Source organism: Mus musculus, chromosome 13 (assembly GCF_000001635.26).
Source record: "Mus musculus strain C57BL/6J chromosome 13, GRCm38.p6 C57BL/6J".
Classification (NCBI taxonomy): domain Eukaryota; kingdom Metazoa; phylum Chordata; class Mammalia; order Rodentia; family Muridae; genus Mus; species Mus musculus.
Window position 1 is genome coordinate 44001599 of NC_000079.6, and position 72089 is coordinate 44073687.

General features: G+C 44.9%; 1 long non-coding RNA gene across 5 annotated transcripts; it reads right to left on the reverse strand.

Annotated features, from left to right (window-relative positions):
• Positions 1-8991: 8991 nt before the first annotated feature.
• Positions 8992-43521, reverse strand: Gm33489. 5 transcript variants are annotated; one of them, XR_382281.3, is made up of 4 exons: positions 43303-43521; positions 16803-16975; positions 10513-10744; positions 8992-9312 (listed from the first exon to the last, which is right to left on the reverse strand). It is a non-coding gene; the product is annotated as a predicted gene, 33489 (long non-coding RNA). The 5 variants fall into 5 exon arrangements; XR_003950523.1 differs by lacking the exon at positions 43303-43521 and adding an exon at positions 20864-21164 and having other exon boundaries at positions 10513-10658; XR_382280.3 differs by lacking the exon at positions 43303-43521 and adding an exon at positions 20864-21158.
• Positions 43522-72089: the final 28568 nt, after the last annotated feature.

Sequence of the window (72089 nt, forward strand, 5' to 3'; positions counted from 1 at the left end):
CATCCGCAGTTGGAGAATTATCAAGGTTGTTCTCCAAACCAGATGGAGAATGCTCTGCCAACATGGTCAAGTATTGTAATTTTCTTGCTAAACGCTCAAGGACATTCTACCACATTTCCAGTGCAATTCTCAGGCTTTGAGTTGTGTATATCGGGTTGAGGAGTCAAGGAAACAGGCAGCCTCTATTCTGCTCCATCCTTTGGTTTGCAATAAGAGCTAAGAAGCAACAGGGATCCCCTTGAGTTGTTGTGATTGGCTCTTTGGCTATCAGGAGCCTAGGTCAACTCATGTTTTGTTCAGGACAAGAAGTTCTTGTAGCAGAAATAGATGAGTGTAATCAGCAGAATGGATTAGATCCGGAGGAAGCCATTATCATGGAGCGTTGGTGAGTAAAATTAGCATGTATTTTTAATAAGTCTGTAATTACTTATTCTAAGGAGAGACCATATGGTGTATTCACTTTTCGTGAACCCAAACACTTAAGCCCTCAAATGCCACTTAGTTTTCAACAGATACACATGCCCACTCCCGCTTCCTCAAAGAAAACAAAGGGATTTTGCATTTTGAGCTTCAAAACATTCCCTTAAGAAGTAAAAAATTCAAATTACTTTCAAAATCATTGTACACACACACACACACACACACACACACACACACACAGTGTTTGGGAGCCACTGTGACACCCTCCCTCCCTCCCTCCCTCACCGCGGGCCTTCTTTCTTTTTAGCATGTGGATGAATGTCAGCTAAGGGCAGCATCTCTGGGCTGCGGTTTTAACTATTCATGTTGAATCCCACGTTCTGTGAATTTTCCCACCACACCTGACGTCGCTGCACAGACTGAACGGCTGCTTTGGTTTTGGATTAGAATTTCATTAACTCAGAAAAGAATCCGTGCTGCTGTCCTAGGGAAGATGCCTCTGTTCTCACACCTCTGGGCTGTGTCTTCCTAAGACCTCTGATGATGCCTTGGAGGTGAGATAGAAATACAGGCAGAGAGAAAATTCTGGCAACGTGGGAAGACAAAGGAGCCAACAGATCCAGACGAGTCTGGTTAGGGCTTCTTATCAGCTGAGCATTGGGGATACAACAGGATGGACCACATAAATTTGTGACCTCTCTTTCTCTTCCTGGATGCAAGTCTGAAAATGTCTAGGTCTCGCACTGGGAACCTCATGTACAGCAAAGGGACAAAGTCTAACCCCTCTGTGCACTCCTAGAGGCTCTGATTTAGCTTATGGTCTAGTAATCCCATGCAAGGCCTCTAGGGAGCCACCCTATAATTTTAATTATCAGTGGAGAGAATAGAGAAAGAGAGGGGAGGTCCCTTAGAAACACGCAAACAAAACAATTCTAAAAGCTCCCCCTGCCCCACGACTCCATGCTTTCTGTACCCATAGGCTTGACACTTAAGCACGATTCTGTGTTGAGAAGCCCATGCCTGCACCTGGATAAGGCTTCCTTTTTCCCTAAGCATCTCTCTCTCTATTAAGTCTGCCAAGAATATCTTCTCCATACACGAACTCTGCTCTATGCTGGCTCATCCTGAAATGTGTTCCTGCAATGGTGCTATGACTCCGGTTTCGCTTGAGTGGGGTCCCCAAAGGCTTCGAGACCCCCTTGGCTGCTGGCACTGGCTCTGAGCTGTCTCTCGCTGCACTGTCGCTGACAAATGTGGTTTATGACTTCATTTGCGTCTTTAAAAACTGCCAATTAAGTAGTGTCCTCAAGCTGTAATATTTGTTCTACTCCAAACAGTTGCAGAGGGATGGAGACACAGCTCATACATTCAGAGTTCTCACTTTTCCTTCAGAGGACCCTCATTCAGCATGTATATCCGGAGGCTCAAACCACCCATAAATCCAGCTTTAGGTAATCCAGTGGTTTCTTCTGACTTCTGTGGACACCCAAACATGCACAACATATGGTCACACAGACACACACATACATATAAGTAAAAATAAAACTTAAATAGCTATAAGAAGCTTCATTTGACTGTAGCTGCCTTAGAGAAATTACACATTGAAATGTATGTCTTCACCATGAATGGTAAGTACGCACCTTTAATCCCAGCACCAGGGAGGCAGAAATAGGCAGAGCCCTGCCAGTCTGAGGTCAGCCTGGTCTACATAGTGAGTTCCAGTCCCTTCAGGGCTACATAGTGAGATTTTGTCTCAAACAAACAAACAACAACAAAACCAACTAAACATGCTAAAACTCTGAAATCTCTATGTATGTGGGTACACATGCATTTGGTGGCCAGAGGATGTCATTAAGTGTCCTCCTCAATCTCTCTCCATCCTATTTTTTGAGACAGGGTCTCTCAAATATATATGTATGTATATTTTATATACATTATGTTATATCATTTATGTGTATATACAGATACATACACACACATCTATCTATCTATCTATCTATCTATCTATCTATCTATCTATGAGAGAGAGCTCACCAATTGGCTAAACTGTCTGGTGAGCCTCCGGGATGTTCTTCCTTCTGTTTCCCTAGTGCATCCAGAGGCAAGTGCTACCACACCCAGCTTCTTAGGTGAGTACTGGGGATCTGATGTTAGACCCTGTGTCTTTATGGCAAGCACTTCGTCAACTGAACTGTCTCTTGCACTAAAATCACTAACTTTCAACACACTTGAAAAACGGAATCCTAAACAACATTAAGGAGACAAGACCATTAATTTACATGACCATGCATTTTAAAACTTATTAGATGATTTTTTTTTGAGTTGTGGTCTCATATATTTCAGTCTGGTCTCCAATCTGATATAGATACATATAGCCAAGGAAGACTTACACTTTTGATCCTCCTGCCTCCACTTCCTGAATACTGCTGGAATTACAGGCATGCACGGCCGTACACAGATTATGCAAAGCTGGGACTTTGTGCATGGTAAGACTCAATCAATTACAGTGCACCTGCAGCACTTATTAGATGAGGTTTTTAATTTCATTACTATATGCATGTGTTGTGTGCCTGTCTGTCTGTTTGTCTGTCTGTCTGTGTGTTGATTGTGGAGGCCAGAAGAAGTCATCCAATCGCCTGGAGCTGGAGTTACAGGTCATTGTGGACAACCTGATGTGTATGGTGAGAACCAAACTCGGGTCCTTCTGAAAGAACAGCGAGTGCTCTTAACCTCTGAGCCACCTCTCAGTCCTTGTGGATTTTTGAAAGTCTGGCTGCTCACTAAGGAAAAGTCAGACCTCTCAAATGAAGAGAGATGTCACCTGATAAGAAGTGCCAAGTGGATCATCCACACACACCACTTCCTTGTCTCTGATCTCCACGTGGGCATCGAGGGGGCTGCCTGCTACTTGGAAGTGCTGCTTCGTGCTTCCTATGCTGCTGCTGTTGCAGCAATCCAGTGTGGAGCTCAGGCCTTCTTGCTTCATGCCCCTCCTCTTCAGAGATTGCCTGGGTCAGAAGTCACCATGAAGATGCTGTGTGGACCTCTGGATCATCCCAGGAGCCTGTCTTCTCCCTTCCAGGACTCATTCTACTGTGGGCTGAGGAGGAAGTGCTATCCCTGCCCCCTCCAAAGGTTTGCTCAGATGAACTGACAGCTAATGAATTCAGGAGAGAGGAGAACACAGATTTAGTTAACATGCATGGAGGTATGGCAGAAGGGCGAATATTTAATAATGTGGTGAATTCCAGAGACTAGAAGACCCTCACTCCTGGGGTGGGGTGGGGGTTGGTAAGTGAGTTTTGAGTGGTACTTAATGAATGTTAGGGAAATGAATGGATGAGTAGATAGGCAATAGTTTGCAAATTATTCCATTTAGAAGACGAAGGTCACCAATGAAATAAAATTTGTCTCTTATCCCCCAGTAGGATAAGAGACTAGAATGTATTATCTACCAAGAATAGCTCTTTCCCTCCCTTGTCAAAGTATAAGGAAGGTGTTTATCCATTATACTTTTATCTTTTCATAAGAAAACAAAAATCCCACCGGGTCAAGGTACTTCATGACAATTCCAATGACCAAGTGACCTCTGGATCATACTTGAAAAAAATCCCTTAAAACTATACTGATGACTATTAAAAATGACAAGACCTCTGCCCACTCTCATATCCTAGCAAAAGATCTGCTCTCTTCATCTGTTGACTGGCGGTCTGGATGTTCCATGGTCAGTACTGTCCCCTTTCTATCGATCCCTGTGATGGTTTGTATATGCTTGACCCAGGGAGTGGCACTATTCAGAGTATTGGCGTTGTTGGAGTAGGTGTGTCATTGTGGGTGTGGGCTTTAAGACCCTCATCCTAGCTGCATGGGAGCCAGTCTTCTCCTAGCAGCCTTCAGATGAAGATGTAGAACTCTCAGTTCCTCCTGCACCATGCCTGCCTGGATGCTGCCATGCTCCCCACCATGATGATAATGGACTGAACCTCTGCACCTGTAAGCCAGCTCCAATTGAATGTTGCCTTTTATAAGAGTTACTTTGGTCAGAGTATCTCTTCACAGCCACGAAACCCGAACTAAGGCAATCCTCTTCCTTCCTAATTAAAACTTTCTCTTGAGATTCCAGTTCTATGTCTCAGTGTTCACTTCTACAGTATTTGCCATGAACGTTTACCCACACTAATATCGCCGCAAACAGCAGCTGATACAAAGCTGAGAATCCAGTCTGCATTTTCCTCTGGTTATGTTTTTAGTTATGGGAGTGAACAAAAGACAACTGATTGTCTCTATTTTTTTATATTTAAAAACCACTACATTTTCTGTTAAGTTCACTTTTTAAGTTTAACTTTTAATTTTAACTTACGTGTGTGTGTGTGTGTGTGTGTGTGTGTGTGTTTCACGTGTGCAATGCCTGCAGTGGCCAGAGAGGGCGATAGATCTCCTGAAGCTGAAGTTGCAGGTGGTTCTAGGCTTCCAGGTGTGGGTGCAGAAAACTGCCTCTGTAAGAGCTGCTTTTATGCCTAACTGCTGAACTCTCTCTCCAGCCCCTGATTTTCTCTCTTAAACAAACAGAAACAAACAGAGTAAAGCCTCTTCCAGGGTCTTCTGGTTTCCAAGACCTTCACTTTATACTAAGCACCCCAAGGCACTGCCCTATTTGGTCATAACATAACTCAGCCATCTTTTAACTGCTCCCAGTGCAACAGCCAGGAAGTTGAAACTACAGTCTTCTCTTCATGGCTACCGCTTGGGATCAACTCTTATAAACAAGTGCTTGATAAGACATCTGAGCTGTCCTTCACACACAGCGAGACAACCTTCACCACCTCACTGAACATGCTGGTCCATGCTTCCAGAAGTGGGAAGTCATAGAACATGTGGCTCAGATACCGACTTTAGGTGGCTTTAGAAGAAAGACATATGAAGTGCAAGAAATAACTGTTTTCCTCTTCAGCATCTGTTTTTAGGCGGGTAAGTGACTAGGCCATAGACTAGAAACATTTGTAAGACACCTTATGTAGATAAGCGATACCCCATGTAGATACCACCCAACTCAGAGCTTTATTACTGGGTCACGGCTATCTTTTACTAAATAAAGACACAGCTCAGACTCAAAAGCCTACATGACTTTTCTGGATAGGAACAGGAAAGACTGGAGGCAGTCTTAAAAAAGAAAGTGGGTGTCAAAAGCATTACACTGGAGAGTCCTGCCCGATCATGGGCTGCTAACAGTCACTATTTTCTTTCCAATAGACACCTTTGGGCTGAGCTCAGATACTGGCTGGCATGTCTACTTAACCAATGGCTGCTCACATTTGGTACTTTGATGGCACTGGAAAGGAACAATTCGACAACCCCCAGGATTGACCCTCAAGGAACCAACGGTCTCCTGGGCTATGATGAGGAAGAGATAGGAATGAAAATGGCATAGATGACCCAGGGAGGTGGAACTAAAGGAAAGGCAGAGTCGTATCTCGACATCATTTTCTGTTTGGACTTTAATCCAAGTACAATGTTGATTTTTAGTAAGGAGGAGGTCAGCTTCGCACTGCTAAATTTTCTCCAAAGCTTGGTAAGAAGAGCAAAATATTAGGTCCTTTAATCACATTGTTTCAAACACAGCCTTTAAATTTTTCTAATAGACTTTTTTCACATATGCACTTAGTATGAGAGCCAGCATACGTGCATGCAATTTATAAATACATTATTGTCACATGAGGCTGATTGTTCTAGATAGAATTCTCTGGGGAGTGGGAAGACAGAGAAATAAGTAGGTAAGGTGCTTACTGTGCGAACATGAGGATCTGAGTTCAATCCCCAGTACCCACTGCACCCACCACTTCAGGCTGCTGAGACGGCGGAGGCAGGTGGATTCCCGGCACGTGCTAGCCAGACAGCCAAGTCAACTGGTGAACTTCATGTTCAGTGGAGACTTCGTGTCAAAAGATAAGGTGGGTGGCTTCTCAGGACCAACATTCTGTCCTCCATGCTCAAGTACACACGTGCATGCACAGAGCCAGCCACACACACACACACACACACACACACACACACCCCACATTCTCTCTAGCTGTTACCCAATGTGGATTGGAACGTAGAGTGATTAAGCCCAGTCGGAGGCTACTGTGTTTACTAAAGCAGACAGGAACAGGGCAATGCATTGAGGATGGCAGACAGCGACTAAGTATGACACAGGCACGGATGTCTACTGTGGGCTAGAGATGAATCCTCCCAAGAGGCTTATGTATCAAGATTTTGGTCTCCAACACAAGGTTCAGAAGTAGACCTTTAGGGAAATTGTCGGGACACGAGGGCTCTGACTATGACATCGAAAAGCACCAGAGAGGCGACAGTTATTCTTAAAGTATCACTATCTCATGACTGATATGTTCCACAGACGTTAAGTTGTCACCAATGACACAATTTGGTTCCACTTGGAATTTGAACAAGGTACAACTACTCATGCTTAGCAAAAGGCAACACAGTAGGTTGAAATGAGGCCTGGCTTCCCCCTTTGGCTCCCTGTGAAGCCCTGAGCTTGTTTCCACATTTGTCAAAGGACCATAAACCCAGCTCTGTCTTACTGTTGTTGTGAGTGTGTGTGTATACATGCGTACATGTACACATATGGAGGCTAGACATTAGTGTCGGTGTCTTCATCAATTTCTCTCTACCTTATTTGTTTGAGATGAAGTCTTCACCGAGTCTAGAGCTCACTGATTTGAGCAGACTTACTGGCCAATGAGGCCCAGTAATCCCCCTGTCTCTGCAACCTCCGGGATGGGATTCCAGGCACAAGCTTTTCCTGTGGATGCAAACTCAGGTCCTTGCGCTTGTGTGGTAAGGACTTTCCTGGCTCAGCTGCCCCGCCCCCCCCCCATTCGTCCTATTTATTGGCTGAACCCTTCAGAGGGGAGACATCTATACATCCACTGGGCTGGAGCCAGGAACTTGCCTTTCCCTCAAGTCTGTTTGCTGACAGCTCCCTCACATGACCTTTGATTATTCCCTGCCCTCGTCTGTCTCATCTGGGCAGAGTGACTCCGGTTTAGATGGATAATTTCCAAGAATCTTTCCTATAGAGGTCATTATTCACAGTTGTGCTTCCGTCTGCCTGGTTGGGCATAGGCGAGGTAGAATAGGTCCTAGGTGGGGGTCAAATGTTTACTACCACAATTGTTTACACACATTAACCAAGCCGTGGAAAATGGAAGAAGCTGTGGAGATTTTATATGCAGAGCCAGCAGACAATCGCTGACAATAAACCTGTGACTTCAGCAATTCACGCTGCGTTTTAATTTTCTGACCCTTGTCTGCTCATTATTTAGGCCTGCACTTGGCTTGGTGCCAGCGTGACCCTCACCAAACACAGCGAAAGAGGGGTTGCAGAGGAGAGACTCCTTCAGCTCATAACAGTAGATCTGGGGGGTGGTTCTCCACATGCTAATAATCTTCAAGGGCCAGGAAAAGAAGATGATGGCACAGCAAACTAGACAAGGGACTGAAGGAGCTGGGAGGGATTTGGAGAAATATGGAGGAGGAACCCGGGAGAGGAAAGGATGACGGGTGGGAAAATCTGCATGGAACTAAGCAGGTGTCCTGACCATGAATGTTTCATCAAGAATGCAAATGGGAAGATAAGAGAGGAGAAGAGGGTGTGGGGGGTGCTGGAACAGTGACCCTGTGTTCCCCACCTCTTTCTCCATTTTGGTTATGGAGGGAGGAGGGGTGTTTTGCAGCTCCAACTCCCACAGTGATGATTCATCCTGGTGGTCAACTTGATAGGATTTAGAGTCACTTAGATTTATCTCCGGCCATGGCTGTGAGGACGCTCCCAGAAAGACTTAACTGAGACGACTCATGCTGAATGTGAATGTAGTACCATTCCACGTGGATCCCCACGTCCAGGACCGAACAAAAAAAAAAAAGGTGAACGTGAATGGAGTAATCTCATCTGCTTCCTGACTCCCAACTCATGTCCCTGCCTCTATGTCTCCCCCACCACACTGCACCGTCCTTTGGATGGTGAGGCAACACACTCTTTCTTCTTTAACTTGAATGATGTCAGCAAATTTATCACAGCAACACAAAGACTGATGGATACGGGGCCTCATCCTGTCAGTTGAAAGCTGGCCGCCCAGAGATGTCTCAGAAAAGGAAGGCCCAGACTCCAGATTGCACCGTTAGATCTTGCCCATCCCCACCCATCCCGGCAGAGTTTAGGCTCGCTGCTACCCAGAATCCCACAGGAATTCTTTAAAACAAGTCTCTTCAACAGTCAAGCACCCACTAGTTTTGTGTCTACACAGGATGCTCGTCTTTCCCAAGCAGCATGTGTGTACCAGTCTGCAGGCTTTCCTGGTCATCCCTGCTTCCAGCTGTTGGCTTTCATGTTGCTACCCCCACAAACCTCTGACCCTACCAGCATCGTCTTTCTCTCTACTTCCCAAGAGAAACCAAGTCACAACATTTTGTGCCTTCACTCACAGTCACACTATGTCCTCAGAAAGCCAAGGGACAGCCCTTGTCTTGGAGATTTGTTGCTGCAATAAAACACCATGACCAAAAAGCAAGTTGGGGAGGAAAGAGTTTATTTGGCTTGCACTTTCAGATCACAGTTCATCTTTGGAGGAATTCAAGACAGGAACTCATGCAGGGCAGGAACCTGGAGGCAGGAGCCGATGCAGAGGTGATGGAGAGCTGCTGCTAACTGGCTTGCTTCGCATGGCTTGCTCAGCTTGTGTTCTCCCACCTCAATCACTAATTGAGAAAATGTCTTACAGCTGGATCTCATGGAGGCATTTTCTCAACTGAGGCTCCTTCCTCTCCGATGACTCTTAAAGTAAGTCAAGTTGACACACAGAACCAGCCAGTACAGCCATAGCATCTACTGCCCTGAGTGGCAGGGAAAGAAGAAATGTGGGGTGGAGACACAAGAAAAGAAGGTCAAAAGCTAAGAGAGACCTGGAAGATGAATAAAGGAAATTGACTTTCTATAAATGTGGGGCGATGTCAGATGTGAATGTTTCCTTAAGTAGATCACCTCCCCAGGGCTTTGTGCAAAGCGTAGCTTGCAAAGATACCAGGTAGGAAAGCAAGCGAACAGACAGACGAGTGCTGGTTTGTCTCCATCCCAAATGTTATTTCCCTTTCTCTGTTTACCGCTGCCTAAATGATCTTACTTAGACAATGCACAGAAACAATGCTCCTTGCGTATGCTTCAATTATCTGTCTAACTTTTATACAATCTGTGCCCTACTTTTTTTTTTTTTTTAATAAAGTGAAAGAACACTGGAAGATCTTGGGCTATCTCACTGCAGACATTTCCCTCGGTTTCTTGGCTTTTTTTTTCTACAGGAGTAACGGGGACCATTGGATGTGATGTGCATGACGGGATGGTGATGTGTGGACAAGCATGGTCCCTACAAGGGGCTGGGAAAGGGCAGGACAAGTGTTGGGGAGAGTGGTTCTCCTGTATCTGCCTGCTGTGCCTAGCAGCTTCCAGAGCGGGGTTGTCGCTTCTGAACTTGTGCTTGCTTCTCTGAAATCTGGAAGACTCCTGTTGGTCCTTCTTGGCATCTATGTTCTCAGTCATCATTGGCCCAGCTTCTAGCAGGTGCCAGGTACCACTTTGTCAGGTCAGTGAGGGGCTTTTTAACTGCTTAATTTCATTCTCTGGAGGCAATTGTTGGGCTTGGGGTATCTTGTCTGGGGCTGGAAGTGGAGAAACTTTAATAGTAAAGAGGATTGTTCATGAGTTGGGGAAAGTATAAAATTTCAGGATCAGGACTAGGATTCTCCGGGAACAGAGCACATTTTCCCTTATCCATTCTTATGTAGGCTTTTAAATATGCAGTGGGGTCAGGTGTCTAGTAGAGGCTAATCAGATGGACGAGCCATTACTATGAGTAAGGGCTATTTAGAGGTCATCTGTCAGCCATATTGGTTCCAGTCAGCTTGGGATGGTCCCTTACTGTCTGAGTAGTCACAGGATGTCCCACTGTCCCACAACCTCTAGCCACTAGGTGACGCAGCATCTAGTGAATGCCTTGACTGCCTCCGTTTCCCCCATCACCAACTAGCTAGCTAGTTTACCTCATCTTCTCCCTCAGACGTCCATTTCTTAATCTTAGGAGGCTGGATAGTCAGAAATCCATTTTCCACAACTACTTATCATTGGCCTTCAAGGGTGGGGGTGGTTGCAGGCCTCTTGAAGAAACAGGAATCTCTGGCTGTTTGATCTACAGGAGGCAGAGGTGGTGGTAGAGTACAGATGAGCTTGAATCCTCCTCACAAGACCATAATTTTAGCACAGAATTGTTGAAGTCTGGAAAATCGAAGTTTAGAAGTTTAAAGACATAGGGACCATGAAGGAGCCAGGTGTACTGTGGTGCATATCTGTAATCCTAGAACTCCGGAAACAGAAGTAGGAAGATTCAGAGTTCAAAGTCATCCTTGTCAACATAGTGGTTTGAGTCCAGCTTGGGCTACATGAGACACGATCTAAAACAAATGAACAAATGTAGGGTCCAAATATGAGGCAGCATACCAGGAGAGAACTTACCAGATGTTCAACAGACAAGGTAGAAACTAGCTTAGACTTCGTGAGGTAGTTTTTATTCCCATTCAAATGGTCTTCGAATGTGGGCAATATTTCTTTAGAAAGCATATGAACATTTAGTTCTAAAGTAAAAAGCATCATTATAAACCACAGGGCAGAGCATAGAAAGGAACTGGAGCATTAAATAAATACACACGTATCCCAGGTCCCAGGATGTGGTTGCCACCTTGTGAACCTCAAGGCCTTTGTAGTTACTGGCTCCAGACAATCCTATGGTGAGTGAGTGATGGGAAGACATGTGTGATGGACAAAAATGTCTTGCTATGCAGTAACATTCCCAAGGCAACAGCCCACAGAAGAATGTGTGATAAGCCCCTCCCCGGGAAAAAACGCTGGCTTTGGAGACTTAGTCAAACTCTCCTCAGGTGTGAACTTTCTTGGGCAGGGTTTCATACCATGGAATTCCTTGTTGAGAATCAGGGTGTGTTCTTCTTGGAAGTCTTTTTTTTTTCCCCCAGGGTTGTGGTACACATACCAGGAGGAGAAACATGTGGAAATGGGTGTGGTGGGAACCCCAGAACACTCTGTAATCCTAGCACTTCAGAAGAAGAGGGAGGAGGATCACAAGTTCAAGATTAGCCTGAGCTATACAGTGAGACCTTAGATTACTTCTAATGCTCCAAGCTAGCCTTGTATACATAGCGAGAATCGGTCTCCAAACAAACCAACCAAAAGAATGAAGGGTAGAGGCGAGGTGAGGCGAGGCGAGGAGAGGAGAGGAGAGTGAAGTGGAGTGGAGGGGAGAAGGCAAAAGGAGAGGGGAGGAAGGAAAGGAAAGGGAAAGGAGGGGAGGAGAAAGGAAGAGAAGGCAAGGGAAGGGAGAAGAAAGGAGGGGAGTGAAGAGAGGGGAGGGGAGACAGGAGGAGAAAGAAGAGAAGAGGGGAGGGCAGGGGAGGGGAGGGGAGGGGAGGGGAGGGGAGGGGAGGGGAGGGGAGGGGAAGGGAAGGGAAGGGAAGGGAAGGGAAGGGAAGGGAAGGGAAGGGAAGGGAAGGGAAGGGAAGGGAAGGGAAGGGACCACTACAATTCTGTGGCTTCCCAAACTAATGAAGAAAGACTCACACTGAGGCCTTTCATGCTGGAAAGTGGTTAGCATCACCCAGCTGGGCTCAGCTCTTCCTTGGCCATGTTAAACCAGAGAGAGAGCCAACACGTCAAGCACACCCACTGCTGTCACTCTCCTGTGGAAGAGATGTCACTCCTGGTGCTATGGCAGAGTGTTGCTGCACCACACCAACCAGTGCCATTTCTGTCTCTGATGTGCCAGCTCTGAGCATTATAGTTTCCCATGCAAATGACTTTGCACTGTTCGGGTATATTGGTTAAGTTTGCCAGAAAACAAGTCATAGAGTGGTGTGTGTTGGTGGGAGTGGGATGGGATGGAGACAGACAAACAGAGAGACAGAGGGACAGGGGAAAAGGGGGGAGGGTAAATTTTGATACTTCCTTTTGGGCACTGTTTTCATTATTCTACACACACACACAGGATTACTTCAAAGCACTTGAGACACATTGATAAACAAAATAAAACTTACTTATACTCACACAATCCCAGAATAACTGTTGCTGACTTCTGTGTGTAATATTTTAATCTTTTCTTACACATAATGAGGTTGTATACAGGGGAGAAAAATCGAAAAATCTCTTTCTTTACCTGTGTTGGGCCCTTCACCAGGAGCCCTAAAAATTTAGACTGGTAAAAGAAAACTCCCAGAAGCTAAAGGCAGCAGATTATTTATAATTAATTAATTAACTTACTTATTTTGGAGTTTTGTTTGTTTGATTGAGATAGGGTTTCTCTGTGTAGCCCTGGCTATCTTGGAATTCACTTCGTAGACCAAGCTGGCCTTGAACTAAGAGATCTGCCTCCCCGGCACTGGGATTAAGGGTGTGTGCCACCAGCTAAGCAGCAGTTTATTATGATGTGCCTTGTGCTTACCCATGGGAGCACAGAGATGATAAACACAGAAATGAGCCCTGGGACCCTGGGCTTGTGTGTTGTCTGGTTTAAACCAAGGGAGAGCAGCCTAGAGCTTCCAGGGGAAAGAGGAGAGTTAGAAGATGAGCAGGAAAAATCTGGCATCAGTGGGAGGAGAGGCCCTTGGGCCTGAGGGTGTTTGATGCCCCAGTGCAGGGGAATGCCAGGGCAGGATGACAGAAGTGGGTGGGTGGATGGGGGAGCATCCTCATAGAGGTAGAGGGGGGAAGGATGGGATGGGGGCTTCTGAAGGGGAGACCTGGAAAGGGAAAAACATTTGAAATGTAAATTTAAAAAAATCCAATAAAATTAAAAAAAAACCAAACAGTGGTTCAAAAGAACTCAAAACTATGTTAAAGAGGCACATTTCACTGTATGGCTCCAGCTGCAGAGGATATTTAGTGACTTGATTATTTCCAGGCAATATATTTTTTTTTCTATTACAACAGCACTGCATACCATTCTTTAATGAATTGTAACTAGATATTAAGAGTGTCTAATCTGTTCCCAGCATAAGCAAGTCTACCCTGGTCACACATCTTTTTCTACTTGTCCAGTTATCGCCCTCTGATAAATTACTAGAAAGTGGGTTACTAGGCTGAGAGGGGTGTGTGTGTGTGTGTGTGTGTGTGTGTATGTGTGTGCACATTCATGCACGTGCACTGTGCTGGGGACCAAATTTGGAGCTTAGTACTAGTACATCCTAGGCAAGCACTCTACCACTGAGCTACATCTCTAGCCTGATGGTGGGCATAACTTTGATAGAATGTAATGCCCAGGGGCAAGCTAATGTTCAGAAAGATGATATTATTTTAATAATATATGGTTATCAGATACTGGCATCATATACATATGACTACATGCTATTCCTGTTAGGAGAATTAAACTTGACGAAACGGCTCTAAATTCGAGGAGGAACGGAAAGCAGCTCAGTCCTGACTGTAGTTTAGAAGGAGGTTCCTTTCATTGAACATTTTCAACTTGCTCCTTTCACTGATAGGCTACTTCCTGTGAGATGTTTGCTACCCAGCCAGTGACGCGGCTCAGCTGGCAAAGGGGCTTGCCATGCAAACCTGGACGCAGTCCCTGGAACACGTGTAAAAATGGAAGAAGAACCCGGTCTACATTTATCTTCTGGGCACCTACACCTGTGCTGGGAAACACATATCTCTCCCTCTGTCTCTCTAAGACCCTGTCTCTGTTGGTCTCTCCGTCTCTGTCCCTCTGTCTGTCTGTCTGTCTGTCTGTCTGTCTGTCTCTCTCTCTCTCTCTCACACACACACACACACACACTAGATTAATTAAGTTTAAACTGTCAACTGTATAATCTTAGAGAAAAATGACTCAATTAAGCACAGGTGATTTGGAAAAGAATTCATACACATGTGTAAACAGCTGATGACCCTTGGTGGCTGAGGTCTAGGAGACTGAGAGACACAGGAGCTAAAGCTGGAGTGAGTGGGTTTCCTAGTACTGTGAGGCATCTATCAAGACCTCCATAGCAGGGATGTGGTCCCCACAGCCATCCTCCCATCAGGTCAGATTGGAAAATCTCCGACCAAGCTTTAAGGCAGCTTTCAAGATGGCAGGCAGGGACTCCTAGAGTAGCCATGAAGTGTAGAACTCTTGGTCCCCATCCCTAGGGTAGCAGGATGATCAATGCATTCCTCAACCTGCTAGCGCTGAGATGGGGCAGACTCCTGTAACAAAAGATGCCCAGTAAGAGAAAAACAAACAGAAGTTTAATAACATGCAAGCCTCATGCGTACATCAAAAGGCACCCAGGGAAAATAAGTAAGTCTCGTGGAACTGATTTAAATATCGCAGAATACGTAAGTAAACAAAGAAGCAAGGGAAGCCCAGTGCCAGGAGCTATCTGGGGAAGGCATGGTGGTAAGAGTAAGGCTTACTACGCAGACATACATTACACCTTCCCCCATAGACGGCACTCCACTGACTGGTGAGTAATAGCCATCCTTCTTGTCTGGGTACCAAGAGGGATGGAGACTACAGAGGCACATTTCCATTAGAGTGTCTTTTTCTTGCAGGTGGTTTTTAGAGCCTCTCTATCTACAGCTCTTCCAAATATGTCAAGAGGACTGGTTGCAGTATACAACAAATAACAAAATGATAAGATGCCCAAGCCCCTTCAATTAGATAGCACTGATTGACAGTCTCCCAAAGAGGCCCCACCCGAATTAGACACTCAACAGGGTTGACTGACTGACGAGAACTTCAGTGATGGCAGAGATGTTAGAATGCTACAGGGCCAGAACCAAACTCTCGTGGTCTGTCGTTAGCCCTCTCAATAGCCACATATTGTCACCTCTGCACACACAACCTTCTGACTAGTGGGTAAATCCTTTTTGAAGGGATGAACAACTCTCAAAGCCTCCACAACCCCAAAGCTAAGCATATCAGGTAACCTCTGAGACCTGTAGCATCATTTTCTCATTTTGTTGAAACTCTCTCTACCTGATGTTGCCACCAAAATATTTCAACACTGTGTTGACTTGTGACTTTGTTGTCACTAGAAAAACTTCACGGAGCTGTTACCTTGTTGGCATTTAGGCATGTGTGTTCCCTGGCTATGGTCGCTCATATTTGGCTCCAAAAGAAACTATTTATACTGTCTGAGTTGAAAGCTGTATTTTGTTTTTTAAAGAAGCATTGACAATAGCATAGTATTTACATATAACCAATGTATGTGCTGCAGATCTTAATCAGTAGATGATTATAAGTACCTAACATGATGTAGATAATATGTAAATAGATACCATATTATTTTTAGGTAATAATTACGTAGAAAAAAATCCTCTGCTTATAATCAGTGCAGATTCAATCCCCTCTTCCTTCCCCACAATATTTGCAAGATTGGCTGAGACCCAGGATATAATGTATATGGAGGACCAACCATATTTCAAGGAGGGATATTCTGGTCTCATGTATTAGACACTCATCTGTACCAGACTTTCTGGACACCACCAGTAGGCTAAACTACATACCACTGTGCTAACTACAAGGGTGGCTATGATTTCTTCATCACAAAAGTCACAGAGTGATCACTGTTAATGACTCTGGATCCTCGATAGCTATGGTCAGAGGCTCGATCAATGTTTGCTGCATCGAACTACTTCATTGTTAACACTGAGTTGCTCAATAAACAGTTGCTACTTCGGATGGCTTGAGGATGAGACGGCCACTTCTCTCTCCGGTGTTCACAGGAAGGGGAGCATAAATGCGATCAACAAGCTGACATCGTGGCACTTAGCAAGATGGAAACCAGAAGAAGTAGGATGGGAAGGAGGTTAGGGGGGCCGAGGAGGTTGCGGGGGGGGGGGGGAGGACACATGCTCTAAACCTGATAATCCAGAGGCAGCTTTACCTGTCCCCTCACTAACAGCAGCAAATGTTTTCTGCAAGCCAGAAACAGCAATAGAACAGAAAATTCCCATGCAAGATTACACCAGAGGTGAAGTCCCTTCTGCCCCCATGATGGCCTCTCATCGAAGCTTCCATGGGGACCCTCTTTAAATACTGACACCAGCATGCCAATTAAGAGCCTGGTTTGCAGAGGGACAATGGAATAGACTGGGCTTCATTTTCCACCTCTGGCTGAAAAAAGCAATGGGCAATGGAGTCTTCTTGAATAGCCCATGTTACACATCCATCCCAGCTATAGAACACCAGCGCCATAGATAACAAAAGGGGATAAGAGATGGGGGAATCAAAAATTGCAGAGTTCAGCTGCCACGGGGGAGGGAGGACCCCAGAGACCAGCAGACTAACCTGTTTGGACCATTTCTGGAACTTGTTAGCCCACATCGTCAGTGACGGGCAATGATTGCTGCCTCCCAGAACCCACGCAGCACAGTAACTCTCAAGCTTTCTTCTTCTGCATTATTAATCACGCACGTGGAGCCTGAATTAGCAGGTCCGGGTGTTAGCTTTACGTGCAGACTCTGCAGTGTACAAATTAAAGAGGTTTGCTCTGTTCAGTGAAAACACACTATCCATTCCCCACCCCACCCCCGCCTTACATTCCCCCTCACCATTGGCATTCTAAGCATGTTTTGTGTATTTTTAAGAAGTTTCCGAGTAGGTCAAGAATGTTAAACCCTTCCCCATGACAATGATTACTCTATGGACTGTGTACACATAGAGAAAAAGATATATATACACAGTGTGTGTGTGTGTGTGTGTGTATGTATGTGTGTCCTCGGTGTCTCAGCCTTGTGGATTCCAGCTTCCTATTGTGTTTTAGCCTTTTACTGGTCGTCTCTTTCTCCTGCAGAAAGAGATTACAAACACAATCCCAGGACTTGCAAATAGAGTGCTGGGTGTCTTTTGTTCAGCTTCCTGTCCAGTTGTAACAACCTTTGTCATGGTAATGAGCCACCAGCAGTTCCTAGCCTGCAAGTTCTCTCCAATGCAAGGCAGTGAGTGCTGAAATTCTGGTGAGGTTATGGTTCCCTTCCCTGCCTGCTTCTGCTGTCCCTGGATAAAGATGGCTGGAAAAGTGGGCCCTCCCCTCTGCTTCAAATGCCCAAGAGTTCTCAGTGGAAGTGGATAGTTTTCCTGGTTTTGAAGGGTTCAGACCAGAGATAGCAAAGAATTCTGTCTGGGAATCTGAAAAAGAAAGTATGCTGTGCTCACTTCATCTAGCTGCTCTTGAGTAAGGGCTACAGTGGTGTGTGTGTGTGCCTGTGTGTCTAGATGTGTGTGTGCCTGTGTGTGTGTGTGTGTGTATGTGTCTTATGTGTCTGTGTGTATCTGTGTGTGTGTGTGTGTCTGAGTGTGTCCATGTGTATCTGTGCATGTGCCTGTGTATATATGTCTGTGTGAGTATATCTTTGTGTATATGTGTCTGAGTGTGTCTGTGTGTATTTGTGTGTCCATGTGCCTGTGTGAGTTTGTGCCTCTCTCTCCCTCTCCCTCCCTCTCTCTCTCTCTCTCTCTCTCTCTCTCTCTCTCTCTCTCTCCCTGTGCCTGTGTGTTTGTGTGTGTGTGTGTGTGTGTGTGTGTGCCTGTGGATGTGTTCCTACTCTAAATTGGATTTTTCCCAGTTGAGACAGAGTGGCTTTCATGCCTCAGTCAACAACCTATGCTATGTTTGGCATTATCTTTGCAGAGGGGCACAAAGAAACACAGGGACTGGGCTCATCCCTCTGATAGGAGTTTGTGAGGGTGGCAAAGCCTTTCTCCTCATGTGGTGAGCTTGATTTGGGGGTATAAAGTGCTGGATGAGAGTCACCAGTCTCACCCGTGGCTTCCAAAGCGCATGGGAAAGAGTAGTAGTGAGTAGATTCCTGAACAAACTATGAGAAATGAACTTCCACAAGGGGGAGGGGCCCTGAGGGACACGAACTGCGGTGTCACCCTGCTTTTATGGATCTTACACTTGGGGTGTGATGGGGGTCCTTTTCTGAGAAGCAGGCAGACTTGTAAAACTGCATGCCTATGTCCCCTGAGCCATTGCACTAGAGGTTGGGAATATGGGAAGGAAAACTATGCTATCTCATTAAAGGGCTAGTTATTTTACCTCTCTTTTTAGCGTGGCTGAAGGTGAATCTGCTCCTCGGTGGTTCCTTGGCCAAGTGATGGGTATGACCCTGGATGGAATGTTAGGTCTCCACCAAGGCCAGAGATTAAAGTCTCCTGACCAGAAAAAGTTTTCCTTAATGGACTTTTATTGCCACAATAACACTTGAATGTTTATTTTTCATGTGTTATGTGTTTGTAACCTTTGGGCTCTTCTGCATACTTTGAAATACACACTGCCATAGCTACAGCCACTCTTCTGTGCTACAAAATGCTGGAACTAATTACTTACTTACCTATATTTCTAAACATATAATATGACTTTTGGGTTACATTTCACCAAGGAATAGACCGAGAAATACTTATTTCTGACTTTAATCATGAGAATGCTGCCTGAATTTCAGGTAGGGTCCTAAAACTTAATTTCTTATAAAAGTTACTTCTCTTCTTCTGTTGTGGCTTTAACTAACTAATGCCTGCAAGCCACAACGTTGTCTCTGCTAAAAACTACCGACATCCTAAGAGTTTACAAGATGACTTCATCTATATCTGTTTTTTGCTATGTATGAATCATTTATTTCATCAAATTCATGCCTTGTTAATTCGATGGCTTTCTTTGTCACAAAGCACTCACTGCTGGGGTGGGTGGTCTCTGAGGTTAGAGAATATAAAGGGGTTTTTTATTTTCCCACCAAATGCCTCCCTCTACCACCCTAGGGATAAAGGAGACTTGAGAGCCATTTAAATTGGCCTTGGTGGCCTTGCCGATTGAAGCTAAATGCTAGCTGTGATTGAATTTATGTAAAGCACCTTGTAAGGGGCTGGGCTCAGAGCCACCTCCCAGTATTTGTTAGGGACTTCCCCTTAATGTTGGATACCTGCAGTTAGCAATCCAGCGACATCTCGGAGCTGTTGTGATGTTTAGTTAACTACTGCATCCTCGGTTTGAGTCGGAAATCACCGGTAAAGCCCAAAACAGAACCAAGGAGAGGCCTAGAAGTCGACCTGCAGCCCAACCCCCTCCCTTCAGTGGGATGCCTGCCCCCTTCTTGGCAGGGCAAGAATCAACCTCTCAGAGCAATTTCAGAGTTCTGATCCATGGTTTCCACCCCCAAGGAGAAAGTGTTTACAAATACATTTAGATTTCTTCTCAAAATGCACATGGCTCCCACTTCTGCAGTTGCACACAGTAACAAGATGCGAAAGAAAAGCTTGCCTTCCTCCTTCCCCTCTTTGGATCTCCCTTCCTTCCTCCCTCTCCCTTTTGTCCCCCCTCCCTGCCCTCCTTCCTTTTTTCTTTACTGTGTCCTTTCTTCCAATCTCCCTCCTTCCTTTTAGTCACATAGACCCCCAAAAACATCAGACAGGGCTGGGAAGAAGAAAGTAAAAAGAAAAGACAAAAATAAACTCTGTCAACTATTTTGTTCTCTCTCTTCTTCACCCCGCTCCTCTCTCTCTCTCTCTCTCTCTCTCTCTCTCTCTCTCTCTCTCCCCCCCCCCCGTGTGTGTGTGTGTGTGTGTGTGTGTGTGTGTGTGTGTGTTGGAGACTCCGAGGTGTATAGTCGGGAGATACAGCAGAAAAAGCCCAGCCTCACTGGGCACTTTAAATTCCAACCTCAGAAACTTTCGAGATATGGTGCATAGGACAAGGTTTTGTTTTCCGGAAGGAGGACACCTCACTTATCTAGGGGCCTAAGAGACCCAAAGATCCAAGAGTTTTCTCTGAAAACAGCCATCTAAGTTATCAGGCTAGGAATCCTCTTGAAGATTCATGCACTTGCCTTGTGATCATGCACAAGATTACAGCCCACAGGGCTGCCCGCTCAGGCCCTAAGCTCACACTAAACACTTACTTCTGAGAGCTTTGCCTGGCCTGCACACTAAGGATGTCAGGGATGCTGTTAACCTTCTCTTCCTTGCTGGTCTTTCTTCTGGACAGCTCCTTCCCTGCAAAGATGCCCCCCCCCCTGCCCCCCATCTGAGGCTCCTCCGGAGTTTCAGTGCAAATCACCTAATTGTTTGCTAGATGAACAATGATCACTCGAACCTCCTAATTAACATTGTTAAAAACTGCTAACAAAAGGCACGCAACAATATCTTAATTAGGGAAGGAGTTCCAATTTGTGATACGGAGCATGTTAGACAGACAGAGCCCAATTCTCCCTTTGTTCCGGGACTCTGATAGCCAGGGAGATTACAAGATATGACACAACACGTGTGGCACGTGCCGTTCATCATTCTATACCCTATACACATCCTATACCCTGCACACATTGGCGCTCCCTAATTAGCGTCTTGGCTAATCTTACCTGTGTGGATTTGGAGAGGATGAGGTAGATGTCTGCCTCTCTGGTTCTTCCTATGGCTGACTGAGCCTCTCAAGCATGGGTCAGAAAAGGCCCTGCTTGGAAAATCAAGGAAATTTTGGGAGCTTCTGGCCACGGATAATAGGCTAGTCCATGACTAGCCTTCTGGGTCATTTCAAATACATATGTGAAGGAATTGCCATCTTCCTCCCCCCTGCTTCTCTACGTACTCACAGCTTATTTTAAAAGTTCTTATTATCCATCACTTAATTATTAAAAAGTGTCTACTCTGTTTTCATAAATTATCTATGTGTTAGAGAAATTGGCATATGGAAGAATGTCTCCAAGAAAAGGGACATCCAAAGCCAATTATGCTAGCTGGAACGCTTTTTTTTTTTTTATAAGAATATAATGTAATTCTTGAATTATCCTCTACTAAACCTTTAAGCATTTGTGTGTGCGTGTTTGCTTAGAGCTGCCGGGGTGCAGAGAAAGGAAGAATTAAAAGTGATAACATTTCTTAATTCGCTATTTTTATCTTTTTTTTTTTTTTGAGGGCATTCTCAGTGTATCCTTTATCTTAGGTTTTTTTTTTTTTTTTTTTTTAATTCTGAAAACAGGAGAAATACAGCAAAGAAGCAATCAACATAAGATGTTATTTGGAAATTACATTTTGAATAAGCTACTATTTGAATAATTACTATTGAATTAGCTAAATTCAGTGAGAAAACGGAAGAAAAATAATAGCAGGTCTGGCTCATAGCTAATACTCAATACATTGTATCTGTAATAAATTATGTCATAATATCTGGCTGTGTAGAATACATGATACCATTGATGCATTTCACAGTCCACGGTGCTGTCTATAATATACAATGAACTGTATACACACATATATTCATATGGGTAGATAGACTTGCTTTCTATCCTTCTAGCCTAGGAAAGTCTAGGAAATAAACTGGAAACAGATTAATAGAGAAAATGTATACAAATTTATCATTTGCATAGACAAAAACTGTAGTTAACTTAAAAGGCTGTAAGATTAAAGAGTTTATACACTGTCTTCATGGGGATATTGGTGGGGATGAAACATATAACACATTTATTACAAGGGCGAGAAAAAGAATCTTAGGAAAACAGATCAGAGATGTAGTTTGTGCTATTTTTGCCTAGGAATGTATCTGTCTCTTTTGTGTCACTATAGTAAAATACCACGGTCTGGGTAATTCATAAAGAAGAGAAGGTCATTTCTTACCATCCTAGAGACTGGAAAGTCTAAGATGCTGGCAGACTTGGTGTCTGTTGAAATCTCATTCGGTGCTTCCAAGACAGCATTTCATGGTTGTGTTTTTACGTGGCAGAAGGATAAGGGGGACTGATGTCATCACGTGGCAGAAGAGATGGAAGGAGAGAGCTCTCTGAGGCCCATTTTATAAAGACACAAAATCCTTTTTTTTTTGAGAGAAAAATCTCTTTCTACTTACTCCTCTCTGAATGGAGCTAACTCTTAATTTCACCAAACTGGCAACACCTGCATTTTGAAGGGGGCCCATTCTCTAGTGTCGCCTTCTCTTCTCTCCTTCCAGGGCTGATAAACTCCCAGAGGGTCTGGAGACACCCAAACTCAAGCAGAGCAGACAGCAATCACTCCAGTCCTGGCTGTCCAGTCCTTCCAAGAACTTTCGGCCCAAAACAACCAACAGGTTAAAGAGCCATATTTAAACTGTGTGTCTGGACGCCCTCATAGGTAATGTAATCAAATGTTCTCATGCCATTTCTAGACTTAGATCCTAGCCACTCAATGGATTCTTCGCTGAAGATACCAGGGAGTAGGCAGGTCAGGGCTAGAAATATGCTCTCTAGCTTGTCAGACATAACCACCTAGAACTGCCCAGCAAGACAGAAACCCAAATAAAGAAGAGCCAAAAACATTCCTCAGTTGGGGAATGAGCTTAAGTACGTATTGAAAGCAGCTGACCATGAAATGGCATTTGTACCTTTTCTCTATTTCCACATCCCCTTCCCTCAATTTCCCTGGTAGAACCCATGCTTCTAACCTCACCTTGGAGAAGGCAGCTGTATTGACAGGATTGCACAGAGAATTTTGTGGTGGAAATGTAGAGGCATGGGGAACTTTTTCTTTTTTCCTGTGAGAAGCTTTCATTAACTTGTTGTTTAAAGAAAAGTGTTATTCTGAGCATCTGCTAGGGAGTTATTTTGAGACCTGTCAACAGCAGTAAGAAAGACGACCCAGGAAGGGATTGCTGCAAAGGGTTCCTGCAGCAAGGGGGGGACGGGATGACTCTCAGCTGGGAACATGAGGGGAAATAAAAGGATATTTATTTCCAGATAAGGAGCCTGGGAGGCAGAATGATTAGAAAATGCTGACACATTAAAGGAGCTAACCTGACCCAACAAGACTCCTGCTGGAAACAGGCCTAGAAGATCAGCTCCCACCCAGGGGGTGCAGGATGGGAGGAAACCAAGTATGTGGGGGGGGGTGCGGGGAGGGGGTTGTAAATTAAGAAGCCTGCTAGGCTGGGGAGATGCTTAGTGGGTAAGAGAGCTGGCTGTACATGCACGAAGACCTGAGCTTGAAGCACTGGCACCCATGTACCAAGCTGGGCATGATCTCCAAGTCTGTAATCTCAGGGATCAGGGTTTGGACAGAGGTAGGCAGATATTGGATGCATGCGGCCAGTCAGTCTAGCCAAAGCAGAGATATTTCAGGTTAGTGAAAGAAAGACAGTAGATATCAGAGATGAGAGAGAGAGAGAGAGCGAGAGAGAGAATCTTGCTAAAATTGCCAGTCCCTACAAGGACCGTGTAGATCAAGATTAATGAGTGTGTAGGAGGCAGAGTAAGGAGTGTGGTTATGGTCATGGTCTCTGACATATAGTCTCATTCCTCTGCTGTTGCTGTACCTGACAGCCACAGACCAGTTCATTTATAAAGCATAGAAGGTTATTTGGCTCATCATTCAGGAGGCTGAGAAGTCCAAGAGAAGCATAAATCTGGTGTCTGGTGTAGTTACCTTTTCCATCCTAACAAGATAGTGAGTCACGGGACAAGATTTGGATCTCTTCTTTTCAAGTCATTATTGCCCCCAATGGGACCCCACCCCACATGGCCTCATCTGATGCTAAGTACTTCCCAGAGTGTGGTATCAGGACCTCTGAAACCCATGACATCACATATAGGTGACAGTGAGGCTCGTATACCTGTTGCCAAGGCAACAGCCACCATATTCCCAGAATCCACTTGGCTCACCTCCCCCACCTTTACCTGTGTCTACATCACTACCCACATATAAAGGAAGGTCCCTCTGATCTCTCTCTCTCTTTCTCTTTCTCTCTCTTTCTTTCTCTTTTTCTCTCTTCCCCCACTTCTCTTTCTGCCACCACCTTGCCCTTTTCTCTCTCAATAAACCTCACGTGGAACTGTTTGGTTTGGTATGGTCTTTCTGGAGCCGCAGGACAATCACAACACAAAGACTCGCAAGTTCAAACTCCATTAAAGCTGTGAGTTTGGGCAGTAAGTGCCCTTCGGATGAAATATGGGGAAGGGGGACACTTAAATCACCCCCCTTTTCTGTCAGCATCTCTCTCTCTCTCTCTCTCTCTCTCTCTCTCTCTCACACACACACACACACACACACACACACCTTGAGCTAAAATATCACAGTTGGATCGCAAACAGAAGATCTTAGCCGTTTAGAGGGAAGTCCTTAGAGACCACACACCCTCTGACTTGTTTTACTAATTAAAAAAAAAAAAAAAGTGTTGGCAGGAGCAGTTGAAGACTCCTAGACAAGGAAACTGCCTCAGTCTTAGCATGTCAGAAGAGATGAGGCAAATCCTAGGGTCTGTCCCAGGAGAAAGCAAGGGCTACGGGTTTGTATTCCTGTGAGCTAGGCTGGGAGCCTGTGTAGGAAGAAGAAACATAACATTTGCTCCTCACTCCTCACGCTCGTCAGAGGTGGGCAATTCCTGAGCACTTGAGAATGGGCGGAACATCGACATGGTGGACATATCCTGCTTGGGGGAGGGGGCAGAAGTTATCTAAATTGACATGCTTTCCTGCGATTGCTTGTGGAAAACAATCACTTTTTGATGAGCCAGCAGCCTTATGAGAAGAAATTTATAGAGACCATTCCGGAGGGGAGGAGAGACACCCCCCTCCCAACCCAGCAGCATGGAACTGCGCAAGGAAATATTGCTTTCGAAACAACAACAACAAAACAATAAACTTTCTCCTGTGCTTTATATGTTGAAAGGGTTTGACTGTAAATCTTGGCTCTGACAGCTATCCTGGATCCGTCTGAGAGGCAGCCCACAGATTCAACAGGGCGAGAGAAAAACACTAAATCATAATCGCCTCATAAAAGCCAAGCCTGTTTTTCTGAGCGCTTGAGAACTGGTATAGCCTTTCAAAATATCATAAATCTATTGTGCTCGCTCCTATTTTACTTAACGGCCAATTAATGTTAGTGTTTAAGAGAATTAAAGCCAGGGCTGAGAACGGGGTGAGAGCAGGAGGAAAATGTCTTTAAACACGGGCTAGTGTGTAGACTGAACCGCACACCAAGCCCTCATTACAGATAGGCTCATTAAAATACTCTGCAGAGCCTGCCACCGCTGCTGCCGCGCACACCCGTCGGTGTGATCTTGCCCTCATTAGCATCCTGAAAAGGGAAAACATTTTGCAGCACAGTCTTCAGTCGGTTTTGATGTCCAACAGGATGACATCGGAATCGGATATGCTGGCTGAGGGTCTCTTTCCTTTCCTGGAGGTTCCCCCATGAGTGGAGGAATCGAGTCCCTGAAATGGTCAACAATACCATCTCATGGGGCAGTAACTTAGACATTAAATAAGGCTGACAGCCTGGCCAACACCACCAACACCATCACTAGACGCCAACACAGTCATGACCTTTGTCACACATTCTCCAGTGAAGACAATGCAAGCCCCTACTTGTCATTAGGGGTTCACCTGTCACCTGTCATTCTTACACCAGGGTTTTTTAGTACTGGTCTAAGTTCCAAGCAAAGGTTGAGGCAGTAGGTATGGGGACTTCTGGCTGAGGGACTGCTGGGTGGTGGGACTGCTGGGCAGAGCATAAATGTGAATACAAAATGATGCCGTTGGGTGCTGCCAAGTCCCAACTCAATGTTCTGCGTGGTGGTAACCGAAGACTTTATGTTAAACACCTGGACTCTGGCAGCCCTGAGAGGATAGGCTTAGCCACCTGTTCCAGGCTGCTGATTACAGAAATGAGCATGGCTGGGGGAACTGCTCAGCTGATAACTCCGGGTGTTCCATTGCTACTACCAAGTAAACTGAGTGCTTTTACCGGCACTAGGGAGGTGCAAGCATAACACCTATCCTCTAGGCTTGACCAATGTTTGTATGAGTCCTGTGTCACAAACAGGTTTCGGGGTCAGCTCTATTATTGTTAAAATTCGAGAGAACTCAGAATAAAAGGTTACAGAAGCAAATGCAGAACCAAAGAGGCACAAAATGGAGTGAGTTTGGCCAGTGACAAGTGCCTTCCTTTATGACTTCAGACGTGCCCACTCTTTGGGTCTTCATTCTTGGCACTAGAAAACGAAGATTACATGGGCCATCAGTCCATTCTAAAATTGCGCAGAATGATACTTTTATGGTATAGAAACTCCTCTGTAGTGAGATGATGCCCGTTTGTTATACCAGCAAGGGTGCCTGGGTAAGTGCAGTCTATTAGGACAACTCTGTAGTCATTAGAATAGACGACAACCAAGACGAATCAAGCAATAAGCCAGTGTGGCCACATCAGGATGAGATTACAAAACAGGAGCCATGGTTCATGAGGCTTGTCAGTGTAACCCTGAGCAAAGGCTTATGCAGGTGTGTGTGGGGGGCGGGGGTGGGGGGGGGTGTCGCAGAGAGCCCAACATGACTAAATAGTCCTCTAACTGCAAGAATGATAAAATTCTTACCTTCAGTTACTCTTCATTATTTTAAAGGGAGAAAAAAATCTGCAGTACACATTTAATTAGAAATTAAAAGTGAGCCACAAATGCCACGGAGGGGAATATCATTGGAATAGGAGAGTAGCTCACGTCTCCTGCATACTTTGGGGTTCAAGTTTAACGAATGGAAGTGAAAGCTGATCACTTGGCTAGTCATAGTAAACACGCCCCATCTCTCTTGGACTTCACTCCATCTCTCCTTAGCACACATAGCTGTACTTGTCAGGCCCAACCATTAAGTGCAGAAAACTCCAGTACAGTCATACATATGCCTTGCATTCTGGTTATAATGAGTAAGGGGTTGCATGTCCAGTACACAGAACTCAACCAATGCATGCTACTATCCCCCACCTCCATTAGAGAACCCGTTTTATGACTATACTTCGACAAAACTAGACAGCCATATTCTATGACCACCTTCCCCCCACCGCAACATCTTCATCCTCGGATGCCCTTGAAGGAGGCAAGATGTATAAAAGGAAAGAAGAGCAGGAGAGAAGAGCATCTATGTAAACAATAAGGATCTTGATAATGAATAAATACATTGGTAGCTGGTGCTGCTGGGTAAACGCTACCGTTCAGGTCACATGTGCATCATCAGTTAACATTATGAATTATTGATACCGTTCCTTGTTAGGGACTAGGCAATATGGGGGATTCTTTCGTGTGTGCCAGGGAAAGATAAATCAGCAACGACTTACGGCTTCTTCCCCTTAACATCTGTTTGAAAGATTCTGCAGAGCTTCTCGGTCCTCAGATCTTGCACAGTTGGGACGGACGGTTCAAGTGTGGGGAGAGGATGAGGTGGGATGCCCAGGGAGGAGGAGAGAGTTCAGAATTCTCCTCCTCGTTTGCTTTCTGTTGCTGTGATAAAGACCATAACCAAAAGCAACTTGGAGAGGGAAGCGTTTACTTGGCCCCGACATCCTGATCGCACTCCATCACTGAGGAAACTCAGAGCAGGAACCTGGAAGCTGGAAATAAACGCGGGACCACAGAGAAACTCTGCTTGCTGGCTTGCTCCTGGGCTCATCTACAGTTAGCATCGTTATAGCTTGCTTCTAGAACCAGAGGTGGCACTGTCTGTATCCATCAGTAAGGCATGAAAGTGCCCCCACAGCCTTGTCTAGAGGCCAATCTGATGGGGGTGTTTCCTCAACTGTGGTGCCCTCTTCCCAGATATCTCTAGCTTGTGTCAAACCTACAAAAAACCCAGGCAGCACACTGGTGGGATCAAACTCAGGAGGGAGGGGAGGAAAGGACTGGGGTTAGGTGGAAGGCAGGAATGGGCAGTGAGCTGGGGGTTAAGTGTTTATGGAGTTTGGAAAAAGAGAAAAGTAAGATGTCGCAGGTTGGGGACAGTCACTGGGATAGTGAGAAAAAAAATTCCCAAGAGAACCATACCAGGAACAAGACTGCACAAGAAAGGAGAAATGTTTAAGTATCATACAACTACTCTCTTTCCTTATTTTGCTGCTTACTTGACGTTTTGTTGTTGTTCTATAATTCTCTCATCTGGAAGTCATGATGGTGACTCCCTCTCTAACCTGGGGTTGCTCACCATCCCCTTTTGTACATGGATGGATAGCCATTGTCATTGTGTTGATAAGCTTTTCCATGGCTGTAACAAATGCCCCAGAACATAGCTTAGGGAAGGTGGGAGGTTTATTTCAGCTCATGGTCTAAGAGGTTTCCGAGTGCGGTCAGCTGTGAGTATTACCTTTAGACCTGTGACAAAATGGGGACATCGGGAGGAAGGGTGTGACAGGAGAAAGGCCTGTTTACCCCTTCAAAGCCAGGAAGCAAAAAATTAGAGACAGAAGCAAGATGGTGATAATAATGTATAGCCCCCAAAGACACACCGCCGCGGCCTACATCCTCCAACTAGAACCACATTTGAAAGGTTGCCATCATCCCTCAGCCAAGCAATAAAATTAGGAATCCATCCATGGATTGCTTTTCTGGTAAAGACAGAGTGTGGTCCAATCACCTCTTAATCATTGGACCACCAATCATCTGGAGACCAAGTCTCCAACATACAGAACTTAGGGGAGCAATGTGATATCTTCTCAAACTGTAGTTGTCATCATTGATCAACACTGTGTTTGAAATAATTTTGTAAAAAAAAAGCAATCTATTAATAACTGTTGGGATTGACCACGCCTCCAGGTACCACCCTCTGGGGTAGGTCTCTGCAGCCTTCAGCAGAGATAAGGAGACTTTTCAGTGACTTCTCTAAGTCGACCGATCGTTGTAAGTTGTTTGCCAAGCCTGAGTTATTTTAGGCACAGCTGCTTTCTGCAGTGGGCATGTGACAGAAAAACCAGCCAAAGCAGGCCAGCTGGAGAGTAAGCACTCCGAGGGGCAAGCCCTGCTGCCTGCTGATTACCTTAGGCTTCTGTAGGTGTGCAGCCTCAGAGGTGGGGGGAAGGCAAGGAGGCCTGGATGTGTAGCACCAGGGTTACTGCCAGTGATGCTTGGCTGCAGATTAAGCAGCTGGTCCCTTGAGCCTTGAGTCACCAGGATACACTTCAAATGATCGATACCTACTCCTTGAACTTGTAAGGGTGTCCCTTGCCAGCCATGGCTGTTTTCCAACAGATGACTCCACAGACTGTGAGAGTTGCAAACCAAAAGAACCCTTGGTGAGAATTTGAACCAGGGAGATAGCATGAGGGGCTCTCTTCCTCCCTTTAGAAAGTAAATATGACAAGGGAAGAGGTGCTGCCCAAGGCTTTTAGGGCATCGTGCAAAGTACTGGCCTCAAGTTTTACTGCTAAGACTACTTGTTCGGCCTTTCGCTTTGTTAACAATCAGTGAGCAGACCTTTTTGAACTTTTTCAATTTTACTTCCTCATGATGTCATTCTTTGATACTAAATGAAAATCTTTGTGCAAGCATAGAGAACTCTCTCAATCTACAGGGTATCGATACCTCCTGGTCTGTTAGAATCAAAACAATCGTCATCTTTCTGGAACTTTCCTTTTTTGTTTGTTTGTTCAAGATGGAAATCGCTCCTATCTCTGGGACCTGGAACCTCAGTGAGAAACAGGGCACCTGAGCTCAGAGGACACGAGACCTTGGAAGAGGAAGTGGACAGTTAATAGTGCCTTGTTCTAATGTGGCAGGCACTGCCAAGGTACTGAGGGTAAGGCTGGAAATTCCTGTGTGCGCCATGCTAGTCACGTTCACGTGGTGGTTATGGTACTGAAAACCCCAGTGGATGGAGCTCCTGCCTCCATTGCAAGCTACTTGCATGTCCCACTGCCACCTGCTACAGAGTCCCTCCACGAGAACAGAAAAGGGGTGACATGAGGCCTGCTATTTGTGATGATCACTTGTGTCCAGAATTCTATTGTGTCTCAGATGGCTATTACAACCTATTATCTACATTATGAAGTTAGGCTGATAGTTTTTAAATTTTAATGTCCTGTCTGATTTCCACTCTACATTCATGGATTGTCACTATGGGAACAGATGTCTACTAGGCATCTCTGATGGGACCAAAGAAGTGTAGGAGGAGGAGGATGTGAAACAGGACTCTAAGGACAGCCCTGGCCAAGAGCTCTGTAGAGTAGTAGGCACACACAGAGGTTATCCCAACCTTTATAGAAAATGATACTCTGCTTCTTTGCCTTCCCTGCCTTGGCTTGTTTGTGAATCACCTTTAGTTTCTACCATAAGGTAATAACAGATGTTTTCTAGAATGGCAACAAAGACGGTGAGTCCCTCGAATCCGTCAGGGTAGCTACCATCTCCTCCCTAGCTTCAGTACTTGATATGAGCTACTTCTAATCTTTGTATGTCTACATTGCCCAGAGACTGTCCCAGATGAGAACGCCTCTCTCAGTACCACAATCTCGCCACACCAGACCCTTCAGTATACTTTCGGAGTTTTACGTTGCTCTGTCTTTCCTCTGGTGGCTAAGAGGGGCTCCTCTTAGCCAGGGGGCCTTCAGGTCCCCAAGTCTTGTCTTCTACTTCCTCTCCTCCAGGAGGAGTGGCCTGACTCTGCTAGTATGACCTGTGAACTTTGCCCTCCAACTTTCTTGTCACCCATTTGTCTCCTTCTATGGTCAGAAAACTGGGTCAATGTTTTTCAAGATCCCTTTTAAAAACACAGTGATCTCATTTTGCTATATACTTCTGATTAGTACAATGTGCCTCATAGACTCTAAATTCAACTTTAAAGCTGAATTTTAAATCATATTAGCTGCGGTCATTTGATACGAAACTGTATTAATTTAATCCACATTACTGCCCCCCCCCATAGCTAATATTTCTCTCCCTATAAAAATCATAGCTGGAAAAATTAAAAGATCTAATAAGCCAATTCTCAAACCTCCAACCATTAAAGTGGAGAAACAGACGGAGTTCTGTAAAATATTCAGATTCCACTGAGTATGCTCTTTCTTTCTCAGAGTGGCATAATAGGATTATGAAAGCAAAGCTAAACAAAAATGTTGGACTTAAGTCCTCAAATCACTGCCTTTGTTTTTATGACCTCAGACAAGTCATTTAACGCTCTCTGTACTTTAATGCTTTATGGTTTTGTATATGAGCACACCCATGCAACAGCATCCCTGAGCTATGAGCACTTGGCCCACACCTCACATGGTAGGAAGAACCCATGCTTTGGTTGGAAGGCCGTGATACTCAGGCCTCAAGAAATTGTTCTTGGGCTGGGGATTAGCCCTATCAGTAGGGTACTTGCCAGGCATGCGCAAAGTCCCGGGTTCCACCCCCAAGATTGCATAAGCCAGATATGGTGGCACAGTCTGTAATTGCAGCATTCAGGAGGTAGAGGCAGGAGGGTCAGAAATTTAAGGTCATCCTTGGCTATGTAGTTGGTTCCAGACTAGCCTGGGATATATGAGACACCCCAGCCCCCATATTAAAACATAAACACTCAAACAGACAAATAAAGAAAGAAGGAAGGAAGGAAGGAAGGAAGGAAGGGAGGGAGGAATGGAGGGAGGGGGAGAGAGAGACAGAGAGAAAGAGAGAGAGAGAGAGAGAGAGAGAGAGAGAGAGAGAGAGAGAGAGGAAGGAAGAAAGGAACGAAGAAAGAAAGAAAGAAAGAAAGAAAGAAAGGACTTTTAGTTTTCATTTACATTCTCTCTTCCATTCTACTCCCTTCCAGGACTTAAGACAGTGATCAATGGACACCAACATGATCGATGTATCTAAGGCACCAAATCTGTACTCTTCTTATCCCTTATAACAGTCAAGCCTTTCTCACTGAGCAAAATCCATTATGGATGGCTTGTTTTTCTTTACTCCTCTCCCTGGAGGCTTCTCAACCCTCATTCAAACAAACGTTAGTTCTCTGGATTTGTTCCACTGTGGCAGAACCTAACTGCCTCAGCCTTGCTCATTTTAGACCCTATGCACACACCCATAGCTGGATCAGGGCATGGTAACAGTATAAACTCGGAGCAGTCATTGTCCTAGAGAGCTTCTGTTGGATGTGGTTTGCTCACATCGCTTTCATGCTAGATTGTACAGGGAAGTGTGTGTGACAAGCAAACATGAAATGCTCAGTTCTGGGGCTAACATCAAAAGGGGGGACTTTGAGAAAAACCTGACCCATCTCTAGTGGGAGGGACTTCATATCCAAGTAGAGAAGGATACTGACTGGTGTGTATGTGTATGTGTGTGCATGTGTGTATATATGTGTATATGTATATATGTATATATATATATATATGTATATATGTGTATATATATATAATCTCTATTTATGAAAGTGATTTCAGAAATAACACAGAAAATAGTTTGTGTCTAAGAAATCTTCATAGGTCAGCAGCTCCAATGTGTGACAGGCAAGTTTAAGAGTCTCTGAAACCAACATTTGCGTTCCCTCTTATCCATGGGGAATATAGCTCAAGACCTCCAGGAAATGCCTGAGACCATGCATAGTGCTGAACACTGTAACCCCATGGATGTTTCATTTTAACTAAGCTGTTGTCACACACTGTCGTCATGATGTTGGCCGTCTGAGATGTGACAGAAAGAGTAGCACAGATTTCTTTTCTCTTTTGTTTTTTTCTTTGTGATTTTCATGCAAATGATATTTGTTCTTGCCCTCGATCTTAACAGTTTCAGCATACGATTTTCCATACCTTTTACTGAGAGTTTTTACCTCTTGCCTGGTAGGAAATGGCTTCTCTTTGGCGCATCTGAATTGCCAGGATCAGAATGCTTGTACATTGGGAGCATTGAGTAAAATAAAGGCTACCGGAACGTAAGCACTGGGGCTATCACCACAGAGAAATTGATAGTGGAACTAGCTGGCAGGTCACATACAGAATGTGGATGTTCCGGGCACAGGGAGGATTCACCTTCCAAGGAGGTCAGAGTGAGATGTGAAATATTTCGCCACACTACTCAGAAGTGTTCGATTTAGAACCAAAGCATTGTTTCTAGAAGTTTCCACTCGGTATTTCTTTTAAAGCTACACTTGGCCACAGGTAACTGAAATTATAGAAAGAACCAGTTGGTTAAGTAAATGAATGCAAGTGTAAGCCCTTGTTTTAATCAGTTTTCTATCGCTGTGAAGAGACACTATGACCAAGGTAACTCTTTTTTGTTTGTTTGTTTGTTTGTTTGTTTGTTTTTGTTTGTTTGTTTTTCGAGACAGGGTTTCTCTGTGTAGCCCTGGCTGTCCTGGAACTCACTCTGTAGACCAGGCTGGCCTCAAAATCAGAAATCCACCTGCCTCTGCCTCTGCCTCCCAAGTGCGGGGATTAAAGATGTGCGCCATCACTGCCCAGCTCCCAAGGCAACTCTTATAAGGAAAAGCATTTAATTGAGACTTGCTTACAGTTTCAGAGGTTCAGTCCATTGTCATCATGGCGGGGGAGCACGGCAGCATCCAGGCAGGAGAAGCTGAGAATTCTACATATAAATCTGCAGGCAGCAGACCCTTGGTGTGGCTTGAGGTTTTGAAACCCCAAAGGCCCCCCCCCCACCCCCAGTGAAACACTTCCTCCAACAAGGCCACACCTACTCCAACAAGGCCATGCCTTCTAATCCCTCTCAAGTAATACCACCCTTTCATGACTAAGCATTCAAATACAATGAGCCTATGGGGGCCAGTCCTCTTCAAATCACCACCCACTGTAGTCCATTTTCCCAAAGCCCACAGAGTAGAAATGTCAGCTGTTTTACTCTCCACTGAATGTCTGGTTACCCCACGTCACCTGCCTTCCACAATGCCTAACTGTATAGTGATAGCTGGTGGAAAGTTTTTGGTGAAGAAGCAGTTATCAGTTCAATTTTTCTGTCAGTGGCGCGGCCAGTTTCCCAAGGCTGTTTCCTTATGTGTCTGTTGCACTGGCCCTGATCCAAATCTTATGGCTGGAATATAGAATGTCTCCCCCATAAGCTCATAGTGTGAACACTGGGTCCCCTGCTGGTGGCTTTGTTTCAGGAGGCCCTGGAACCTTTAGGAGGTGGAGCCTCATTGGAAGAAGTGACTCACTTAGAGGCTGATCTTGATGTTTTATAGTCAGGCCCCATTTCTTGTTGGATTTCTGCCTCCTACTCTAGGAGGAGGTGGGAAGTTCCGGCTACGTGTCCTGCCACCATCACGCTGTCAACTACAGTGCTTTCCCCGCCATGAGGGACTGTACCCTCAGTCTCTAAACCGAAATAAGTCCTTCCTCCCTTACATTGATTCCCCACCCACCCAGATATTTGGCATGGCAACCAGGGAATTCACTAAGACAATAAATCTACATACATGGATAATAGATGTATCCATGATTTTGATGTATGGCCGACATCAACAATTTTTTTTTTTTTTACCTTTTTCAGAACACCATTGACTGCAAGTCAGGACTGTAGAGTGCTACCTAGGATGTGAGTTGCAGCCATAACAGACCAATTTGTAATAAAATGGGGGAGGGGTGCTGTATGGGTTGCCCTATCTCTGTAAGACGCACATTTAATGTAAAACACAACATCTAGGGCTAAGGTGTATCTTTCCTGCTGTATTTCTAGAACTGCCTTTTTGCCTGCTTCCTGGGAAGTTCTACTTCCGTACATATTCCCGCAGCATTCATAATAAACTTTGTCACAATTGATTACTAAGCCTGGTTGCTGTGTGCTCTCCTGGGTTGTTCTCTTTCTGGGGACTGTCTTGGCCTATAGAAGTTTCCATTGGTTTCAGAGAATCGTTGAGTGATAACTTCCCTTCTGGCTGTGCTCTCCACGCTTTCTGGCTCTAGGCTCTCTGTAGCATCCTTCTTCTGTACATGTCGGTTGAATGATTGGTCCCTTTGTTCATCCAATGCTTACTGAGCCCCTGTACATTGCTGTGCATGGGGAGCACAGAAAGAGAATCCCACAAGACCATTAGTGAATTTATAACTTAATGAAGGAGATAAATGATAATTTAATGATGTGAGAGCAACTCCAACACCTCTCTACTCTCTTTTTGCTTGTTTGCTTTTGAGGCCAGATCTTGACTCTGGAGTCCGGGCTAAGCTGATCTCAAGATCCTCTCATGGCACTCTGGTTTCAGGGTCTGGAGGGTGGGCTCTCCCCCCTTCTCTCTCACATCCTCGGTACCCAGCACACTGCTGATTATTACTCACAAATTGAGAGTTGTTAACAGATTTCTGAAACAGGAATAAGAGGCATCAAGGATATACAAGGTGGAGTCTGAAGCTTGCTTGGGGTGGTGCAGGAGCAGGCAGTGGGGCAGTAGCAAATGGGGAAGGAGAGGAAAGGGGATGCTTGTCCCCAGCTGCAGTTTAGAGAGAAAAATGTTCCCTACAGGCACTGCTGATGGCGATAGGCCAGAAGATGGTGGGGCACAGAACGAGGAGGTGAATCATTAGGGTGTGGACCTTGAATGTTAGATCCTCTTCCTCTGCTTCTTTCTTGCAGGAGGGAGTGGAGGGGGCCATAATGTCACCTGAGATTCTAAAAGCTTACATCTGCCCGGCCACCCAGCATCTTGTGGTCTCAGGGGAAAGGGGGCTTTAGATTATACAGCAGGTGCAAGGTTAACTGAAAGGGGGGGATTCCTTCTATGTAGCTTTTGGGACACCATTACCCAAACTGGGATGGGATTTGTTTGTAGTGCAGTTATTTAGGGTCATCTACAAGCCTACAAATAACTCCCCACCCCCACTCATGTTCCTGTAAGCCCAACTAACTCACTGGCTTTACCAGGCTGGACTCGGATCATTTCTTTGGGCTGTGGTCGGTGCCCTTTCGGGGTGAAGAGATGTTTTGTTCAAGTGTCCCCAGGAGAAGTAACACAGTAAGTGCTTAACAAAGTAAGACTTTGGAGTGCAGACTACCTTGGCAGAGCTACTGTCTGTCGGTTATCTAGGACAGATGACCTTGTTCCTCCTTCCCTGGGTGCCCACATCTGTTGCTGTTGTTAGGAGAGCTTAGGAGAGAATATTTGTGAAGGGCCAGAGACCAGGAGGTCCTCCTCAGTCCCTCCCTCAATACCACAGCCGTCTTCTCTGATGGGAGGCTCTACTCTAACTGATGAAGTATTGAACCTTTCAACTGGTCAGACTCCCTGCTTCCTGCAGGAGGGTTGACTTGATTCACAATGACATCGCCCTCTGGCTCTTGGGTCTAATTTCCCATAAATCCACTGAGTGGCTTACCATCTTTCCATCTGTTCCTCCCCTCCCTATACTATGGTTTCAGTTGACGGACGTGTCCTGACCCGACGGAATGGGACGGTTGTGCTATTGTTTCTTCTTCTCTTTAGTGCTTTGGAGTGATTCTTGGGAAAAGGAGGAGGGCAGAAACCTCATCAAAACACCTGGCTATCTCTTCAGAAATGCCAATAAGTGCCACACATAACAGAACACCTTACAATTCAAAAGGGAAGCCAGATCTTTCCCTCTTCAGCTGGCCTCCTCCTTCCCTCTTCCCATCGATGTAATAAATTACACAAAAGCCCTCTTCTTCCAGTACTGAGGCCTACTTCCAGGCTATCAGCACACGCCTCTGCAGTCTCCCACGAGCCCTGCTCAAGCAGGCATGGCTAGGCTCTGAGTGACTCGAGGAATGCACCATGCAGAGAAGGAGGGGGGAGCATTACTAGGAACCAGCTGCTCTTTGGACGTCATTTTGGAAAGTAGCAGACACAATTACCGGGCCCCATTAGAAGGCCCAACTCACATACTGGATGGGAAATTATATTTGGAAAACCACTTAGTTCTGAGGTGGTGGGAGAGTGAAAGAGGGAGCAGACCGGAGTCTGTCTGAACTGAGATCGAATCTACAAACAGGTGATTTCAAGATCCGGAAGGAGCAAGTCAGCAATGGAGCTGGAACAACAAGCCAAAGAGAGACCTGAGTCTTGATGCCCCCCACCAGTCTCTGAGAGACTTGCTCCAGCTCTGTAGAGAAGTGGGCTTGCTGGGGAGAGTTCTGTGACAAGTAGGGAATGAAGGAGAAACCTGCTCTGCCTAGTGTGACTGCAGAGAAAGTTCAAATGCGCTGCTGACATCCAGGGTCTGCAACAAGTTGCCGGGATCCACCCTGAACGTCTAGCCCTAAGTTACGTCAGAGCCCACTGCACCCTAGAAAGTTTCTGCCCAACCCCCCAGCTGCTTGTGGATCTAGCAGGCTGCCATCTTGATTTGCCTTTGTTCAGAACCAAAAGAACGTCCCGGACAGGGCAAAATATATTGGGGGCTAGAAAGAAGAGGCACCAGGAAGTTGGTATGACAGACGTATTCCAGGAGTAACTTTGAGACAAGCAAACCGATAACAAACTTGTGTTTCCTACGTCAAACAAGAACCTTTGGAGCCCTCAATTGGATGACTGATTTTATAAGCCTTGTGGACAACATCTTAAAAAGTATATTTTTTTTCAGGCTGCTGAGGGTGGCTTCCTTTTAAAGAACAGAACAATAGAAACCACAAACCAAAGGCTCTGCCTACAAGGAAAAAGGTAAAAAAAGAATTGAGCGTTTGTATTGGTATTCACCCCAAGTAGTTCCTAGGTCCCTCCAAGTGGCAGCCCTCACCCTTTTTATTGACTTCTTCTGCCTGGTTATTGAGCTCTGATTTTCCCATAAACTGTCGCATGTAAAATTCAGGTAGATGCTATATATTCTATTTTTAAAAGGAGTGAAGTTTTACAGACTACCCCAGAGCCACCAAAAATAACCACATGGCTGAGACATGAACTCAGCTAACCCTCAGGTTATTAGACTCAATACATAAGAATGTGTCACTCACACTTGTAACTTGAGGAGTAATTTACCTCAGATTTGGGGACCAGGTCATAGGAAGCAGGCCCCTGTTGTCTTTCTGGTCTGCTATCTTAGCTACAATCTTGGGCTCCACTCTCAAGGCCCATTGTGTCTGTGTATTTGCTTTGGAGTTCAGAGCTTCCTCCTCCTGCAAGGGCAGAGGCCATGTTGTGATGAGGGTTCATCTTACTGTAGCACTGCCTCATCTGAAGAGGAAGTCATTGGTACTTCACTCTCTAAAGACCTAATTCCCACATCCCCAGTAATGACAATTCTGAGAGATCTCTCCTGTGTCCTATACCCAGCCAAACTGCCAAGAAACCTGGGAATTTAAGACCAGGAGAAATAATGTAGGTTAAGTGACACAAAGCCACCATCTAACTCACTTTGTTTGGGCTGGAGAGCTGGATCAGAGGCTAAGAACATTTGCTGATCTTGCAGAGGACCTGGGTTCAAGTCTCAGCACCCATGTGGCAGCTCACAACCATCTCTAACTCCACTCCCAGACGCTCTCTTCTGACCTCCTTGGGCCCCAGGCACACATGTGGTGCACAGGCAAGCTCATACATATAAAATAATAAATATAAAAAATTTAATTTCCTTTGTTTTAGGTGGAAGAAAGCATCTATGAAGACCTTGTGGTAGGCTGGGCACTTTAGTTCTATATATGCATTGCTTTATTTAACATTATCAGTTCTTTTTTATGTCTCCCCCATTGGATTGTCAGTTAACAGAGATCAGGGGCTGTACCTTTGATTTTTTATTTTTTTTTTTTTTTTGTACTTCATGAGAGTTTAAGTCCAGCACACATTATGTCAGATGAGCTATTGCCTTGCCTGCCTTACTCCTGTTCTCTCTCAAGGACCTCCTGATGCCAGCCATGGGAATCCATGTTGCTTTCTTCCTCCTCCCCCTCTCCCCTCCTCCTCTTACCCCCTCCTCCTCCTCCTCCTCACCCCTTCCCCTCCTCCTCCTCCCCCTCCTTCTCCTCACCCCTTCCCCTCCTCCTCCTCCCCCTCCTCCTCTTCTTCCTCCCCCCTCCTCCACGTTCACAGCTGCTACATTTCATAAGTGATTCAGTGGGCTGCCCCTTACACTGCCGAGGGAAGAATAAATTCCCGGATACTCCCACCTTGGTGGAAGTGCGTGGGAAGGGAGGAAAGAGGAAGCATTATTACCTCAAGAAGCCGAATCCTACTCCTGAAATGGAATTCGGCCTTTTGTTCTTTATGCTCTGTTCTCTACAACCCCAGCGACAGTACCTACATAGGTGTTTGGAGGTTTTAAAGCACACATGTCTCCAGTGGTAACTCATCCTAATATCCTATCCATAGTGGGTGTTTCTGACGGTACACAAGTGAGCATTAACACCAGATCCAATTTTTAGATGGCTACCTAAGAAAAAGAAACGCAGAGGCAGAATGAATGGGGAGATAGATGGATGGGTGAGTGGGTGGGTGGGTGGATGGATGGATGGATGGATGGTTGGGTGGATGGATGGATGGATGGGTGGGTGGTATGTCTGGAGGGATCTATGCAGTTCTGAGTATTCCGTGCTTGCTCTTTTCATCTTGTTCTAGTGACTCTGCCTCCTGGGGCAGAGCTGATAGGTGATGAGCAATGTAACAGGATCACCTTGGGGTACTTTCCAAAATACTGGACACCTGATCCGACAACAGATGGGGACTCTTAAGTGGTCCATGACTACCCGTCCCCAGGAAGGACGTTTTGAAAAAGCTTCTACTGTGATTGTTCACATACTCCAGGGTAGGAAAATCCCATATGCTGGCTCCTAGGGCAAATCTGTCTAGCAAAGGTTCCCTGTTGTAAACACGGGTTAGGGAAGACAGTTGCTTCCTTTCTGAAGGACTTTGACCTCAGACCACATGGGGGAGAAAAAAAAGTTTTCTTGAAAGTGTGAAATAACAGAGACTTGGAGTAGAGAGTAATGGGTACAGAGGCTTGGGAGACGGCTCAGTCAGTACTGTGTTTGCACTACAACTATAAGGGACCAAGTTCGAATTTCAGGTTCCACTTAAAAACCTGGGTATTACCTTAAACTTGAAACCTTAGCTCTGGGGAGGTAGAGACAAGCAAATCCAGCCAGCCTGTCTAGTTTAATCCTCAAATTCAAGGCTAAGTGGGAGTCCTAGTCTCAAAATAGGGTGGATGAGTCTAGAGGAAAGATACCCAAAGTTGACCTTTAACTTCCTTCTGCATGTACATGTGTCCTATACATATATGAATGCATGTGTGCGCGCGCACACACACACACTTGATCTGAAGGACAGTGAAGAGAGCGGGTGTTAAATCACAGGGTTCATCAGATGCTAAAACCTCTGCTATATCCTTGAACAAAGCAGTGCTTCATTTCTCAATAGGGCCCAAATGTACAACCCACATATTGTTTCCTCACCCCCTCCTCATCTGTGTATCCCTCATAACTGCCCGTCCCCTTGAATATGCTGCATGTGTCCATCACTTGAAAGCTTAAGAAATTTTGAGAAAGAAATGGCTGGGTTCATTGGTTTAAAACTTCTCAAGCACTTTACCTATATATTATAATGTATAAGATGTGTGTCTGTCTGTATGTATGGGAACACTTAATACCATGGTACATATGTTAGATGATAATATTGTAGGGTCAGTTCTCTCTTCTTACATTTATATGAGTTTGGGGGATCGAACTCCAGTCCTTAGGCTTGCATGACAAGAGTCTTTACCTACTAAACCATCATGCCGGTCCACCATCTATTTATCCTTCACCAGGAAGGTAGTTGTGGATAAGGTGCACTGTGTTCTTATTGGCACAAAGCTCACACCCTAGTTAGTAAAACAGCTATAAAGGAAAGATGGCAAGGGCTGTGACTTCAGATGGCAGAACGTGCCATAAAAGAAAGGGATAGTGGATCAGACTGCTTCCACGAGGAGGTGGCATTAGGGCTCCCTTCCTGTGTGTGACATACCTACCATGCATGCTACAATTCTTAACCCTATAAGATCCCTTAGAGGTCATCTTTTAAATAGTTGCCGTTGGGGGCCTGGAAAGATGGCTCAGAGATTAAGAGCACTTGTTGCTCTTGCATAGGATCTGGGTTCGAATCCCAGGACTAGAATGCTATCTCATAACTGTCTCAGTTCCAGGGTGTCTGGCACCCTTTTCTGGCTTCTTCAGGGAACACACACACACACACACACACACACACACACACAATGAAGATAATTACTCATACATATTAAAAATTAACATAGCTCCTTAACTGCATTTTATCAGTCACTAATTGGGCAGATTCAGGAAGAATGTAACTTGCCCGAAGTCACAGAGCAAGTTAGCAATAGTACATAAGATCCCCGGGTTGTCTTTATTAACTGATCTACCCGCCACCTAAGCCCTCCCCACTCCCCAGAGGTCTCTTTGGGTATCATGCTCACAGTATGAATTATCTCTGCTACTTTAAAAGGGAGATGGCTTGAGAGATGGGAGGAAGCAGGGACGGTGTAAAATTTCCCTCCTGGTGATTGGCAGCCTTTCATTTTCTCTCGTCACTTCAGGCCAGTTCCTCTCCTACCTGAAATGCCCACGGGTTGCAATACCAAGGCACAGGATGGAGAGCTAATCAAATGTTGCAAATTATAGGAGATTTCTGGATGCAGAAGCATCCGGTTAGCATGGTCTGACAGCTGTTCTGAATACCTTCCCTAGAGACTGCAGGGGAGGGAGAGGGAGAGGGAGAGGGGAGAGGGAAGGAGGGAGCAGAAAGGGAGGAAAGGGCATTGCCCCAAATCAATTAGGAATAAACATAAGCTTCCTTCCAGATTAAAACAACCAGACATTAAGGGCTGTTTCCCTTTAGGTCACCTTCAGTTGCTCCTGATCTCCAACTGTTTGACAACCCCTTTCCCCTTTCTCTCTGTCTGGATCTCTCTCTCCTCCCTCCACCACGCCCCCTCCCCATCCTTTCTCTTTTCTTCTCTCTCCCTCACACCATGTTACCATTATTGTCAGTAGAACGAGCTGCATGCATGCCAAATCAGGTCATTCACAAATATAGAACAAACGTCTGTCACTACAGATTTACCACTATGACGAAGGCTTGGCCCTTCTGTCTGTAAAAATTGTGCCCATTAGTGCTGCGACATCCCAGCTCCTAGAGCCTTTTAACCCTCTGTCTCAGCCTAGCAGAGGCCAGCTTTCTTCTGATAAACATCGTTTGAGCATCTTTAACGGTTTCATTGTAACAACTCCATGTGTGGGTATAAGCCCAAGACACAATCAGCCTGATTTGTACCCCCTTTCACCAATGGCCTATGTTCAAAGCCACTTTCTGGAGTTTACTGCTTAACTGTAAATATTTGTTCTGGGCTGAAATCTGCCGGGGGTTATTTATCTAATATCAGGTAACTGACAATACACAATTAAAGAGAATGAGCTGGAGTTGAGACACTCTCAGAAAAGAAAAAAAAAAAAAAAGAACTAACCAAACATTAAACTCTATTTACTCTGCCCAGAATTCTCTGTTGGACGTTTTTAATTCATTGTGAATTTTTACCGTGACTCTCCTTTCAATCACACATTCAAATGCACTCAGTGGAAAACAGGAGAGAGAAGAGGAGGGAAGGGAAACGATCAAGAGAATGAAAAGAGTCAGCCTGAGATGAGACATTGCTGCCTGTTAATCTGGTCTTCTTCTGGTCACTGCAGAAATCTACATAAAAATCTCCAAATAAAAAGTATAAGCTAGAATCTAGATAATTGGATAGGCTGAAACTGCTTTTATAGTTAAGAATTATTATTATTATTTTCGAGAAAAGGCAGTAGGAACTACCAACGTTGGAATGAGGAAATCAGACGTGCTATAATTGCTTCAAATAACAGAATCGCCCCAGTGGTCCTGCTTGTAAACGCCTTTGCCAGCTAATTAGGACACGGGAGTTATCTCCATCTCCGCATTGTTGTTATTTTGTTCTTTACTTTGATCGCGAGTTGGCTGCTTCAGCCATCATGCACGGGTTGTGATTAGAATTCGTTACCGTGTAATGCTGGGGCGTGGCCTATGCTATCTGGGTTGAGAGTCTCGCAAACACTGAATCATGCAACACATTAGCACTTACTTTCATGCATGTTTGCTCGCATGCTGATGACCTGGAAACGGGGGTGGTGGAGGGTGGTTGGGGGGGGGGGGCTTACGCTCCATATTTTTCCTTGTTGCTCCTGGCTTGTGTCTTCTGTGGTAGGAACACCACAAAGCAACACCTCCTATTTCAGCCTGGAAGGGTGAGAGGAGCAGATGGGTGCAAACTCTGCTCAGAGGGGCCAACAGAGCGCGTGATGGAGAGGGAAGGACGTACCTGGCAGTACCTGCGCACTGCCGGCCATTTCGGCAGCCAGGCTGAATAGGGAGGGGAAGAGCTCAGGCTCAGAGGAGAAGGGCGTCTCACAGTGCTTCTGAGAGCAGGTCTCCCAGGGAAATAGATTCGAGGCTGCTGGTCCCTGCATCAGAGGATTTCAAATCTCCAATGCTGAGCCAGCACTATGGAACACCCTTGTTATCCCAGCACTTGAGAAGTGAAAAGTAGGAGAGTCATGAGTTCAAAGACAGCCTGAGCTACAGAGAGCCTGATTCAAGGATGGACGGGGAGAAGGAGGAAGCATAGTCCTGTTTCTCTTGAACTGTGAGAGTTTATACAATGTACATAACAACATTTAATTTACACACGTTCATAGTTTTATACAGTGTGGCTCCTACCTATGTGCCCATAGCTTTATCTTGTGTTCATGGAAAAGAAGCAGAGATGTGCTCCAACAATGGCAATAAATGATTGTGTTGGTTCCATTTAAAATACTTGTGCAGTGCCTGGAAAGCAAAGGTAGAAGGACTGTAAATCTGAGGCCGCCATGGGCTTCATATCCTAATACAGACTAACAAACAATAGCAAAGAAGATGGCATTGGACACACAAGGAACACACACACACTGATCTTTGTAGGTGACATAAGGGATCTAGTTTTCTGGAGGAAGAGTACACTTTGGTATCCTGGGGTCTCTACCTGACGACTGTGGATTTGAGGCCTTTTGTTGTTCTTGGTCAATCTATAGGATGGAAGACTGTTTATACAGAATCCAGCTCCCACCACCCTGTTTCCATCCTGTTAGATGCTTTTTTTTTTTCTTAACAGAGAATTTTCCTCATGTCAAGAGCAGGACAGTAGAGGTGGTGTGGCAGTGACCTTACTGAAGGACAGTCTGGTGTAATGAACTGCTGGTTAGAGTTTTCACCCTGAACAAATCGTGTGGAATTTAGGGCTTATGGGTTTTAGTGCACATGACAGCCTTGTCTAGAAGTGGCATCCCAGCTTGGAAACTTCCTAAGCATGGAAGAGACCTAGCTTTGTCTTAGATATGAAGCAGGACAACTCAAGAATTTGTTCTTCTTCTGGTAAAGCCTTCAGTCCCAACGAGGGATTTCCGACTCTAAAGACTAATTCCAGGTACTTCCCAACATTCCGTCTCCTAGTGTCGACAACACAGGGACACAGAAATTAATGTTAAAGACACCATCTTCCCTCTTTTCCAAGTCTCACCTTTTCTTCTAATCCGATGGTTGTGAGGTTGTATAGGAAAAAAAATCTATTTGTCTTTTTCTGTTGTGCAGAATTATGGAGGGAAAAAAATCTAAGTAGAGAGGCCATTTGAAGAAAATGGTAGACAAGGGATTGGGGGTGGGAGGGAGAGGGGGGAGGTACCAGGACATAGCATCATTGGGTCAGTGAGGAAGGAAGCCTGCAGGAAAACCTTTACTTACAAACTAAATTTAGAATAAGGTCCCCATTGTTTGTCTTAAAGTATCGAGGGTTCATGAGGTCTTGCTTTGACCCCCAGGGGCCTTGTTCCTCTATTCTAAGCCAGCTCTGAGAGGGAGGAAGCCATCTATCTCCTAAGAATATTTCTGTCTTGTGCCTAAGTTAGTCACGTTAAGAGAGGGAAATGAGATCATGTGAACTTTCCCTGGACAACTTGATGGGAGTGCCCCAGCTGATACAAAGGATTCCTTGTGAGGCTCACTCATGTTTGGGGAGAGTTTACTTTACTGACTGTCCTACACATCACCAACTCTATGGAAGGCAAAGAGCATTCTAGAACAGCGGTCCAGAACAGATGTGACTGCACATGCAGGTGGCCAAAGGACACGGTGGACAGGTCTCAAATTAAACAGCAAGGGAAGCTACTTAGAGAATCTTATAATCACTGAGTTGAGCCTGGTGCTAGCTTCTCCATGATTTCAATGATCACATAAGAAGTGGTTGCTAGGCGGTTGGCAGGCTAAGATGTCAGACTGGCTAGGGGGTTCACTTGTTGCTAAGCCTGAGTTTGATATTTGGGACTTCCGTGATGGAAAGAGAGAACTAACTCCTGTAGCTATCCGCTGACTTCCCCATAAACATTCTGCACTCATGTGTACCCCCTTCTCCCAAATACTTGTTTTAAACATTAAAAAATATGAGAAATATGAATTGGTGTCAAACAGGGATCAAAGAAAGAGACTAGATTTTGGGGGGGGTATGTGTCTTCCTCTGTACTCAGGAGAAAGGGGGGGGGGACTACCTGCTTCAATAGAAATGTCCTCACGAATTGGAGTTTAAGAAGGAAAATACTTGCTTTGACACTTGTCCCCATATCATTTTTACTTTCTCAATTTGAAAATAGCGATTCCAAGTGACCCAAGAAAGAAGGACTGTTGGGCTCTTGGGAGGGTGCAGAATCTGAGTATCTATGCTGCAGGGACCTGGGTTGGCCATAGCAGTTAAGTATGTTGTGCTTAAACAAACTTGAACAAAGCCAGACTGTTTGTGAGAAGGTCAAGATACCACAGAGTGTCTATCTAAACTCTACACTGGCTTGGAAGAAAGCAGACTTAAAAAAAAAAACAAAAAACAAACAACAATAAGACCTTCCACAATTTTAAGTATGGCAAGCACCCACCACAAACAGAATAGACTCCAGTGTCACAGAGATCTAGAGTCCACAAGCACACACAGAATAGAGTCCAATCACATGTGATTGCCATTGTATGATGGACCCCGTGTGAGGTTCACTCTGTGACAGTCATTGTGTGATGGACATACTGTGAATGTCAAGTTTGAGGACAGTCTTCCTGAGATATCTGGTGGCTAGTATTTATATAACTAACCCATGCCCCAAGTCAACGTTGGGAACTTGTTTTCAGTCTTCTCAGAATTCCCAAGCCTCTGTTTTGTGTCCTAGAATTACCTTGTTCCTTCCAACACGATGGCAGCCCTACAAAAAGGTGTTTCGTGGTTCTAGTCAGCTTTACTGTTTGCTTGCTTTTTAACAAACAATTCATTGGCCTCGTCGTCTTTCCTCCTGTGCGCTATACAATACTCAGTGTCGAGAACGAATAATTTTGTAACACATTTTAGAAGTGTTCATGCATAAAGGAGAAATGGGCTTCTCCGAACCATTGGTGAGTGGGACCTTGGGTCTGTCTATTCACAACCTGATAGGCCTGTATTTCTGAAATCTGTATGCTGGAACAGCCGAGCATACAGAAGGTACAATAAATGTTGGGAGGCTGTTGCACCTATCTATGCTCACAAGAATTAGTTACTAAGATCCATGTAAGACATGAGAGGAGAGCGAGATGCTTGGGAGAGCTGTCTAAGACCTTCAGCTTCTGTTGCTTACAATGGGAGTGCATTAGCTAAAGGTGTATGCTTTATAGCTTTGTTTGGTTTTGGAGTCAAATCTTGATGCTTGCAATAATAGGCCCCATGAGCCAAAGACCCCTTGAGTTAGTTTCTTTTCTTGTTTCCATAACAAAATAAGTAATGCAAGCAATCTAAAGGAGAAGAGATTAGTTTGGGCTCAGGGTCTCAAAAGGTGCAGTCCATCATGAGAGGGAAGATTTTTGGGATCGGTCCATCGCGGCAGAAACATATGGCGAGGTTCTTCACAGGGGAGATGGATCAGAAAGCAGAGAGCAGGAGAAGATGCAGGGCCAGGCTGTGCCACTCAAGCTTGTTCCCACAGAGCCACTTCCATCAGCCAGGACCCACCACCCCAAAGCTTCCACAAACTCTTGAAAGACCAGCAGCAATGGAGGACCAGGGATTTAACTTACCAGTCTATGGAGGATATTTTGGATTTACACCATAATATAGCCCATTACCTGTCTCTCTGTCTCTGTCTCTGTCTCTCTCTCTCTCTCTCTGTCTCTCTGTCTCTCTCTCTTCTATGTCTCAAGATGTAAACCCTCAGCTACCACCCCAGCACCATGCCTTCCTGACCACTGTTATGCTGCCCTCTGCCATGATGGTCATGAACTCTAATCCTCTGAAACTGTAAGCCGTAAATAAACACTCTTCTATAAGTTGCCTGGGCCATGATGTCCTATTACAGCAATAGACATAACTAAGAGAGTGAAGAAATTGGAGCACCTATGCAAAAAGGTAAAGGCAAAGATGTTATAAGCAAACACAGGGAGTTGTGTGTCTGGCTCCTTTGTGGCTAATTCTAGTCACTGGGCCGAAGTGACTCATATCATGTAACATATATACAGCGGGTGTGAAGCTTTTCCAAGTTGTAGCTGAAGTTACACTGAGATCTAGAAGCTATTTCAAATGATGGTATTGCCTATCAAAGCATACTATTGTCCTACAAATTCTTGTTATTATACTGTCAAATGCTGCATGCCAGAGCATTAACCATGCTTAGAAGGGAATTTATAGCATAATTGCATATATTAGGAAAGAAGAAAAGCTGAAAAAAATCAATAACCTTTGAATATTAGATTGAGATCCCTAGAAGCAGACCTTGAACCAATTCAAGGGCAAGGGGTTTATTAGGAATTAACTAATTAAGCTCAGACTGATACAACAAAGAACCACGGACCAGGTGCATTAAACAACAGAAATGGTTGTTCTCACAGGTCTGGAGGCTGCAACCTGAGATCAAAAGGATTGGTGTCTCCTAAGTCTCTCTCTGCACTTTGCAGATAGCTGTCTTCCCACCGAGTCTTCCCACCATGTCTTCCCATTGAATCTTCCCACCAATTCACTCTGGGCTTCTCTTCGTCCTTATCTCTCCCGGTGAAACACATCAATCAGATTGAGTGACAGCCCACACACATGATCTTATTTAAACCTAATTGCCCTTTTAAAGATTCTAGAGCTCAATACAGTCCTACTGCGCTATGAGGGTTAGAGATTCCAACCTGAGAATTTTGAGAGACATAGTTGTTGAATTTGGGGAATCCACATCTCAGCCGACCATAAGGGAACAGAATCATTGGGAGAAGCAGATGGAGAAGAGAGGAGTGGCATGAAGCAGCTGTCCTAGCAGGTAGCTGGAGCCCTGTTGTCCTTGAGTCCCAAGCAGAACTCTAGAAGCCTGTGCAGAACATACTTCAGAGTGATCTTAGCCAGCCAAGGAACCAGGATCTTAAATGCTATGGTCCATGGCTCAATAAGAGCTGGGGGAACCCTCCTTGTTCTAGCTTCGTGGTTTGTTTCCTTTTCAATCTCCTCACAAGAATTGACTTGAGTCCCATGGGAATTACTCTTTTTTTTTTTTTTTTTTTTTTTCTGAAGGGACCCTTCCAGTGCCTTCCCATTAGCTCCGTCTCCTCAAAACTTTGCTACCTTTTATGTGGCCACTCTGAGGACTACATTTTCAACAGAGAAGCCTCCAAGAGATAAGGTACATCCAACAAGTAGCATTTGCTGAAGTTTTGTTGTATAGTCAGAACATTTCTAGCAAGCGAAGCTAGTAACATGCACCAAAGAGTTGGTCTCAGTGAGTAAGGAAGAACTAAGTTTAGTGTAGAGGAGACTCTTTTCCTAGTTTGTTAGATGGGCATGATGTCAAACCTCCTGCTGAACACATGTGGCTATACCAGCACTTAGTATTGCTTCCAGCCTTTATTGGAAAAAGCCTCTTTTGCAGGGGGTGGTAATAATAAGCATGGACACTCATAACTGGTCAAAATGCTGATAGCACTGTTGAGTGCTCAGCCCTGAAGAGTGTGTCTATATCACTCCAGCCAAAGCTTGAAGGATATAATGCAAGAAAACTGTAAGAGCCCAAGGTTGAGGAGGAGAGCTGTGCAGTAGCATCTTCCAGAAGTGACATGGCTATTGCGCATGTGAACTCACTGAAGCTGTCGTTGTAACTGCACAAGACTGCCTACATCATCCTTGCATCACACATGGGAGGGCTCTTGAGGCCCTATTTTTCCATAGGAGATTATGGACTATTAATGGGTGCTGGGGGTAAGGGCATCATTTTCTTCAGTGATGTAGCTGCTGATAAGTTTGTCCACATTTTTGTAAGGAAGGCCCTACTCACATTCATGCATGATTAAACTCAGTGAGTCAAACTTGGAGAAGGACAGACATCAAAATGGGGGTTGGGACAAAAAGGGATCTCAGCAAACAGAAGAGGTAATAGAGAAAATGCCCCAAACTCAGTATAAGTATGTGTATGTGTACGTGTACGTGTGCGTGTGTGTGTATATGAATATGATGTATATGTACACTTATGGAAGGGCCAAAGAATTTTTAAAATATTTAAAGTTAAGGGAGATTGCCCTGTTAAAGGGATTGCTGCACTCATCCTACTAACCCCCAATTTAAAGGGTCCAACTTGAATTCTAAAACTTAAATTATAAAAACCGAGCTACAGCAAGAGGCATGGCCTCTCAGCCAGTTCCCAGAATCAATCCAGCTCACAGATTCGGAGCCCTCTGAATGATAGAGAAGCCGGTCCCCCGGAGGAAAGATCGTGGTACATTGCTAAAGATTGATGTTGTTAATCTTCCTCCCGGCCTCCCCCAAAGGGACGTCTAACCTTCCACTAGGGTTAAGTGAACATTGAAGAAAATGAAATAATCAGATCTCTTGGATGCTGCTGGACACTGGCTCTGAACCGAATCTGAATCTGGAGAACCCAGTTGGAACGGAGGCTTATGGAAAGAACATATGCATTAGTTAATAATGTTTTATTTCAGTTTTGTTTCACAGTGGCTCAGTGGCTCTCTGGACCCATCCTGTGATTATTCCTGCAGGTCTAAAATGCATAATTGGAAGAGACGTACTCTGCGGCTGGCAGAATCCCCCCATTGATTCACTAATCTTAAAATGTGGGCCAATATAATGAGGAAGATCAAGAGACAGCCACGAGAACTTTCCTGGCCTTGGGAAAATAAATCAAAAGCAATAGCACATCTGTGTGGGGAGTTCAGAGATTAGTGCTAACATCCGGAACCTTAAAGCCGCAGGATGCTTTCCATCAGATCCCCACAGACCTTGCCTGCTGACACCATGCAGACAGCAGCTAGGTCCGGAGAGTGACCCTGCATTATCAGAAGCATGGCCAGGAGGTGGCTGCCGCTGCAGCTGCTGCACACCTGATGCGGCTTTCTTGCTTGAACAAATGAACACGTCTTGGATTTAGCACGAAACGATCAGTCTGGCCAATCCACTTTTCTTTCTTTATATATATATATATGTATCAGTAAGGACCACCAGAAGCAGCTTGCAGTACTTTTGCTGCCTTGTCTCTGAGATGTCCAACCCTCCAGCACTGCTTTGTAAGTTGTTTCATGAGGATCTCAATGGTCTTTTTCTTCCCAGTGATCACAATAATCAACAACATTGATGATATTATTCTGATTGGAACAAATAAGCCAGAAACACAACACAACACAACACAACCCCAGTTAACCAGCTACTTTAGACTCCTTCTTAAGATTTGTGTGAGTGGATGATAAAACGTCAGAGGTTCTTCTACCTCAGTGAGATTCATAGGGATTCAGCTCACACATTCTTTCTAAAGAGAAAGGGTGCTGCATGTGATCCATCCTACAACCCAGTAAGGAGCCTACTAGGTGTCTGTATTTCGGAGGCAACACATATCTCGTGTGAGTGTGTTACTCCCGTCTATGGAGTGAATCAGAAGGCATCTAGTTTTGAAGGGTCCTCAGAATAAGAAAAGGCTCCATCTGCAGCAGAAATAGACAGCAGGGATACTAGACAAGCTCCTTGACCACTTGGGCTGCGTGGTAGCAGGTCTCGTGACACTTGAGGTATCAGCAGAAGACAGAGGGTTGTTTTGTGCTGTGTTATGTTATGTTGTGCTGTGTTCTTTTCACCCTTGGCAAGCTCCTATGAAGAGTAGTTCTGCTAAAATGATGCTTTATCTATTGTAACAGCATGTATTCTGTGTGTCACTGTTTCTGACCGAGGGGGTACATCAATGGGCACATGTTAATGGATTTTAGCTTACAGCACTATCCACCATCCTGAAACAGAATGGCTTAGTAGAAAGGTGGGATGGCCTTCAGAAGGCCCAGTCACAGCATCAGCAAGACAGCAATGCCTTGTAGGGCTGGATCTAGGTTCTCCAGAAGGCTTTGCTTGCTCTCAATTGGCATTGGGTATGTAGTACTGTTTCTTCCATAGGCAGCATTCAAGGGCCCAGGAACCGAGGATGGTGTGTAGACTTAGGGACCCACTAACAAATTTTGTTTCCTGTTCCCATGAGTTTTTCTGTACTGGCTCAGAAATGTCAGATTCAGAGGGACAAATACTTGTGTCAGGAGACAAACCTGTCATTGTGTTGAGTTGGGAGTTTTAAGGTTTCCACCCGGCCACTCTGAACTCCCCGTGTTTCTGAATCAGTAGGTGAAGGAGCCTTTATGCTGTCTAGAGTGACGACCCCAACTCTCAAGGTGGGAGGATGGATCCTCGGAGTTCACAGCAGACATAAGGCAAAGTATGTCGGGACACAAGCGATTTCTTAGGGTGCCTTTTGATATTAGCAGGCAGTGTGATTCAATGAAAAACTGATAACAGAAGCTGATCAGAAAAACCAATGCCTCAGACCCTCCATGAAGGAAAGCTTGCATCATACCACCGTGGAAAGGAATGTCGGCAGCTTAAGCTCTCCCTGAAGGCAAAGGGAATACAGGATGGTTAGAATAAAGTCACAAAACTCAGCTTCATTTATATAACCAGTTACAGAAATGAGGGTTGTAATTGCCCTAAATACTTCTTATTTTGTTGTTTGTTTTTCTTTTATCAGGATTCCATATTCTGGTTCAAAGTTCTCACTTTCGAAGGAAGAAATGAAAACAGTCTTACATCACCACAGACCTTCAGCTACCTCTTCCATTTCCAGCTCACTCTGATCTTCCTTTAGTAGAAGGCAAAAATATATTTTCTCATAAGGGGATATTAACCCGATGATAAGCAAGGAGAAATATGTGTAGAAAAAGGCCTGAGAAAATGATCCCGTCTACGAATTAATAAAACATAAACTTTCAAATATTAATGCTTTTAATTAGCACATGAAATACTGGGCTCCGTTGTGACATTTCTATACATGTATATCATTGTACTTTCCTCATACCCCATATATATTTTAAAATATGTTTTAGAGAATATAAATTTGTTTTCTTGAACTTCTGAAGGCTGGAAATCTGAAACGGAAGTGTCTGTGGGTTCACATTCTTTCCAGATGAGTGAGGTAAGACTCCTTCCCGGTGTCGTCCTCACTTCTGATGGCTCCCGGAGATCCCCGGTGTGCCTTGCCTATGTCTTATCTGACTCAGTTCCGCCTTCACACTTAATCAGCTTTCCTTAATCAGCTCACAAGCCCTTCTTTTATAACCTACGGTCATTGGCTGGAGGGCTTAGCACAGTTCAGTGTGACTTTGTCACACCTTTGTCTAGATTCAGGCACTGTTGTGTGGCATGATCTTGCTCTTACACTCTCTCTGTCTCTGCCTCTGCCTCTGTCTCTGTCTCTCCCTGTCTCTCTGTCTCTCTCTCTGTCTCTGTCTCTCTCTTTCTCTCTCTCTCTCTCTCTCTCTCTCTCTCACACACACACAAATAATTAAGGGTGTTTCTTCAGTGTAGTGGTCCTCACACTCACCTAACAGACAAGTAAGTGTAGAACAAAGCAACAAAGCTCAGTCCTCAACACTGTGCATCTGAGTTCAGAATTTCTAGGGGCTTTTGCAGAATAGAAGCGATTTGCATGTAGATGGCTGTATTAGAAATGGGAAAATAACACAGCAGTAGAGGATGCAGGTGAAAGGTCGGAGACAAACAGGCTTGCTCAAATGGCGGTAGGGTGGCTCTGTTGGTGACTATTGTTTTTATGTTCATGTTGCTATAATATTGCTGCTAGACACAAGTAGCTTTGGGGATGCTGGTAAACTCCCTCAAACTTGTTCCCTCCTTGGTGAACATGTTGGTTAAAGCTGTCATGCGCTCCGTCAACATAATCCAGGGATTGTATGCAGAAACCATCAAATAGAGGACTAGTAGTGTGCTGGAGGCGAGGAAAGGGTCTCATAGAAGAACTGAGTGTGGCGACAGCCAGACAAGGTGGCTAGAGGAAACGGGGGAACATTTTCTTACTGTTAGTCCTGCTGTGTCACTTGGGATGACCAAAATGCTATCAGGCTTCTGCTGTAGGTGCATAGCAACCTCTTTGGTGACACGGCCACAATGTCCTATAAGATAGGAAAGAAGAAACTCTTCTCCCGTGACCCTTGCCTCCCACCCCCATAAGACTCACTCCTCTAAGACAACCATCTCCTAGGCTCTTATCTGTGAGTGGAACACCCAGGGGGCTGAGGCAGGAATACCTGGATTTTGAGGATAGCCTAGGCTACAAAGTGAGAGTTCCAGAGCAGGCTGGGCTACATAGTGAGACCTTGTGGGGGCGGGGAAAGTAACAAACAAACAAACAAAAAAAAGGAGCCATTCTCCTAGGCAGAAGAGAATGAACTTGAAATCTTTCCTTCTGTTTTATTCTTTTCTTAGACGTGTTGGCTGTTTACGTAGAAGACGTGTCCTCAGCAGGAAAGACTGGCTATGTAAACTGTATACTTGAAAATATGCCAAGGGGCCCTAAGCCTGTGGACTACAGCTTGATTTAGGAAAGATCACTGTGGAAGATAGCAGGGTGTAACTGACATTCTCAAAGCAGAGTTCAGTGTTGGCACCGGGAACAAATCTATTTATAAAGAGTCCAGTCTCCCAGACCTACTGATGTGCCCAGGAGCAGCACCACCTCCTAGTCCAGAGTCCACCACCCCAGCCTGCCTTACTTCTTCACACGGGGTTCTCGGGAGGTTAAGAGAGTTTATTTTGAAATGAAATGACAACTGGAAGAGGCTTTCATTTTCATATGGGAAAAATCCTCGTAAAGTCTTGCTTTCTCCCCGTGAGCGTTCATCACGGCCGCCTGGAATGCTTTCTGCAGCCAAGTTCTAGTTGATCTTATAAATCTTTCCTTGATCTGGAATTTTTCCCCTCCGCACATTTGTTCTGCTTAAACCTTTCGGCACATTTGTTAACTTGAGTGACATCTGGGAAAAAAAAATCGCCACCCCATTAACTTGAAGTCATCCAATCTGCGGGATGCACGCAGTGCCTTTAATGGGGATGGCTTGGTTCCCTCCCAGATGTTCCTTTTCAGCAGACATCATTGTGTTTTAAAACTTTGGATAATTATAGCTCTGTAAACCTAGGGTACAGATCTGTTGGCTCCAGCCAGCCCCTGCTCCTTATGTAATAGCTCCATTGTTTAGTAATCTCTCTATTCACAAAGCGAAGGGATCCCTGTCAGCAAAGGCATCTATTCAAAGCACCTTCCCGATGCTCAATGCTGATGCTCAACAGTAGCAAAGGCGGTGAACCTCTTGAACGGAAACATCCACGGGGACTTGGCCACACATGTGACCAGGGATGTTTCTCCCCCTTACTTGAGCCAACCATTCTTTAGAAAAGTCACCTTTTCTTGACAAATCGGCTTTCCAGCAACATTTCTTTTGTGGGTGAAACCCCTGCTAAAGCAGGCGACCCCAGTGGGTGGGGCAGGCCGAGTGTGGGGTGTGGGAAATGCTATAAACATTACAGCTGGACCTGAGATGGGATGCAGAACCCTGGGGAGTGGTCCATCTGCGCCCTCCCCGAAGAGGAAGGAGGGAGAAATGTCCTTAAACTACAAAGAATAATTTCTGTGGGCACCGTCAAGAACCAGCAGGGACCTCGCTGTGTAAAGAGATTCTTATATTACATTGGGGACATGGCAAGAGGGTTTAATACACCAAGTTTCCCAAATGTTGGGATTCAAGGGATGTTAAAACCCAGATAGCTCTGGCTCTCTTCCAAGCAGGCTCACACGGGAGCACGAGCCATCTGAAGCACTTGTTCCTTCGCTGCTGTTTCTGAGGGTCCTTGGGAAATGTCCCAAGCAGCCAAAGATCCAGAAGGGGTGAGCAAGGAAACCACCCAGCCGATGCTCACTGCTCCTTCATCTCCCAGAGTCTTAGGAAAGGGCAGAGATGAGTGAAGGAAGAGACGGCGTGAGAGTGGTTTGAATGAATACAGTAAATGGTCCAAGTAGAGACCCTATGTGAGGCTGGTTTACTCCGAACCTAGAAGGTGAAGCTAGCATAATGTCCCCTCCAGAATCAGAGTACTCAAAACTATTGGGAAAATGGCCATTCAGCAACTCAAGACACACGTATGCATGTGTGTGTGTGTGTGTGTGTGTGTGTGTGTGTGTGTGTGTGTGTAATGTGCATGTGTACATCCATGTATAGGCATATATGCATATTTGTATTGAAGGGCTTAAATATTATCTTAATGTAAACACAGTTAAAAATCTTTTCATGACTCGCCTTATTAACTAAAGTAGAACCTTCCAAAACTCTACCCTGCTCAAAACTCCCCTCTGAAGAGTTTCTTACAAATTCAAGAAGGAGACAGATTGTGGGTTCCCATTGACATTGAGGAAAACCAAAGACTCTTCCATCCCTTCCTCTTGATGCTTTAAACTTGTCTCACCTTTTTTTGTGGAGGTTGATAAGCAAATCTTCGTCTTTATGAGCCACTCTTGAATAACTGCATGGATGTGCATAAAGGAACCTATGTTTTCTCTTTAATCTATTATCAGTTTTACGTCCATAGCTGTTCAAGGCTAAGTGTGAGATAAGCGCTGTCATCTCAGTGCGCATATGTGCGTGCCACACATACACAGAGAGAGACAGAGACACACAGAGAAAGACAGAGAGAGTGAGAGAACTGATATTCCCTGTAAACATGCCAAACTAGGGAATACTTTGGCTATAACTACCACTGTACCAGTTTTGTTTTGTTTTTTGTAAGATTTATTTATTTTTATTATATGTAAGTACACTGTAGCTGTCTTCAGACACTCCAGAAAAGGGAGTCAGATCTCATTACAGATGGTTGTGAACCACCATGTGGTTGCTGGGATTTGAACTCAGGACCTTCAGAAGAGCAGTCAGTGCTCTTACCCACTGAGCCATCTCTCCAGCCCCCTGTACCAGTTTATTTACTCACCCATGAGTTACAAACACACAGTTCAGACTGTGGATCTGCCCCTGCGGTCCGTTTCTGTTCCTGCCTGCATTTCTAGGCTCAACCAGGGCCGTACAATTGACACCTTTCAGATGCCAATGTTCTTAAGCCATCCAACACTTGACTTCTTTGCCTCAAAGCCTGAGAGGTCCAAGCATGGCTATCACACAGACCTAAGACAGAACTCATGAAGGTCAAAGACACAGGCAGGGTTCACTGTTCTGTGGCATGAGGATGGCAGCTTTCAGATTTGGGTCAGAGGGGAATGCAAGGCAGAAGTGACAAGGAGAAGACCATATTCAACTGCCAGGGCCAAGTACTTTCTATTAGGTGGCTTCGAAAAGCAGACATTTGTTATCACACTGTTCTAAATCTGGAGCTCCTAGCACAGGACATTGGGGGAACCCTGCTCCCTTTTAGGCACTAGGAAGAGATCTATTTTAAGCTTCTCTCCTGCCTTCTGGTAGATCCTTTGCTCATGGTAGCCAGACTCTAACCTTTACACAATGTTCTCCTTATGTGTCTACGTTTCTTTTATTATGAGGATGCTCAGGTCTTACAGGGCGGTAAGCCCACTCTGCTCCAGAATAGAATCACCATGATCAATTCTTAGACCTGTAAAACTCTTTCTAAACACTCACTTACTTTTAATTTGAGAATCTGTGTTCCTTTGTGCGTGTGCAGCGCGCATGGGGAAGGCAGAGGGCAACTTGCTGGAGTTAGTTTCCCCCTCCCACCGTGAAGTCCTGGTGATGGGACTTAGGTGGTAAGGCTTAAGCAAGCACACCCTCCCCTGTTGAACGAGCCCACCAGCCTGCACCTCTGATTTCTAAGCATAGTCTTATTCTGAGGCTTTTGGAGTTAGGAGTTAGACATAGGAATCTGTGTGATGAGCCCACCACCTAGATGACCCAAATATGTTCTTTTACCTGTGAAATAATTTCATACAATGCCAACATCCTTGATATCGCAACAGTCTTAACTATTGAGTTAAGTAACATCAAGAGAATTAATGAGGCACTCCTCTGGGAATTTTTTTAAAGATTTATTATATATATATGAGTGAGTACACACTGTAGCTGTATAGATGGTTGTGAGCCTTCATGTGGTTGTTGGGAACTGAATTTTTTAGGACCTCTGCTCGCTCCTGTCAACTGCGCTCTCTCTGGCCCAAAGATTTATTTATTATTATAATTCCTTAAATGTGCCAGGAAAGGGTGTTAGATTTCATTACAGATGGTTGTGAGCCACCATGTGGTTGCTGGGATTTGAACTCAGGACCTTCAGGAGCAGTCAGTGCTCTTACCCTCGAAACCATCTCACCAGCCTGCCCTTGGGAATGTTTCTGAGAGCATTTCCAGAGTGCACTAAGTGAATGAGGAGACTCACCCTGTGTGGGAGCTGCACCTGCTCACGGGCTGGGCTCCAGGACTGAGTACAGGGGAGAGAGCATGCTGGGTGAGAGCATTTATCTCTCTTTGCTTCCTGGCCTCAGACACAGTGTGATCAGCTGTCTTCTACTGTGGCTTCCGTGCTCTTCCTGCAGATATGGACTACAGCCCTTTAAAGACACCCTCGACTTCCTAGTGTCTCCTCTTGTCTGGTATTTGGTCTCGGTGAGAAGAAAAGACTTGCTAATCATCATTCGTTGTCATTGCTCAGCGTTCCAAGCCCACCCACGTTTGGAAGGGTAAACTGCTTCACTCCAATCCTACTGATATTAAATGCTAATCACACTCAAAACAGTATCTGCAGAACAGTATCTACACAGGTCTTAAACAAACAACTGGGCATGGCAGTTTCATCAAGTCAATATGTAAATCTTTTGACAAACATACTTTGTGACAGTTAACAGAAATGTGTCTAAAATAGAGGAAAACCAGGAAGAGACAAGTGGAAGATATAAGGTAAAGGTTTTTTTTTTTTTTTTTTTTGTCTACTTGTCCTTGGCAGTGTACCCGGGTGACTGACTGACTGATGACTGCACAGGGCTTTGGGTCAGAGGAATGGGTGGGACTTTGTATTGTCAGTCAAGGTAGAGCCATGAATTTTTTCTTGGTGTAGGGCATATGTTATGCTGTGGGTTTGGTTTGTTTCCTAAGGGTTCATGCTGGATGCTTGCATGCAACAATATTAAGAGGTGGTGAGACCTTTAAGAGGTGGGGCTTAGTATAAGAAACTTAGGTCGTGGGGCTGGAGAGATGGCTCAGTGGTTAAGAGCACTGACTGTTCTTCCAAAGGTCCTGAGTTCAATTCCCAGCAACAAGATGGTGGCTCACAACCATCTGCAATGTGATCTGACGCCCTCTTCTGTTATGCGCTCATATACATAAGATAAATAAATAAATAAATCTGAAAGAAAGAAAGAAGGAAGGAAGGAAGGAAGGAAAGAAAGAAAGAAAGAAAGAAAGAAAGAAAGAAAGAAAGAAAGAAAGAAAGAAAGAAGGAAAGAAGGAAAGAAGGAAAGAAACTTAGCTCATTGTGGATGGTGCCTTTGGAAGGGGTTAATATAGTGCTTATGGGTCCCTGATTGTTATGAACAGGGTAAGCATGACCCTCTGTCCCATCCTGAGTTGCCCTCATTTCTTATCACAGTATATGGTAACTGTTCTACATATTTCTGCCACCATGGTACCATTTGCCATGTGAGGCTCTCACCAGAGGCAAGAAGAGCCTGGCAACATGTTATTGAATCTCAAGAGCCATGAGCTGAGTAAACCACTTTCCTTTTTATAGCACCCAGCCTTGGGTTTTTTGTTAGACCAGCATCAAACGATCTCTTGCAGAGAAGCTGCCGAGTGAGCTGTAAGATGGCATGTGGAAGCGGTGCCAGGAGGAGCCTGAGAAGTTCGAGAATAAGTCCTCTTCCCGGTTGCCTCTTAGGTGTGTAGGTATTTTGAGCCAGAGGTCAAAGAGAATCAGCAGACACAAGAAAGGCCCTAAGAACAGGATGTGTGTTTTCCTTCGTGAAGGAATTCATTTATAAAGGAAATTTCCATTTGAGAAGTCTCTCCCACACCAGAAAAGGGAGGAATCCACATGACGTACCTTCCTGAACAACTCTCTTCACCTGCTTGTCCCATTCACCTTCCTACAGCTGCCTTGACTCGGTTTAAAACTGTCTATGTTCTTGTCATTGACTTGTGGGGGGAGGGTTACTTATCTCTGGGTATTTCCATGTCTTAGCACAATGCACATGTTAATAAACTTCTGTTTGTTTTTCCGTTATTAACTTGTGGTTTGTATAGGGCACCATCTGGAGATCTGAGGAATAGCAACAATTCTTTCCCTGCAAGACCTGGAAGACGACTTGCAGATCTTGGGTGGGTACACTGATAGAGGAAGCTAGTCAAGGTCTAATGAGCAAGTCTCACTAAACCAATAGTCAGCCTTACCCTTCTCCCCCCTCCCCATGACTTAAAGAGCCACTTTTGCAAGGATGTCTCTTAGGTGCCTATCTTGCTAGAATCTTCAGCACAAAGGATTAAATCAAGATCTCAATAGATTGCACCCAACCTTGGAAAAGTTCATCAGGGCCAACGCAATCCTTCGCTGGGAGAATGCAATGGATCCACTGAGCACAAAAAAAAAAAAAAAAAAAAAAAAAAAAAAAAAAAAAAAAAAAAAAAAAAAATCTTCCAAGTCACTGGTCTTCTGATTCTCACCTTGCAAATCTGAAAAGAGCGAAATTCATAGACCACAGGGGCACGAATTAGAAAAGATCTGGATCACAGATTTATGGTGGCAGCTTGAGGGAGTAGGCAGAGTTCCCAGAGAACAGGAGTGTGTCCCTGTTAGTCTAAGGGTTTGGATGTCAGGAACTACAGTGGGACATGAGGTAGAGGGTGAGCTGGTCACCTCTTCTCAGTTTGCTGTGTCCTCAGGTCCAGGCAGTATTCATTTAGGGGGAGAGAGATGCTGAGATCAACCTCCCGAGGGCATCCCTGGCCACTGAACAGAACTGCTGACAGAACGGGGGATATTTGTGGCTTTTAGCCAAGGACCAAACTATTTACTCTTGGGTCCGCTTCCTTCCTTGAGGCTGCCTGACAAGTTCCTCTCTGTTCTCATCTCAGGCTGCTAGGAGTTTTCTGGTCTCAGCCCGAGATCCCAGTCACAACACAAAGTGGCAACGTGGAGCTGTTCATTTACTTCTGCACTTAATTTATGCTGGAGGGCATGGAGGGAGAAATCAGGAGGCTGAGAGAGAAGGCTGCGTCCATCCGTCCGTCTGCCTTGTTTCCAAACACAAAGCCCCAGCTGCTGGATGAGGGCGAAGGCAACCTCACTGCACACCTTCCTAAGCAGTTCCTTGGAGCCCACTGCTTGTTCCTATTTCTTAGGGTTTGTCTGACTTTCCCCATTCTATTTTAGCTGCACGGGAAGAAAGAAGAGAGAATGGGTAGCCTATTCAGCATCCCACGGTGCAGAAAACATCTGGCACATCTCTTTCCCTTGTCTGGCTAACACACAATCATCACCTCGCTGCTGCTCAGAGTGTCTGCCTGTCCATTCATGGAGACTGAGGACACAAGCCTACAATAGCCTGAGCCTGGAGCCTCCCATTGACAAAGGATGGGACTCCACACTGTAGGGTATCGGTAGTGGTGATTTCCATTTCAAAACTGCACTTGCCAGACTTGATTTAAACAACATGACTGTCCTCAGAGATGACACTTGGCTGGTTGCTCTTCGAAAGGCTTCCACACACTCTCTGCAGGAACCTGTGAGCACCATTGCCCATTGCTTACTACTGTCACTCAGTTAGTCCAGACGACGGCCACACACAACTTTCTGCAGCAACATCCTGCCAAGCTGTGGAGCAAGAGGACAACCCCAGAGATACCTCTAATAACAAGCCAATCAAATCAAAATGTGCCTTTGTCCACTCCACTGTGATTCCAGTCACCCTTTCTTCCCAGATATCTCTTTTTAATCTAATTACATACAATACTTTTCACTTTAGAAAAAAAAACCATGTTAACTTCTGTCGTTAACAATCCTGTTCTCCGTTTACCTGTGAGCAGGCAACCAAGTTTTCTCCTCATGTAAATGCCACAGCGGTTTGCTTTCTGTGTACAAACTAGCATATATGTGTGGGGTTTTTTTCTATCTCCCTCAAGGTCAAAAGATTACTATCTATAGACCTTTCCATTCAAGCTTTTTATCCTCAGCTAAGAATCGTACAACCTGTCTTCTTGCACGCACCCGAGGAAAGCCAGTTCTAATCACCATGGAAGAGGAGCCATCCTGCTTATACTAGGCACTGTGAAAATGCCACTATTCGCAAATGTTTCATCCGCTTGGCAAATATACAATGCAGCACAGAGAGATTCACCGCAGAGGCAAAGGACTCTGGGGGTGGGGGTGGGGCAGAAATGGAATGTGCTGAGCTGCTAGACAGTCCCTGTTCTACCACCGACCTTCGATGTCTGGGTGACTGTAAGGACTGGGATCTGCCTTTGCCTTTGTACAGAAAGGTGTCTCAGACCTGATTCAGACCTTCATTTACCGATGGGATAACTGAGTTGGAGAAGCAGAGAAATGGAGCAACCATGGTAGTGGCCAGGAAGTGGCTATGTGATCATGCTGCCAAGAGCAAAAATCCTAAAGAATGACTTTATAAGCCAGGTACAGTGAGTGATGCACACCTTTAATCCCCGTGCATGGGAGGCAGAGGCAGGTGCATCTCTGAGAGTCTGAGTCCGTCCTGATCAACATAGTAAGTTAAAGGCCTAGTCTCAAAAAAAAAAAAAAAAAAAAAAACCAAAAAACAGAAAACAGAAAACAAAAAACAAACAAACAAAAAACCCAAAAAACAAACAAACAAAACACCCAACAAAACCAAAAGAAGATGCTACATGAGCATCAGACTCCTGAGCCAATATGCTGCTAAGGAATTGGAATTCCTTCAGGAACCTCATGCTGGAAGAGAGAAAGGACAGTGTCCTGGTATTATCCAGAGTGTGAATTAGATCACACTCACTTCTGCTAACTTACAAAAGCATCTTGCAGGATACACTGGAGCTGAGTGGCTGATGGGTGGGGCCACATTGGACTGCTTAGTTATGCATGCCTCTTGCCTTCTATTTCAGCCTAAACCTCCAGTCAGAACTTCCGAATATGGGCTGCAGGCGTGGGGGTGGGGAGGTGTCACTAGACATCTTTATCTGTCCCTTCTTCTCATGTGGTTGTGCTCAATTGATCCCCTTTCTCTGCTTCTCTTTACTTCTTGTCTCTTCAATTGCCCCCCCCCCTCCAGGTTGGGTTGGTGCACCTAGATGTCGGGGTGCATGCTTTGACCCTAAAAGCATTGATAGCAATTGGAACCCAAGTGTGCTGATGCTGATTGAAACAGAATCTGAGTTAGCGTGGGTAATAAGGACCACCAGCCACCGCAGTTCAGCAGCTGAGGTGTAGTTGAATCTTATCATCCGTCATGACTGGTGGCTACTTCCTACCTCTCTCTCTCTGTCTCTCCTGTCTCTCTCTCTTTGTCTCTGTCTCTCTCTGTCTCTCTCTGTCACACACACACACACACACACACACACACACACACACACACATTTCCAAAACCGACATTTGCTTTGAAGGTTGGCCTATACCTAGGCCAAACATAAAGAAGTGTCTAGAAACCAGCACCCCCTTCTCTGCAGCCCCTGTCAAGCTCTTTCTGGGTTCAACCATAGCTCAGGAACAGACATTACCTCATGTCTCAGCACCCCATCTCTGGGCAGGCTCCCCCTTGCCCTCTCTCTATGCTCTTCTCAGGGAGAGAAGAAGGGGTGCCATGTTGGCATGCTGAGAGGAGTGACTTTTTTTTTACTCAAAGGCAGAAAAAAATTACATTTAGTTGAAGGGTAAAGACAAAGTCAAGAAGATGCGTGTGAGCCCATTTCTTGCTTCTTTCTTCAGACGAAGCTTTGCCTTTCTTTTCTAGCTTTGGATGAATGAAGTTGTCACAGTCAGGTCGCTTTCAATAGGGTCTCAGAAAAAACGCCTTTGCCACCCTAACTAACCTCATTTGGCCAGGGCACACATTTAGACGTCTTTCTCCAATTTCTTTATTCTACACATATCTTCCCCTAAATATTCCCATTCTTGCCTCCCGGTGGTATGGACCATTCTTTATAAAGATTATGGCTTCTTAGCCCAGCTCTGTATTTGCCCCCAATCTCTTACTGCCACAGAGCAATGGTACATGTGAAGGGGACAAGAGACAGCTAAGACCTGGTAGACCTGTTATAGGAAGAGAACTTTGGCGGAAACAAATTGCTGTTTAGTTAAATGTAAGTTGCTTCCTAGAGTTCACCTGCTATATATACATGTTTAAAAGAAAATACTCTTTTTTTTCTCTCTTAATGAATTATGCTGCCACCCCTAAAATTGTCTTTGACAGGTGACAGTTGGCCAGTTTCTTTTCCTTCGCTGCCTAGCATCACAGGGTGAAATGTCTTCATCACCTGGAAGCTGTGTGCCAGTGTGGCCAGGTCACAGGCTTCCTTGGTTTTCCACTGTAACTATTGCAACCGTCCCGCATTCTGGTTCCTAAGACCTTCTTCAGGAAACCACACCAGTGACCTTCAGAAGGCCAGAACTCTTCACCCTGAATGTTTGAGCCTTCCCTCTCTCTTAACGCCTGGCTTTCTGCCAGCTGAAAGCAGAAGGCCGTTAGAGATTCTAATCTCCCGGTACAAAGTCTCTTTGGCATCGACAGTCAGATGTCACCTGGGGTCACCGTGGCCTATTTGAGGTGCAGAGTTCTGGGTAGTTTCAGTTGTGCTTGCAGCCGATTCAGAGAGCAAAAGCCGAAGTCTAACAGGAAGGTTGGTTGTCTGAAGTGTGCTAAAAATACTTTGACGTTTGTTGCTTGTGAATGGTTATTTTTAGTCTGAGGAAGTGGATTTAACATAGACCCGGGGGCCCGGTCGTGGCTGACAGAACCAGTGAGGTGTGCACCTGGATAAAGCCGTCCATTTCTGTCTGTCTGCTCCACACTTCTTCCTATGTATGCCCTGGACATGGAGGAGGACGAGACAAAACTGATTCCAGGTCTCTGTCTGCAGCGGGACCTCTCTCTTCCTCTCTGAAGCTGCTGGCCGATGAGAGGCAGGCCAGATCCAGAAGTCAACAGCTGGGCTTCAGACCCCACGAGGCACTGTCCCCTCTGCTAGAGAATACAGTCTGTGGCTTTTGAAGCCTCTGCCCTGTAGTGCTGGGCTCAGTAGAGTCTAGGTGGTTGGTTGCTAACAACTGTCACCTAATTGTCACATGAGCAGGATAACCAGACTCCTGTCCTCTAGAAGGTTCCTGCCTCATTGCAGCCTCTCCAAACTGAAGAATGAGCAGGGAGTTGGGGTACAGGTTGGTTCTTTGGCTTCTCATTCCTTGTAGGTTGACTGAGCAGTAGGGGAGGAATGGCCGTATACTGAATACCCTCCTGGTATGTCCCACTTCTATGCTATCAAGCAAGGTTAGTTACTGAAGCAAGTTAAGGTAAAGAAGCAAGAGGCGAAACCCAGAGGATCTCAAGTGGACCCTAACTGTTGTACCAATGGCAGGGGCTAAGGAATGGCAGATTAGGAGTGGCCACTTGGATCCCACTGTACCTGGGACTGCAGACTGTCTTAGCAGAGCTCTCTCACGGATATTGTGATGAACCAGCTAAGGGTTACTGCATCGTTCTTAGTCCGCTTGTGCTGTTCTAGCAAAATGTCACAGATCAGGTGGCTTAAACAGCAGGCATTCATTTCTTACAGTTCTAGGGGCTCAGAAATCCACGACCAAATGCCATTCAACTGCAGATCCTGGTCACACTCCCTGGCTGCCTTCTGGCTGTGTCTTCACATGTCCCTTTCTCTCTTCCTCTGAAGGGACAGAGACCTCTGCTGTCCCCTTCTCTTCTTGTAAGACCAACAGCCCTACTAGATTGGGGCCCACCCTTGTGACCTTATTTAATTTGAATTCCATCCTAAAGATCTCACATCCAAATAGTCACCGTGGAGACTGAGACATCTACACACAGACTTAAGGAATGGGGGACACACTCTGGCCATAGCTCCTGCAGCCAGGGAACCAACTGCAGCCAACTTTGCTGTTGGGACCCTTTCACACTTTGGGGGTACTCTAGGTCCAGGTATCCCAAGGAACCCCCATGTTCCTTTGTCAGGAGACTATGCTCAGGCTTCTGGTACTATCTTGAAAGGACAATGGTGAGAGTTGGCTTCCTTTCATAAATGATAGTTTTTGACCAATGAATGGCGGGCAGGAAGGAAGCAAAGATGCTCTGGTTTTTTTCAGCCTCTGGACAGGACAACAGCAGCTGTCTAGAGGAAACTCAGAGATTATATAAGTCACATCCCAGATGTCCCCTCCCTGATCCCTCCCCTGAGATTTACCCTGTCCCAGCATCTTTCTTCTTTGTGCTTCCCAGAGTTCCTGAGGAGGGCTTGCGTCTGGAAAGCCCAATAAAAATAAACAAACAGTTAAGGTACAAGACCCAAGACCCAGGTCTGAGCCAGAAGCCCCTCTGCTCAGATGTCTCCTCTCCACTTTAAGGTTTAGGCTCGCTACAGCATTCCTAAAGATCTGTAGTAAATGAAAGGCCTCACTGTGGAACAGCAGCAGGTAAAGGCTTTTCTGCTTTCTGGAATCTTCTTGACCATTCTAGCTCAAAGTCAGCACTAGCATCCTAGAGGAAACCCTGCTTCATTTTCTTAATTATCTCAACCTGGGCCTCATCAGCCAAAGCTTCCATTCCAATCACATCAGCACACCTGGTGTCTGCCTCTCTTCTTACTGTAGATAACAATGCTAAAGGGACCTTTTGTGGTTTTCTCCATCTTTGAAAAACTTTCCTAAAATAGCTTGGATTCCCTTTGCCTTGTTTGCCTGCGTCTAAAGATTCCTGAGAATCCTGACCACACTTTCAGAATTCAGCAGGAAGAGTGTTGTAGGGAGTTGGCTATCCATGTGCTTCCAAGGCTTCACCCCTGGAAGAGAGGCCAATTGAGAAGAAGGGGAAAATAAGTCAAGTTAGACTGTGAGCAGCATCAGCCTTTGGCCTTGTGGTAGTAGTGACAGGTTTGTAGCTTAGAGGGTCTTGCCTGTGCTCTTGACCCTCAAGGTTAGGTGGCCTGGTGAGGTACATCATCTTCACTGAGAGTTGAGGCTAGAGGAAGGAATGTCTTCACCTCGCACCTCAGCTATACCTTTGAGGAATGGTGCAATAGAGGACTGGGAAACAATGACATCCTTGCCAACAATGCTATTTTAATTAAAACAGTGGTAATTTAATTATCTTTTGATGGTTAAAAAAAAAAAAAGAATGAGCAAATTAAAATTCCGTGTATTTTAGAAAGGCCAAGCAGTTTCTGGGAGGTCAGAGGTTACTACTGGCAAGCATGTTTAAGGTAAAGGACATCACACCTGCTGTTTCAGGGGCGAACGAGCAAACGCAAAAACAGGCCGGAGAAAAGTCTGCCGGCAGAGTTCAGTGCTCGCTCAACTGGGTTCCAGATTCCCATGAATCTCAGTGAACCCTGGTAGAGGAGGCAGGGCTGTGTGAGAGATGGCCTCTTGCTAGCCCAATGCTTATTCTTTATTCCTTAGATAGCAGTGTTTCCACTTGGCCTGTCTTTCCCATTATCACATTAGCATACAGTGCTTGGTGTGCCGCAGATGCTCAATATATGCTTGAGAGGGATGACGGAGTTTACCAAAGCAACTTGCTTCTCTATAGCTCTCCGCTGAGGAGGGGAAGGAAAGAGGAGGAGCTGCTAGAAGGAAGAGATGCATAAAGATTCTAGGAAGATGGAGCCGGAGCGGGTGGAATTCTTCTGTTTAGATAAGAATGGGGAAATTTGTCTTTACCCCATGAAACCTGAAGTCCCAGAGGCTTTGGAGTGATATCCTCTTCTACCAAGGCTGAACAAACAATAGTGCATACAGTTTACGAAGCCACCCAGTCCATAGAGAAGAAGGAGTCTGAACTGACTGATAGAAACCTGAACCACTGTATTGTGAAGAAAACCACTTCCTTCAAGACTTCACTGAAGATGGGGCCAGGAAAGAAAGTCTTGAGGCTTCTCTTCTTGACTTGATAATCCCGAGACAGCTTTCTTTGGGGCTGTCTAGAACTATCTTTCTCCTGAGGGGGGTCAATAACAGGGGTGACGTTTTAGGTTGAGTATATTCAGGCTAGTTGGATCTTGGAGCCAGACCAAAGAGACTGGGGGTTGTTTTTCAACATCTCTGTAGCTTTTGTGTCTTTCCTGCTCTGGGTTTAAAATGCACAAAGGGAAGACATGATAGTGAACTTTTTCTTTTAACTTTAATGAATTCTTAAAAATCTTTTAAGTGATATATCATGTAGTGTAGAAAAATGCATTCAGAAAACATATATGGCTCTAGGATCTATCACAAAATGAAGGACCACTCAGGTCAAAGAATAGAATTTCATCAACACCCAAGCAACCCACTTCAGAAGGCACTTCCAATTTATAACCCATTCCCTCTTCCCCGAGGATAACCACTGTCCACTCAAAAACATGAGCTTAATTTTACTTGCATTTGCACGCATACATGAGTCATACCTTAAGCATGATTTTGATCTAATTACTTTAAATTACATCACATTTGGAAACTTCCAGGTGTATTTGCATTTAATGGGAGTTTGTTTAGTTTTGCTGTTATTGTAGAAATAGAAAAGTAGGGGGTCTCCTTTCCCCCATCATAAAGGACCATGGCCAACATTCCTCTAATGAAGAACAATTGGAGAAAGAAAAGGATAACAAATTAATTCGATCACAAGTTACATGGTGTAGGAGACTTCCGACTGAAGATCCTAAGACCCAGAGCGTGAGGATTGGGGAAGATGGTTAAGCCCTTGCTATGTAATCATGAGAATCATAAGGAAAATTCCCAGAAACCCTCATAAATGCAGGGTGGCCATGGAAGCCCACGTATAATTCTGAACTCCAAAGGGCAGAGACGGGAAATCCCTGGAGCAAAGTGCTAGCATGACTAGCCATATTGGCTAGCTATGAGTTGACTGAGAGACTCTGCCTCCACAAATAAGGTGAAAGGATGATAAAAGATGATTCCAGACTTCAACCTTAGGCTTCCGTATGACCATTCCCATATGCAAAAACATGCATACAAACACATGCAACACACACACACACACACACACCTGTATGTAAGTCCCATGTGCTACAATTAACTTTGTACACTCAGTAGATTGTCCCCTTTACTCTGACTTACAGGGATCCAATGTAGAGCACTTTTACAGCTAGTACCTCAGCTGCCATTAAAAACCAAGTCAAAAACCACAGAAGTATTCTCCTGTGTCATCTTCTGGGATGGGGATTGGCAAGCTATAATCTGTGGCCCAAATCCATTTTACCACCCGTGACTTTGATAAGAAAATTGCTTTATAAGACACAACCTTGCTTATGCATTTACCTAATGTCTATGTCAACTGTGAGTCAATCCTATGGTCCAATAAAACCCAAGATGTCTAACACCTGACTCTTCAGAAAACATATGCCACATTCTCTTCTAGAGTATTTATTATCTTTCCTCCACATTTGGAGTCAATATTTATAGAGAAAGAGAGTGCTAAAGTCAAGATATGTTTTCCTATAGAGATATCAAACTGAACCAGTTCCATTATTGAAAACATTGTCCTTTAGCCATGGTACCATAATTTAATAAGTCAAACCAGATATACACATATGCAGGGTAAGTCTGTTTCCAGACTTTCAGTCCTTACAATGGACTAGTCCATAATCATTTCTGTTAGCAATGTGTGCTTGTTTCAGACCTGGGGCCTATGAGTTTCAGGCACACATTCCGCTGCTAAGCAATTCCTCAGTTCCTGATGCGCTTTTATAAGGGCACACGGTGGCCTCTTAGTTTTTTTCTTTAGCTATGTCTCTGTTGGCATGACCCTATTCATTTTGGAATCAGCTTGTCAATGTCGTCAAAACAGCTTAGTCTTGGGTTTATATCTTATTGACTCTTTAGATCAACTCTTTAGATAGGTTTGACTTGTAATGATCCATTCCATTCATGAAACATCCCACTCAAGAAACATCTCATTCATGCAAGTGATACAGTGTTCAATTCTCTTAGATCTTCTTTGATTTCTCTCATCAGCATCTATGTCTTCTGATTTTGGTTATCATGTACATGTGTTGATAAGTTTGTCTTTAGGTCACATGTAGCTTTTATATAAGGGGGAAACCGCACTAATTAGGCACCAAATACTATGCCCTAGTGAAAATATTGTGGACACCTAAAATGATCAGTCCTATTTTAAGAAAAGATCTGGGGTGGGGGTGGGGTGAGAGAAGATGACAGGGCTGATAACAGATTTCATCATGCTTGCACACACATGAGCATGTCCACAGAAGTGTATGTCCTATCGTTTGGAGTGCCTACTGGTGTTGATACCTAAGCCCAAGTGCTTTTAGGATTGTTTATCAGAACTGAAAAAAAAATGGCGTAGGAAGTCAAGATGCCTGGGTTCTTAGTGTCATTCTTCATAAACTAGCTGTGAAACCTGAGTCAAGGCTCTACTGAAGTTTGCTTCATCTCAGCTTCTGCACCATCAAGAATGAGTTATCTCCCATGCCCTTTGATTTACAAGCAGGGAGAAGGGAAAGGTGTTGGTTCCTAGTGTTATTGCCAAAGTCAGGGATGTCCTGAAGATGACTGATGGTTCTGCCTGTCTGGAGATTTCTAAAAAGAAAGATGTCTCCCCATTGTTTTGGGAGTATTTTCAAACCCTTTGATAAAAAGCAAGGCTTTTAAAACACATGTGTGTGAGAAAGGAGATTCGTATGGCAAAGGAATGTACATCATGAATCCAGAGGGAACAGTGGGGAGGACAGGCTGGTGTCTGAAGTAGAGTGGGCTTCCAGGGTGGAGTGGGTGTCAGGTGTGGAGAAGGAGCAGGGCAAACTCAGAGGACACAGAAGGAAAATGAAACCCACAGAATCCTTAACTTCATTTATTTAAAAAATTTCACAGAAATGCTATATTAGGGCTTTGCCTTTGTTGTCTCTGGAGAAAGCATTATGGTCAATGGAAAAAGATGTCTAGTCATTTTTTCCCCTTATTGTCAAGAGCGGTTGCTCTAAGTGGGCAGTAGTAGAGTATAGCCATTTCTGTTGTTCAAACTGCAAGCTCTTGCTTATGTAGCAAAATATTCTGGCTAGGATCTGTCTTCATCACTAATTTCTGTGACTCGATCAGACTCTGTTCCCCAAACATCCAAGCATCTGGGGCAGGCTCAGAGGGTACACGTGGAATTCATATCTGTAACCTCTGAGTTTTAAGCTATGAAGAGGCATGGTCCCCTTCTTCACCCTCTATCTCACATTCTAGTGTAGACTCCAAGGACTTCCAGTCCCTAGGAGAACGGCACAGGCACATGATGCAAGGAGCAGTCTAGTCTGTTTTCCAAAATCCACGGAGCCACTGAAGGTTGGAGGCTGTTACAGTAGCTAGTGCCATCCTAGCCAGTATAATAGAATACTTGAGACTTGGGAAGTTATAAATAACAGAAGATATAATTTCTTATTATTCTAAAACCTGTAAAGTCCAAAGACAGGGTGTCAATATGTTCATGGTCTAGTGAGAATCTGGTCTCTTCTTTCTTCTAAGATATAGCATCCTCAAGAGGAAAGAACTCTGTGCCTTCACTTGGTAAAGTCACAAGGGCCCACGAGAAGAAAAGGACCAGGGGATATGTCACCACTATTGTGTTATAGAAAGACAGGACATGGGAAAGGGAGACAAGCAAGGATTTCCCAAACTTTAAGTCACTGGGGAATGTTCAGAGTTCTTATAAAAATAGGGCACACACACACACACACACACACACACACACACACACGCACACACACACACACACACACACAATGTCTCTACATAATATCAGGGCCCAGTAGTTTTGCACTCTCTCAATTTGCATTCAAATTTCCCTGAATTGGCTCATGGCACACTCGTCAGTGGGATTCAACATTCAACAACAAGTAAGCCTTCCCTCGCTCTTGGCACGTCTCAGTCCTCCCTCTCCCCCACGCAGCCTCGTCCCTGCTGCCTTCTCCTTCCCACAAAGCTCATTTTTGGCAAAATGGTTTTTATAAAGCACACATTTTAACTAATTAAGTGTAATCCCACGATCTCACGTGCCTTCTCCCACATCCCCTGACTCACACACTCCCCCATCTATGGGAATTCTCCCTTGTGCCTCCCAAAAGAATGGAGTGCGCATGCATACACTCACACAGCACACAATCCTGTCTTATACGTAGCAAAGTTATTCACAGAGTGTGACAGTTCTCCTGATTTTCCTTTGGCTTTTTTGTGATGCAAGATGGAAAATGATTTTTCCAACATTGCGTGTCCTCTGAGGAACTAAAATATGCAGTGCTGGGTTTCTTTTGGCAGCAAAGTTGCCTGTGATCCTAAGTCGACACAGATCCTGAACCTACAGAAATAGTCCCTCTTGATCCTTTCTAGCAGGAGTTTCGAGGATTGGCT